The 72089-nt window shown below is 33.6% G+C and overlaps 1 long non-coding RNA gene across 2 annotated transcripts; it reads right to left on the reverse strand.

Moving 5' to 3' along the window:
• Positions 1–4007: 4007 nt before the first annotated feature.
• LOC116422468 lies at positions 4008–56534 on the reverse strand. 2 transcript variants are annotated; one of them, XR_004233127.1, is made up of 3 exons: positions 56193–56534; positions 8183–8354; positions 4008–6582 (listed from the first exon to the last, which is right to left on the reverse strand). It is a non-coding gene; the product is annotated as an uncharacterized LOC116422468 (long non-coding RNA). The 2 variants fall into 2 exon arrangements; XR_004233126.1 differs by lacking the exon at positions 56193–56534 and adding an exon at positions 13727–13855.
• Positions 56535–72089: the final 15555 nt, after the last annotated feature.

The following is a 72089-nucleotide window of genomic DNA, read 5'->3' on the forward strand; positions in this document are numbered from 1 at the left end:
TTAAGGTGCCAGGGAGTGGGAATAGGACAAAGAATGTAATAATACCTCTTCCAAATAAACTTACATTTTAATAGGAAAGACTAGTTTTATATGTAAATATATTTTAAAAAAACAAATTTAAAATCAATAATAGCAAATATATGCAAAGTAGTTAAATATAGGATAGTTAACTTTCAGCCAAAAGTAATATTTGTTTAGAGGATAATGAAAGGCTTCATGTAGTAGATGATGCCTGAATTACATATTTAAAAAAGACCAGTGCAAAGGTAAAAAGTATAGAGATGAAATGTTATAGAAAAAAAAAAAAAGGTTTCTAAGCAGTAGTGACACAAAGAAAAAAACTGAAACCATCTTGCCCTTTCCTCTATTGGAGGAAAAATGATCAAAACACATTAGTAAATATATATGCATGTATGTGTAGTATATATATTTGGATAGAAAGAATGTATGTATGCATATATGTCTATATTTGTACATGTATATATATATATACATATATTCTGTATGTGTATATATATGTATATATTGTGTGTATGCATATTAGCAGCTGGAGGCTTTAGAGAAGGTCTCATGTACAAAAAGACACTAGTTTAGCTTATGAAGAAATTAGGGATTCTTTCCCTTCCCTCTTCCTCCCTTCCTTGCTTTCCTCTCCCATCCTTTCTCTTTCTTTCTCTCCTCTCTTCTCTCCTCTTCCCCTCTCTTCTTCCCTTCTTTTCTCCTTCCCTTTCCTTCTCAGCCCTTTAATTCATTATTCATCTATTCAATTACTTATCTATTTTTATGAAGAAAAGGAAAAAATCCTCATAAAAAATAGTTATAGTTCAACTAAACAAATTCTCATATTGATAATATAAAAAAATATTTCTGTTTAATTCTTCATTTTAAGTCCACCACTCTGGCAGGAGGTAAATAAGATGTTTCTTCATGGATCATTTAGATTGAGTTTATTATTGTTTTGATCAATTCTTAAGTTTTTTAAAGTTGTTTTTCTATATAATACTACTGTTGTTATATAAACTTTAATGAGGTATTCACATTTCACAGAGAAATTTTCTCAGTTTCTTCTGATACTACCCATTTCATCATTTATTATGGCACAATAATATTCTATCAATTCACAAAACAAAATCTATTTAGAAACTCTCCAAAAGATAAGAATATCCTTATTTTCTAGATTGGTACTACTATTAATGGAGTTGCTATAAATATTTTTATCTATCTAAGTTCTTTCCCTTTTTTTATAATTTCTTTGGGATATAGGTCTGTTCATGATATAGTTGAGTTAAAGGGCATACTTAGTCTGTAAATTGGGGGAATGATTCTATGACAAGGGAGTATATTGCAGGAATGAGAAGCACACTGACAAAAGGCATGAAGAGAAGAAATAGAATGTCCTCTGTGAGGAATGGCAGATAAACCTATTTCAGCAAAAATGTAATAAACCTAGAAAAAGAGTTACCTAGATTGTGAAGGATGAGATGACAAAAAAGAAGTTATGTGAAAGATGGATTGGGAAGAGGAGAGACTTGAGCAGGGAGACCAAATAGCAGACTACTGAAATAGTCCACTTGAGAGGTAATGAAGGGCTGAGCTCAGATGATGACCATATAAGTGGAAAGAAAGGAACAGAACAAACCAAGAGATGCTACAGAGGTAGACTCAATAGAGCTTGCTAACTGGAGAGGAGAGTTGAGATTGATTCTAAGATGGAGATTCTGGGTGACTAGAAGGATGATGGTGCTCTGAAAAGAAAGAGAACTTTAAAAAAGTGGATGGGAAGGTGATAAATTTTATTTGGGGCTTATCAAGATTGAGTTGCCTATAGGACATGCAGTTGGTCTATACAATTGGTGATATAAAACTAGACAGATGCTCAGGAAAAATTAGTACTTGGAAATTCTGAGTCTTTTTTTTCCTATATTGTAACTCTTTGTAGTTTGGAAGAATCAGAAATCAGGAAGAAACCGGATGCTACTGAAAATTTGACATATAGGATAAAAACCATTCAGAACCTAAATTCCTCAAACTCCTCATACGTATTGATGAACAGAAAAAGAAAGACCATCTGTAATTTGTATTTTTAGTCCATTGAGCTCACTGAGTATATATTCCACAGCCTATTGAATCACGAGTAAAGTATTTTTCCCATTGTTTAGTAACTGAGACATCAGTCTATCATACAAATGAAGCTTTTCCCATTTTCTTAATGGAACTGTAGGATTGACTTTAAAAACAGTGTAGGGGCAGCATCTGGGAGCATTTTGTTTGAATGATATAATTGTCATTTCTTTAGTTTAACATTGACTTTTGCATAAAATTTTAACAGTCTATAATTCTATGCTGTTGTGAATATTTCTAAATTAAATATTAGATAAATAAAATAAATAAAAATCTGGTTTAAAAACATTCATATAGAATTTTTAAAACTTGTTTCTTAACCCTGATCTAAGAATTTTTCCATAGTCTTCCACTCTGCCTTAAAAGTTGTTTGTTTGTTTTTTTTTTTGGAGGTGGGGAGGGGAAAGGTGATTTGCTTTGAAAGTAAGAAATAACTTTATCTTACCCTCAAGCTCCCCAGAGAAAATTTTGCTACTTGGCATTTGGTCTAATATTTATAAAGAATATCCTGAGAACACCATTACAGAGCCATGGAGACAGGAGGGCAGCAAAGATTAAAGGATATCTGGAGAGAACAGATTTCTGAGCTATCAAATCAACACTTCATTGTTCCAATTTTTCATTTTCTAAATGAGACAGAGCCTCATAATCATACTACTCCTCTTAAATCACTGTGGAGTGGAACACAGGGCAGAGTGGCATTCATATTGGTTTGGTAAATGATATCTGCTTGTTATGATTTGCTTGAAATGCTCCTACTCCCACCTGTAGTCATTAGTAATTAAATGACAAAGGATTTCATGTTTCAAATCACAGCATGAGCTTTTTAACTATGGGATCACATCATTCCAGAACTAACCAGTTAGCCATTACATCTAAATTTGAATGCTAAGAAGGGATCAGTCTTTCAGAGATTCATTTAACCCTTTCCTTTCGATTTAATTTAAACATTTATCAAGCAACCCACTATGTGCAAATCACCATGTGCTAAATGCTTTGTTAGACTCAAAAAGTTTAGATAATGCTCAATTCCTCATCTCAGGAAGTTCAGAATCATATATGGATTAGAGACTGTACGGGAAATATATGGAAATCTACCTTTCTTAGGTTTAATGGTGGTCATATCCTGCTCCAATAATATACAAGCTGTGTGATCCTGGACATATCACTTAACTTCTCATTGTCTACACAAAACTTTCTAAAATTTAAAGTTTAAGAAGAGTTACTTATCTGTACTAATTGAAGGGTAGGCAGTTGTGTGGGGTAGGGTGGGGAAGGGAAGAGAAAGAGAATTTTCTAATTCCAGGAGCTCCATATGCTTATGAAATTACAAAATTAAACCAAATATATGACAAGTTTATTTAAAATATTTTATAATGTCAAAGGAGAGAAATTCCAAGACCTCAAGGAATTCTTCTTAAAGGTTAGCATTTGCATTTTGTTGTAAAAGATGTTGAGGAAACCAACAAATGAAGAGATGGACAATATTCTAGGCAAAATGATCAGCATAAGAAAGACACAGAGACAAAAATTTGAAATAGTATAGAGAGCAGTTCAATTTAGAGTCCTAGAGAATAGTGGTAAGAAATAACACTAGAAAGGTCTTTTTGGGGTGGTAGGATGGGAATGGGTCCTTGAAGGACTAGCATAACCATGAGCCGTTTGTTCAGTTCATGATTGTATTTCCAGGAGCAGGATTATTATGTAAATTTGGGACCCTTTAAAATTAACCTCATCAGATATGGGACTTATGTAATGAATGACCCTTGTATTGTTGCTGTTGTTGTTCAGTTGTGTCTGACTCTTTGTAATTTGTGAATCATACAGAACTGTCCATGGGATTTTTTTATTAAAGATACTGGAGTGGTTTGCCATTTCCTTCTCCAGTGGATTAAGGCAAAGAGAGATTGAATGACTTGCTCAGAGTCACATAGCTAGTGTCTGAAATCAGATTTCACCTCATGTCTTTCTGACTCTGGGCCCAGTGCTCTTTCCACTGAGCTACCCAGCTGCCTCCAAAAATAACCACTAGGGTTACACTACCTTAAATCCAGTGTTCTTTGTATCACAGCATATTCAGATCAAATCAAGAAACCTAAAATTATTTATGTCTTTATTAATGACCTTCTGTGCCCAAAGCCCTGTCCAAGGTGCTGGGAATATATAGACAAAATCAGAATGTTCCCTGCCCTGAGGAACTGGAAATGGAATCAAGTAAAATGTATACCAAGTATCAATTGGCAATCACTGGACAGGACTTTCTCTTCTATTATCAACAACCAAAACCTTCTTGGGTTATCTTGACCTGATGTGTGGCAAAGCCTGTAAGTGCTTCTGGTTGTGTCTTCAGGGAAATACTACTTGGAGATTTTCAATGGAAACTCCTATCTTATAACTACTGCATCAAAGAATTGAGCACTTGGTTCTCTATCCTGACTTGGCATTGCAGAGTTCTCACTCCAATCATTGAGGCAAAGATACTCTCATTCTTTCCTTTGTCCATTCAAAGGAGGCAGTGGGTAGGAGATGGCAAGGCTTTATTCTCAAAGAAAACCATGACATTAGGGAGGTGATGTCGGGACATACACATGAATTGGATTTAATTGAGAGTAGGTGGTGCAAAGGCACAAGTCTCATTTTCTCCTCCAGTGTCATCTCCAATAGCAAGATGTAGATCAGGATCCCTGGAGATGGTCCTCGGGGGAAGTCAACAGAAGGAAGTGATCCATGCTATCTTTTTTTTTTTTTTTTGATTCCTGAATTAGTAAGCATTAGCATTGTTGCATTGATGAAATAATCAACTAAACTTGTCATTGCAGGAGCATAGGCACTCGTGGATTGCTGATTTTTGAAATGATGTTAACTGACCAAAAAGCAAAATTATTTAAGGCATCTTGACCATATGGCCAATTAGTCTTCTAGGAGGATCATGAGGAATTTCATTGTGAGACATTGAAAGGAACACTGGTTAACAAAAATTAGTAGCTGAATGAATTTGGGAAAATCATTGTGCTCTGCCTCCATTTTATTAAGGCAAATCACTAAAGAGGACTTCAATTTCCTCATCTGTAAAATGGAAGTTATACTATCTGGGTTTTTGTCTTAATACCTGTGATTCTAGGAATGAGATTTAAACTAAGACAAATTCATAGTACCCTTTAAAAGAGAGAAGAAATATATGTAGCAAATAAAAGTTAATTAAATTAGGTTTTTAAAAATTGTTCACTAAATTTTTAATATTATTCACTACTTGGTGTTGGATTGGAAAAGATGATAAAGAAGATTATTCACTTTTAAATAAAAAATACTTGTTTTTTTAAAAAAAAACTTGCAACTATATACTATCTTAAGTAATAGTGACATTTCTAGGAAAAAAATTATTATGTGCATATACAAGATGTGTTCAAGTTATCCTCTCTGTCCTATTGCTTCATCTCTTCTTGAAGAAAAGTTGCCTGTACTTTCATGTATCTTTTGATCTTTACCTTCTGCATTATCAATGGACCCTGCAATTTTCATTTTATTTAGAATTTCAACTGAGAAAATGTCTTCTTTCCTTAAGGCAAAAGTATGCATTTTCATTATATTTTAAAATCAAATTGCTAAGAAGCACTTTTTTTCCCCTTCCGTGATGTATCCCAGAATATTTAGGTACTTAAATGTTTATTAGCCTGTACTGAATTGAATTAAATCATTCTTGCCTATTCAGTCCTGTATGATTCTTCTCAGTTTAACAGTTGTTGACAGTTGAAAGAATTTAATTGAAAAAGAGAGCTAGCTACTCCTTCTTAACTTGACCCCATCCTCATATGCTATGCTCTGGCCCACTAATTCCCTGATCCTTCTTAGACATGGTTTTCTCTTCAATCAATACCCTTGGCCTTCCCCTTAAAGTAGTTTCCTTTTAAACCTCCCCCCAAAAAAACAATGGAAAGGATGTTACTATCCAGAAAAGTTAACTCCAGCCTAATTCTTCTCTCCCCAAGGAATATCCTTAGCCTTAGTAAGTCTGTTTTGTTCTCTAGGTTTTGTTTCCCTTTTTAAAAATGTTTTATTAATACTCCACTTTAAAAAATGTATCTATCTTTCCCAATTTTTGGCAGAGGTTGATGAATGAGAACAGAAGAATGAAAGTTGCTTACCCCATACATGGACAATGTATTCTTTTACTTTGTTTGACTAACTGTAAATGTGATTATATGTATGTATACATATGTGTATATTTACACATATATACATATATGTAGGTATTTGAGTTTGATACATTAATATATGATATAAATAAACACATACATATATGTATTTATGTACATATGTTAAAAAGTTTCTATAAGGGTAAGGGGGAGAGAAGTGTTTCTCTAATATATCTTCTAAGAAGGTTGTATATGTATATACTTTTTAATTTTGAAAATAGTATGTGTTAGCAAATCATTCAATAGCTCATATTCTTACAGGTGCTTCCTGTTAAAAAACAAAAAAGGGAAATTTATTTAGTATGCAAAATTAATATATACATTGATCATTTTGAGGAAATTTTAGCTCAGACAAAAATGCAAATTGCTTTTAATCAAAATGGGAATTAGCTCATCAAATAACTAATTTGCATAAGAAACTTAGTTTTAATAACTTTTAATAGGAACCCACATAACATAATCAGGCAGAAGAGCAAGATGGATGGATCTAAGCTTCTGAGACAGAGGAGGTACCCACAGAAACATATTGAAATGGAGGACAAATGGACACTACTGTTTTCATGTTTAAAAAAATTTCAAAGAAGATTGGATAAAGTAGTAAAAATTAACCTTGGATTCTTCTTGTAGAATATATTAAAATCTCAGGGAGAGAAAGAAACAGAGACAGAGCTCAGAGATGTTATTAAGGTGCATAGTTCCCCATGGCAATATATTTTTATGGATTTTTAATATTCTTCCCACTCATCTGGCTTTGTAACATTCTCCATCAAATATAAGGCCCCTCATTTACAATTCTTTTTTAACTGCCTATTTGATAAATCACAGGATCTCTACTTACTTTTATTTTTTTCTCCTGTAGCCACAGAAGCAAAGTATCATCTATTCAAATATTGTGGGAAATTTAGTCAGATCAGAGGATCATAGAGTTAAAGCTGTAAAGACCACTAAACCATATAATAGAACCTTTGTATTTTTGCAGTTGAGAAAACTGAGAATATGGACTTATTTATGCATTAATACAAGGAGTAAGCAGGTTTTATACCCAAATTTTTTGACTTTATATTTAGCACTCTTCCTGTTGGAGTTTGGAACCTATTCTTTTCCGTACAAATTGAACTTGTATAGCTTGGCTAGGCTTTATTTCTCTTTTTCTTCTTTTGATCTATAGTAGAATTTTGTCCCAGAATTGCTACTTTGGTAGTGTCCATTTTACAAAAAATACTTAATCCTCCATGCTATGTTCTTAATGTTAAAATGCAGGTGAGAGCTCAACCAAATGGAAACTGTTTTTCTCAAGGTAAAAAAGAATGGGGCCTTTAGAAAAAATCCTACCATGACATTTGTAAGGGTGTTTCAAATGCCTTCCTACTTCTCCTTGAACTCCATGTAAAACCAGATCAATAATCAGCTGGGCTTGAAGAGCAAAATTATGGTTTTAATCTGTCTTCCATAGGTGTTCAAGTAACAAAGTGTTCAAGAGACAAATGAAAAACCCAGAAGGCAGATTCTGGGTAATTAATAATCAACCTATTAATTAGACCTGTTGATAATCAATAAATTGATGGTCATTGGTTTCTCTGGTAACCAAATACAAAATATGGAGATCTATAAAATCAGGTGCTTATGACAGATGAAATTTAACTCTCTTTGGTGAACAATTCATGCGGGTGGGGTTGGACTTTTAAATAAGGAGGTGGACTTTCCAACTCTTACCCGTGAGGACATGATTTAATCATGAGACTCACCTACCTTCAGCAATCTGAATATAGAAATCCCTCTCTAAACAGATTGTTCTGGTTGTTTTTTTCTTTCATAGCTAGGTTCCTCTGGACTCTAACAGAGGATTGTAAGAGCATACATACACTTACCTGATAGAGTGAAGAATTCAAGTAGACTAGATTCAAGTAGACTAGATTATCTAGTTCTTCTTTGGGTGGGACCCATTCAAGATAGTAGAACATGCACCTGGACGATTTGGACAATTTCATCTATCAACAATGTCCTCCAGAGACTGACTGAATGATCTATTGAGACTGGTCCCTGAATGAGGAAATAGAAGGGGGAAAATAATTTAATAATTGATTATTAATAAAAAAGATAATAATCATTTCTCTCACAGACTATTGTGTATTTATATATATACATATATATGTGTGTGTATATATATATGTATAATCAGGCTATATCATATATCATCATTCATATCATATCATATTAAATTGTTACATCATATTATAGTAGGATATATCATATGATTTTTATTGTATTATTTGGATCCTTATTTTAATACTTAATAGCTGAATGACCATGAAACCCTCTGAAACTCAGTTTCTATAAGAATTAAATGACAATAATCATTGCATAATTATTGTAAAGGACATACTTCATAAAACAATGCAGTATCTGAAAACTAGTTGTTATGTATCTTTAGAAAATTAGCGTTTACTTGTTTCCACTTCTTAAATACCCTATCACTTGCCTTGTAATTCTGCCCTAAATACTCTATAGAAACTATTCTAAGATTCCAAATGACCTATTGATTACTAAATCTTTTGGTCTTTTCTTCTTCCTTCTTTCTTGATTTTCAGCTACAGACTTTCTTGACACTTTTCCCTTCTTTAGTTTCCATGACAATGCTTGTTTGTGATTCCCCTAGCTAACCACTCCTTCTAGATCTCCTTCTTTGATTTTTCTCTCCCAGCTCCAAGTATGAATGTCCTCCAAGGCTCTTGACTTATACCCCCTTTTTGCTCTGTGTAAATTCTTTTTCTTGGTCATTTCATCCCCTTGGCATCAATTACCATCTCTGTGCAAATGCTACTTGAATCTGAAAATCCAGTCTCAATTTCTCCTCAGAGCTCCAGTCAGGCATTTATAAAGTTTATTGGATATCCCCCAGCTCAACACAGGTAACAATGAAAGTCATCATCTTCTCATCTTCTGTTCTAAAGCTGCCCCAATTTGCAGCTTCCTTTACTCTATTGATCGCAATATCCTTACATTCCCCCAGATTTAAAATCTCAGGGTCAACATTGATTCTTTCTCACCCTCCACACTGAGTTATCAAGTCTTGTCGATTCTAATCCTACAATATTGCCTCAACACAACAGAGTATTCCCACCCTCTAGCCCTCAACCCTTCTTACTTTAAATATGATAATAATCCCCAAATAGTTTCCCAGCCATAAATCTTATTCCTCTCCAGAATCTCTTTCAAACACCTGCCAAAGTAATTTCCTAATGCAAATGTTTGACTATGTCACCTGAGTAACTTCCTATTAACAAAAATAACTTATATTTATATAGTATTTACTATGTGCTAAAACTTGTACTAAGAATTTTGCAATTATTATCTCATTTGATCCTCACAATAATCCTGGCAGATAGGTCCTATTATTCTCATTTTACAGAGGAGGAAACTAAGAATAATAGAACTTAAGTGACTCACCCAGCATCGCAGAATTTGCAAGTGTCAGAGAATGGATTTAAATTTAGATCTTTTTGACTCCAGAGCCAGTTCTCAATATGTTGTGCCAACTAGCCACCCTTATATTGCCTCTAACATAAAATACAACTCTTTAGTTTAACACTTAAAATTTTATATAATTAATTTCCAATTTCTCTTTGCAAGTTTCATTTAATACTCCTCCCTTCGTGTGCAATATTCCAATCACGTTGGACTCCTAGCTGTTATTTTATTTGGTCTTACAACCCTGGTTGCTATGATGCCAGCAATATATTAATTCATTTCTGCCTAATTGAGGGGCAGCTATGTGAATTGGTAGATAGAATGCCAGTCTGTGGTTAGGAATATTGATCTTTCTGGGTTCCAACTTCACTTTGGAAGTTTACTCTTTGTGTGACCCTGGATAAGTCACCAAACCCCATTTGCCTCAGTTTCCTCATTTGTAAAATCAGCTGGAGAAGGAAATGGAAAACCACTACATAATCTCTGACAAAGAAACCCCAAATGGGATAAAAAAAAATTGGACTTGACTAAAAAATAACTGAACAATAACAAGACTCAGCTCAGGTGCTAGCATAAGGTATTTATGCATGTATCATATTTCCCATTATACTGTAAGGTCTTTGAAGGTAGGGACTGTATAGTAGTTCATATTTATTTGCTTAGCACACACAGCTAGCACAGTGCCGTGCACAGCAGCAGTAATTGTTCAATAAATATTTGTTTACTTGTTGATTAATGATTGATTGTTCTCACTTCCATTTTTCCCTACTCCATGAATTGCCTGCAGCATGAAAGGAGAAAACCTGGTCATTTCTGTTTCATTTCCAAATCAAGGCCAAATAATTTCCACACATATTTACATCAATAGTTAAAAAATAAAACCCAGTGGGTGGAAAATAAGTTGTAGATTGATTTTTACAGAAGATGATTAACAAAGAAAAAATGAAATTCAGCTAGCTGAATTTCTCACTTGCAGAATTTGGCACAAACTCCTCCAACAGATAGCATTTTTCTGTCACTCTCTACTTAATAAGTTGGATTATCTTAAGATAAGAAAGTTGAAAGAATCCCACTATTTTTTACCTATTGTCTTACTCAAAAGAAATACTACAAGTTCTACTGTAGTGATTTTTGGGTCAGTCCCATGGAGACCTTACTCAAAGGGACAAATGCCATCTGCCTTTAACCACAGAATCAAGCTCTAAGGATGAAGAGTTGGTTTAATATTCCTGGCTGGAAATCCTGTCTCAGCAGCACAGTTGATAATCATACATGGTCTCATAGCTGCCTACACTCAGCCCCATCTGCTAAGGTGGCACTATGCCCACTTGCCAGATGGCACACTGGTTTCATGGGGACATAGGTGCCAAAAAAGAATGGCTTTAGAAGACATTGTTAGTATCACTCCTTTGGGCCTCCCTCCTTGGTAACAACCTAACCATATTGGTGTCCCTTTCACATATTAAATCTCATTTATACTTTACAAAAGTAAGTGATTTCAAAGACTTACTAGGTCATCTTATCTAACTGACTAGGGTTTCTGATTCTACTAGAGTAAAAATTGAATCCCATAATGGAGAGAAGAAAGAATATTTCCACATACATATAGTATAACATATATTGTGTCTCAGAGTTTTTAATACCATTAGGCATATCAAAATATCTTACATAAGGGTGGAGCTTGTAGATCTACTTGGTAATTGGTCAGGTCTTCACTCTATGTAGACATTCACAGAAAATGAAAAATGGATTTGCTGAGAGAAGAGTTGTCACACTGGAAGAATCCCAAACTGTGACCCATATTTGTCTTAAGGAATAAATTTTAACCATAGTTGATAAGTCATTAAACAAGATAGGCTTTTTATTCTGAGGCCAATGGAAAAAGAAAAATTTCCAAAAAATGAGCCACAAAACCCTTATTCACTGGCAACAATCAAGCTAGATGAATAGTTATGAACATGGGCTTCAGCAGCCTCAGTATAACTAAGTTTATCTGATTGTTATTTGGAAGGGAAAATTTTGGCAAGTCAGAGAAAACCTAAGCTATTTTACAAATGAAATCAGTTCCCACCAGAGGATTCAGTCATTGGCTTGAAGCCACTTTGCCATCTTAGTGCCTACAGTAAACCCTTGTTTTGTGCATTTCATTGTTTCCATAAAACCAACTATGGTAAGGAAGGAATCTCCTAAAACTTGATTCTGGGATCTCTCCTACCAAAGTTCATGATTTAATTCCATCTTACAGATTTAGTTATCTTTTCTTTATGGATTATAATACTTTTCTGTAAAAATTCTCTTGCTCCTCATAGGGCTTTTGAAATTTTTGTTGTTCAGTTTTGTTTAATTTTTTTCATCCCCATGGACCATAACACACCAATACTAGGTAAGTGATTTGCCCAGAGTCATACAGCTAGTAAATATCTGAGGCTGCATTTGAACTCAACTCTCCCTAACTCCAGGCTCACAATCTATCCACTGAACCATCTAGCTGCATGTGCCAAATAGTATCTCAAATCCCATACAATGCAGACACAATTTTTTTCTTTCCTAAACATTGCCTGTAGCTAACCTCCTTTTTATATAAGTACATCTTACATCTGTCAAATTAATAAAAATGATTTAATGAGTTATCAGAGTTAGGAAAAATAGATATTACTTAGTTCAATACAAGATAATAATATAAATTGATATTAACATTGAAATTTGCTGATAACTCATAGGTTTCCTTAGAATAGTATCTATGATTCTCCTTTGTTCCTCTCTTCCTGAAAATGTTTTCACCTAGACCTGTAGATATTTCTTCCATTGCATTGTATCCATGATCTACTTACCTCCAAAATCAATAAGTATTCTATAGACCAGATCCTAAAACAGCAGCCAAGCTCTTACAACCTCAACTTCTTTAGAAGAGTTGATGATACCAACTCTTGACAAAGCTAAACTCTATGCTGCTGCCAGCACAATTTTTCTTGCCCAGTGTACTAACTACATTTCTACCTCTCCTCCCAGTCATCCAGTCAACAATATTGAAAGAACACCTGCCATATGGCAAATTCAAATAGCTTCCCTTTAACATCAACACTTAAATTATGCTTCATTGCTGCTTCAGGCCGGTCATCAGGTAGGTCTTAATTCCAAAAGGCTCCCTGGTTCTTTCCCCAAAATTGGGATAGGCCCTCATTATCTTTCAATTGCATTATTTTAATGACCTTCTAATGAGTTCCCTACCTCAAGTCCCTCTGATTATTTTAATACAACAGCCAAAAAGTTGACCGTGTCACTGCCTACTCATTGTCCATTGGCTCCCTTTTATATCTAGCATCAAATGCAAATGTCTGTGTTTTAAGTCCTTTACAACCAATCTCCAAAAACCTTTCCAAATTATGTAGATATAGCTTATCATGTACTATATAACCCAGCCAAACTAGTTATCTTATTGTTACACATATCTAGCATTTTACCTCCCCTGTGTCTGCCTTGGCACTAGCAGTGACCTATAGGCCTAGAATGCATTCTCTAATCACATCTGCTTCTTGGTGTTTCTCATTTCCCCTTTAGTTCAAGTGCTAATTCAAATACAGAGCTTTATCTATCTTTCCAGTTATGAGTCCCTTACCCACAAATTTTATTAAACCTTAATTAAATAAATTAAAATATATTAGTTAAGCATACATACACATAGAAAATACATTCCAAAAACCTTATTGCAGTTTCAAGCACTAATAACTTCAGAAGTATGAATGCTACAATTTTTAAAAAATCTTTTATATGTTTAATTATTTAATTTTCATTAATATTTACATTAGAATTTTGAACTATACATTTTTAAATCTTAATTTTAATAAGATGGAGCATTTTGTCATTATATATTGTGCTTGCAACAATTTCTGGATAACACTTTCCTAGATCACTGGATAAGTAAAGGAGGTCCTTTGTTTAGTCACCTTGAACTTTCTCCACTGGAGTTTTTCTTGTTAGGTCACATCAAAACTGTCATATATGCATCAAGACCTTGTTCTTTGGGTCTGTAAAAGCTAGGATAACAAATGTAATCCTCTCAATAAATGAGCAGCTGTAACAAAGTTTTTACAAAGTTCAAAAATAGATTAGCGTGATGACACAAAATGGTGGTCATGTTGAATTTTAATAAGAAACACATTAATATTTAGACATTTTAAATCATTATTAAACATTGCTTTTTATAAGTTTGTAACCCTTACAAACACTTAATAGTTTGTAACAAAGTTGAAGACTTTGGGGACAACCTGTGTATCTACTACCAATCTCTAATCAAATATACATGCTATATGTTCATATAAATTATATATGACATATATTTATTTTAAATATGTCATATGTTCATGGTATATATGTATTTATATATACACTCACAGGTTGAGTATTGCCCAGATATAACCACAGATGTACTATGTGAAAACAGAGCAGTAAAATTAGATTATAACTCTAACCACAACACTCTGATTGTAGACAGGAAGCAGTACCAATAGCCTGTGACAGACAAGTCAAGGGGCAAGAATCTCTGAGAATGGCTATTGAAATAGGAGTCTGAGTTTTAGCAGCAGTGAAGAAAATAAAAAAGGAAGGAGATTGTCATTTTCAAGGCAGCTATGTCTTTCCATAGAAACAAAAGGACTCTCTCAATTCAGAATAATATAAGAGGAAGTTAAAGTTGCTGTCTCCACATTGAGTGCATCAGAGAATGGACAAGTAGATAAGATTGAAAGTTAAAAAGGAGACATTTGAAGGAGAATCCCAAAACAAAACCAAAGAAGAGAGTATCAAAGAAGAAGGCATGACCAACTAAGGTTGAGAATGAGGTCTACACTAGATTTATCATTTTATCAATTATTGATAACTTTAGAAAGAGCAATGATCATTCAACTCTCACTGAGAAGCTGTCTTTTATTGCCACTGAATGCAATGTTAGAGGGTAGACCAAGCTCTGGTGATCACTATTTTGATCCATTTAGCTATGATAAAATTAGAGTAATTGCACTGTGCTACAAAAATGTATAGTTGATTAGGATAATTGGTTAAGATCAAGGATCCTCTCTCATCTTTCCCATTTACTCTCTCTGATGCCTACAAATATGCACAGATCTTTTCCATGTTCTAAATCTATCATTCCATGTCTCTCTTATTTTTTCAAAGCTAAATTCTTAGAACAAGATGATAAGACTCATTGTCTTAAATCTTTCTGATCTGGCTCCTGTTCTTCCTCTCTAAACAGGAATTGCCCTTTTCCAAAATTACTAAACAGATCAAAATTGCTAAGTAAATATGCCTTTTCTCAATTTTCATCAATCTTGACCTGTACAGCATGTAACACTGTTGACCACCATCCTCTCTTTTCTGTTTTTTTAACACCAGTCTTTCTTGATTCTCTTCCCACATATTGATTAAAACCTCTTCAATCTCTTTTACTATATCATCCATATTAATTGTCTACAGATCTTGTAAATGTTTATTTTAATATGTTTTCTTCCTTGATATTATGTAGGACCTGTGACATCATATAGCCTTTTTGGTTCTTATATCATATTACCTATTTTAGTTTGCATAACAAAGATGCTTAATAAATGCTTATTCATTGATTGAAGCAATTAAAAGGATTCTTGAATAAAGTATACCTCCTGGACGTTCATCATGAGTGGTCCTATATATAAGCAGATTAAACTCCAGAGATTTCCTTTTGTAGGATTCAGCCCCAAAGTGGTTTACCTTGTCTCTCCAATGAAGGGAAAGAGGGACCCTGATGTGGTTTACTTCTGTCTGTCTTCAGGTAATATGGTAACAAACAAGGTTACATTTTGAACTTGCAAGTCACCAAGAGAATCTATTTGCGTTATTAAAGGGGCATTGGCTCTGTTAACTAGCACTCCTTGAGAGTTCCCTAGTTATTGTTCTAAGATACAATATTGAAATGTATAAACATATACAAAAGCTAGAATGATAGTTTAAAATTTCTACACCTTTCCTGTTTTTTTTTTTCCTTTTTTGATTTTGAAACTGTTTTGGGAACATCTGGGATAAAATCTCTAAACTAATTTATAAATTAGAGTTTAGAGTTGCCTGGAGACAGTGATAAGTTAGGTCACCCTGCCATCGTCATATAGGTATATATATATATATATATATATATATATATATATATATATATACATATAGGTATATATAGGGCATATATGTGTAATCAAATACTAGTAGATTTTTTTTTGTTCAGTCATGTCTAACTCTTTCTGATCCCATGGACTATAGCAAGCCAGGCCCTTTTATTCTCCATTATCTCTCAAAAATCTATCCAAGTTCATGTTCATTGCTTCCACAACACTATCTATCTACCTTATCCTCTTCTATCCCCTTTCTTTTTTGCTCTCAATATTTCCCAACATCAGGATCTTTTCCAACTATGGTTAAAGTATTTCATCTTCCGTTTCAGTATTTGACATTCTAGTTAATAGCCTGAATTAATTTCTCTCAATATTGATTGATTTTACCTCCTTGCTGTCCAAAGAACTCTAATTTCAAAGTCAACCTTCTATCTGGAATACCATGCTGGCTTGCTTTGAGCCCTTTATAACTTAACAATTACAAGTCAGGCTCCAGAGATGAAGATGTATAAACAATCAAAAATCATTCAAGTTGCATTCATATAGCTGCTGTGGGGGTAATGAGTCATTTGTGTACAATTCAGAGCTCAAAGGTGTTCTATACATAGTTGAACCCTGTCAGAAAGCTTTACTGACTTAATTTTCTTTTGCAGAAACACTAGTTAGCCTTAGGCTAATAGGAAGACTCATACTCGGGATTTTAAGAGACCTTTAATGGTCTTGTGTGTTTTATTTTGATAACATGTCAGATTCTTCAAATATCTTTCATCTATAAACATCAAAGCATTATACAATTGTAAATTATCCCATCCAACAATACTCCCCAATATTCCCAGTATCCCCAAGAGAAAATTATACATTATTGCTCCCATTCACACTTGGGAAAAGCAAGACCCATACTATGAATGACTTATTTGACTACATAATTTTTATAGCTGAAAAGGACAGAATAAAGCCCCTCAGTCTTAGATCACACTTCATAGCTGTGTTCATCTGGCTATTCCAATTCTTTATATAGAACTTATGTGGATACTTCAGTGCAAAACTCTAGTCCTTTCACCTAATTTGCCTCTGAATTATAACAAATAAATGAAATTTTCTAATCGGTAATTTCATTTTGTGTCTTTCTTTGAAGTCTCCCAGTATATTTAAAACTCTGAATTAAAAGAAGAAATATTGAAAACTACCCTAACACCAAATGCCATCTTTTTTTTTTTTTTTTTTTGGATATAAATACTCAATAACTTCCTAGCTGGGGAATGTGATTTCCTGCTCTTAACTCAATTCTTAGCTGTTTACAGAATCATTTGCTACACAGATTTAGGTAAATGGTTAACCTCCTATTTTACCTAAAATCTGTGGATATTCACCTATTACACAGAAAATGAATCGATTGATCAATTGCATCTTATAAAAAGAAAACCTATGGTCTTTGGAAGAAATCTGTGCAATGGCTGAGGAAGGAGGTACCTGATACACATTTTGCAAAACTCAGAGCATTATAAGACAGGTAGAGAAGAAAGTATGTTGATGGAATGGATGGTATCAAAAATCTGGGCAATGGGAGAAATTTCCTTAGCTCTTCTTTCGGCTAAAACATATCTTGCGAAGACACACATAAAAATGACAACTTCTACTAAGTCATAAGTATTTACAATGTAATTCTTGGTGTCCACCCATGTGAGAGGACTAAATGATTTCAGATTTCTAGAGAACCAGGAAAATTACCCTGGAAAATATCTTTATCTAAACCACTGGTTAATTCCTGGATAGACAAAGTTAAGTACTTCCTGAAAACATTTAACTCAAACAAATCCATAATAGAGTCCATTTTTGTTTGTTGTGTCAGTAACTAAGAGGGAGTAAAGATGTGGGTGAGTGATGCAGCCTTCATAAAGCTGTGTGTGTGTGTGTGTGTGTGTTTTGGGAAGTGTCCAAGGAATTTTTTTTCTCTTCCATGGTTTTAGATAAATTTGCACAAGCAAGCCCAGTCCTTGAAACATGATTTCAGACAGTTACTGTGTTACCAAGTCTGCTTTGCTTAATTCTACAGAAGATTCATTTTGTAAACCTGGGGAATCTTTCAACCTGGAAAGGCATGTCTTTGTATACACAGATCAAACGTGCAAGCACACACACGTTTCTCCTTAAAAAGGAAAAGTATATTTATTGCATGAGCAGTATTATTATAAATACTTATTAAGCACCTACTATATGCCAGACACTAAACCTGGGGAAAGGGTGTAGGGAATTTTTTTTTTCTTTTTGGAGGCAAGTATTTTCCTGTTTTGTTTGACACTGGGATTTTTTGCCAACTCTATGGGAGCATTTATGTGGACATCATTGGCTACTTTGATTTCATGACTAATGAAGGATTTTGAGACTTATAGTCCAACCACCTTCTGAACTCCAGCAGAATTCTGGAAATGCATAATTCTCATTTATCTATTTTTTAAAACTCATCCACTCTGTGTATAAATTCATTACTAATTTTATACTTCAATTAGATTCCCATGCCATGAAGTCATCCAGTAAACTTGCATGTTTTGCTTTTGGAGCTATTTTTTCCTCAAAATAATCCCAGTGTCAAACAAAATAGGAAAATACTTGCCTCCAAAAAACTCCCCTTTCCTCAGATTTATATATCCAACAGTGTCTGGCACACGTAGGTGCTTAACAAATATTTATAGATTAAATTAATTTAGATTTAGATTAGATTAATTTAATATAAAATAAATAAATATAATAAAATTAATATAAAATAAAATTAATTAAATTAATTTAGATTTAGATTAGATTAATTTAAGACAGATTGATTAAAATCTTGGAACAATTCTGACTCAGTAAATGTGCTTCTCTGACTGATTAAAGGTCATATGTCGTCTTCAACTTATATCCAGATTGTTTGCTATCTAGGGGAGGAGGGAGGGAGAAGGCGGAGAAAATTTTGGAACATGAGGTTTTGCAAAAGTGAATTGAATGTTGAAAACTTCTTTGAATGTATTTGAAAAAATAAAATATTATTAATAAAGAAAACAAAAGAAAAAAATAAAAGTCATATGTCAGCTTTCTTCTTCTTGGAAGTATAGACCGAGGCCATTACTTCTTCCTTCATATGACCACCACCCAAGTGTCACAACTTCAGGCTTTCTTGAAGATAACCAGGCCAGCTGAGGTGGAGCTAGGAAAGTGTTTTTTGGGGAGGGAGGTTCCCCACTGGCAAAATATCTACTTTAGCTTAAGCATCAGCTGCAGCTGCCACTCCTTCCTTACTCCCTTCAAGGAGCTGAAGTCAACAGCTGCCAGGCTCCCTCCTCCCCCACTGCTCTCCCTCCCTCATGCAACATCCCTATTGTTCCCTCTTGCTTTCTTCTATTGCTTTCCTTCTGTCTGCTTCTCCCCTGCAGCTGCTGCCACCCTGCTCCCTTAACCCCATGCTGCAATCAAATACAGGTCCAATTGTCAAACCACTTCTTTCAGTTCAAATCATGTCCCCTCCTTTCCACCCCGGTACAACATATTATAAACTACCCTTAATTCTACCATGGAATAATGTGGACATTGTGTACACAAGGGAGGTGCATTGCTGGGGCATAGGATTGTTAACTTCCATTCCTTCTCCCAGGTGTTGATCTTCCCACAAGGAAAAATGCCACAGGGCTTCTCTCATCTCATCCGTAGGTTAAGATGCTTTTTGAATCTTTAGTAGGAACAACTCTGACATTTGGGTGATATGATTATTTCTCTTTGTCATTGCTAAGTAAAAGCACCTCAGGGTTGTTGGTGAGAGCCTATGGTTTCTCCAGGGACAGACAGCCTTTATCTGGGACAATTATTAGCCATTCTTATATCAAGTCTTGATATTAATTCAATAGACTTGACTTGAGCCAATTCAATCAGTCAGCTATTTTGACATCACCCATATGTATCAAAGATGCTCTATCAGATATGCCCTTGGTTAGCAGAACCCAAGGCCAGATTTCATCCAAGATAGTCACCTTTCATGGCCTATTCAGTCAGGTCAATTAATTATCTTTCATTATTTTTTATGTATTTTGGTTTTTGCTAATATGTATATGTCCCTGAAAGAGTATAAGCTACTTGAGAGCAGGGATTATTTCACTGGTGCTTTTGTTTCCTTGGAGTCTAATACATAATATAGACTGAAGAAATTCTTATTAATTAATTGATTTAATAGTTGGCACCTTTCCCCAGTGTACAAGATTCAAAAATGAACATATTCGCTCTCTCTTTTTTTTTCAGAAACACTCAAGATCAGCCTACCTAAGGTTGAACTCAGTGCAACAAATTTCCAGAGATACATATATGCTCACAGTGACAGACCAGAAGGGATTGAATTCTATGGTAATTTATATAGCTTCACTCAAATTTCATGTCTGCAAAGAAAATAGAGTTGAATGAATAAAAGTATTTCTTATCACTAAGTGCAAAGCACTAGACAAAATATTAGAAATTCATATAAAAAAGAAAAAAAAATCCCTGCCTTAAAGTAACTTGTCCATGTTGTGTAGTTAGCAAGCATCACAGACAGATTTTGTTTCTAGATACCATGACTTAATTTTCATTGTACTTTCTATTATACTCAATATGTACAGGTAAATGTTTAACAATCAGTTCTCCAAGAGAAAAATGTCATTTTATAGGCTTTCGGAAAACAGGAGTTATATAATTCTGATTGGAGATAGTAATGTATCTTCTTGAATGTATTTACATTGACAAAACTATATTATATTGATGCTGACTCATTTAACAATGTCATATTTAATGAGACTTTCTTTTCTGGATCTTCAATAGCTGGGACTTCTGGTATTAGAAAGATAATCAAGATAGGTCAAATCACATCTTGGTAAAGGTTGATCTCCTGGATGAAGCTGACAAATGTTTAACAATCAGTTCTCTAAGATAAAATGTACTTTTATGTGCTTTAAGGAGACAAATTTTATACAAAGAAAAACCAAAAAAAAAAATGATAACTTTCTCCCAAGAGGTCAAGGCTAATATCTGTATTTTTGTCAGTTTCTTTAAAAGTACATCTGTAAATGGGATATTAGTACTTGTACCAATGGCATAGATAGAAAAGTATCTTATAAACCTGAAAGTACTATGTAAATCTGAATCATTAGAATTTCTAATATTTGAAGGAAATTGGTATTTTTTGGTAGACTGAACACTACGTAAGACTCAGGAGGCCTGGTTCTTTGCCACTCACAAGTGTGTGATGATGAAAATCAGGTAATATCTTTAGATTTTCATTTCTTCATCCATAAAATGAGACGGTTTGACTATATGAAATCTGATACTTCTTTCATCTCTAAAAGTCTATAGTTTTCTAAGAATATAAAGCATATTCTCTTATCTATTACACCATGTACTGCTTCTTGGATTATGGAACAGATTAATATAGATTCTGCTTCAGACACTTTATATGTTGTATGACTTTATAACTCACTCTCTCATTACCCATAAGCAATTCTTTAAGCTAATAAGGTATTAATTTGAATAAGTAGAAGTGATTTCCTTACCAAGAATCCTTAATACCAGTGAAATTACAGATCTTTTCAAATAAAAAAGGAATATAATCTTATCTTTAATTCATCAATCAGTCTCAGTCAATAATTCCCTACTATGTGCCAGGCTGTAAACTGCACTCTGGGGAAACAAATTCAAAAAAATTAAAAAATCTCTTCTTTCAAGGAACTAATAAATGTCTGTAATAGGTAAGGTATAGATTATATAATATGATGATAGAACCATCCCAGAGTATTGCCACATCTCTTCTCCCCCAAATCCCATCTAAATGAAATCAAATGTACTTTACAACTTAAAAGGCAATAAATTACAGGTAGAGCATATGGCATTAAATTTAGTCAGTAAATTCTAATTTCAAGTACTACTTCAGTCAATTACTAGCTATGTGAACTCGGGCAAGTCACTTAACCTATGAGAGTTGGATTCATTGACTTCTCACGTCCCTAACCAGACCTAAATCCTGTGAACTAGAAAACAGTTCAACTTGAATAGAAAAACTGGCTGATATGTAAGAATTGAGTAGCTAGCTTCAATTATATGTGCCATTCTCAAAGATATGGCATGCAACCCTATGAACAATGCTATTATTCATCCAATAAGTCAAAGAAGAATAAGCATGGAACATACACTTCAGAGAGTAGCTCCACTCAAAGACCAAACAAAGTGATTTTTATCTGGTCTCATGTGAATGAAGCTGCTAATCCCCTGTCTTGTCTGCCTTGCTCATAAATCCGCCATCATAGCAGTTAAAATATGAAAAAAAATTCGTTCTCTTGGCATTTGTTGAGAATTTTTTAATGGCTGAATTAGGTTATTCCCTTTTAAGTGACAGCCCTAGAAAAAGGTGGTGGCTCACTATTAGGGCTTAGACAACCTGACTATTCATGACACATGAACCTTACCAGTATTGAGCTTGCCATTCTTATCAGAGTGACAGTCTAACCTTTAAGTACCTGAAACCCAATTTCAGCAAGGCTAATAAAAAACAATTTATAGAAGATAATTCTTTGTTTCAAGGGCACTGGGGGTCTATGCTATCAAAATATATAACGCTCAGTTGAGGAGTAACATTTTTAATGGAAAAAGCAAACCTGATCTCATTAATAAGAGGCAATGGTAAAAGCCTGATTCCACTGAAAGGAAGAGAAAATGGTCTTATGTTGGTGTGATTCATTCAACTGCTTTTATTCCCTCTCCATTTCTCTTTTTATTCCTTCTTATAAGGGATGACGTTGTGGGAGTAAGAGAAGGATGTTTTCAAAAAATGCTATAAAACTTGAAAATACAAACAAAATAAATAAGTAAAGAGTTAAGACTATTAAAAATGCTTGTTCTGTTGGAAAGCAGAAAGAAGTAATGGTTATAGAGTATTGGATTGAGAATTGGGTGTGTTCTCAATTCTTAGTTCTAGCATTTGTTATAGATGTGATCTGCCAGCACCATATCACTTACTGAATGTACATTCTGTTCCATTATTAACACAATCACCATTTCCATTTTATCGAAAATATATACAACATATAGTATTCTAGTAGGCATTCCAAAGGAATTGACTTCTTCAAAGAAAATCTGACTTAAAATGAGTGCTCTGTGAAAGCTAAGTGGTATAAGCTTTGATTGTTACAAAGATATTTTCAATGCACTGCTTTTCTGAAGCCCTTTCTTATTTTTTTCCACTATGCAATTCCCAAAGTTGCAATAATATGAAATGTCATTTCAATATTGCTTATAACTGAGAAAGCCAAAGTAGTTTCTTTGTAAACAGAGGCATAAACTGAGCAGTCTTTTCATGATGTTCTCTCATGAGTGATAAATGAGAAAATAAAAAGAAATCACTAACAAGAATCACTTGTTTCCAAAAGTATAGCAAACAAATGGCTTTTTAAAAAAACCTCCTACAATTTACAGAATCAGCTTGAGGCAGTAGGTACCTTATTTGGTTGTCATGCTATATAGATCTTGAATGTCACTAAGAAAAGGGAAAAGCACAAAGATGGAAAGGAGAACACACTTGAGCAACCAAGAGAAGTAATGCTGCTTAATGGAGCACATTATAATCAAAGAGCATTGAGGTCAAGAGATCTATAATGTTATGTGACATCCCAATTCTGAACTTTCACTGAATCTCTTCCAGGCATGGCACAAGATTAGTTAGACAGCCTCAATTGGAAAAACCTGATATTTCAAAAAATTGGATTTCAAGTGTAATGGAAGAACATATATGTCACAGTAAAAGCAAACAGTCATAGAAACTGTAAAGAAACTTGAAAGGGTCTCATTTTTGTTCACTTAAGGAGCTCCACAGCACAGGTTCTCATCTACTCATGGAAATATTATTGCTTTTGCTATTCTTTTAAGAAACAAGTAAAAGTATCTTATAATAATATTTTAAAAGAGTACATGACAACCATAAAATTATAGTTTGGTGACTACAAGATTTTATCTCACTTTAGCCTAGAATAATGAATTAAGTTGATATTCATGATTTTATACATACGTATATATACATATATTCATGCTTTATTTCACATGATACTCATAATAATTAGGGGAACAAATATTTTTACTCTCCCCATTTTACAGATTGGGAAATTGAGGTTGAGCGAGGTTACACAGCTGGGTCTGAGATAGAATACAAATTCAAGTCTTGCCAACTCCTTTGTAACACTTTACCCACAGTGCCATATAGTGCACTCAACTTTCATTTTGCAAAATTTACAACCTTATTTGAAGAGAAAACTATTAAGAAATAGTATGTTTTGTCTTAAGAACTAAATCTATATCTTTGCCATGTTGAACATTTGAAAATAATTGTTGTTCATCCTCTAAGGACCATTAAGAGATCAAAATTTGAAAACACATAACAGATTAGATGAACTAGATAGATGAAAAGAAAATGATTTAATTCTTAGAGAACAAAGAAATCATGTAAATATTTTGAATCTTAATAGTTAAGGTACTCTAGAGCATATGTTATGGATTATAAAAATTTAAGGCAGAATAGAGCCTCCTGTAAGTCTGGATTGGATTAGATGGTACATAGTTTTCATAATATGTTCCCTTTTATTGACTCATACTCTTGGAAAGCTTCCCCCTGCCCTTTATTAATCATCATTAGTAATAAGACTGGAAGAGGTCAGATATTCAGGTATTTGTGGAGTAGTGTCCTGGTTTCCTTTCCCCTTTTTTCTAATTGAACTCCTTTTGGGTTTTAACTTTAAAACCGTTTTTTGTCACTAGAACATTTTTTTCTTGAATTCCTTTTATGTCTTAGCATTCAAACCTTTACAAATGACCATAACTTTTCCTCCCTAATGCTGATTGACAGGCTTTGAGAAAGCAAAAGGATCAAATTCACTGGAATGGAATTCTCTATATTCTTAACCTGCGAATTAATTTCCCCAGACCATCTCCCTCTGGAAGAATGAACAAAACTGCACGATAGTCACCACCTCTAGATACACTAACCCAGAAATGGTAAATCTATGGAGAGTTGTCTTACATTTTATTTTTTAAATTAGGAATTTCTTCCTCCACCAAGCATTATGATTTTCAAATGTAAAGAAAAGAAAAAAATTCAATTGATTATAGAATCTCTTATATATAGCTTGTTTTTAGAAAAAAACATATTCTGTATATAGTTAAAAGATTCTTTATGTGGTATGTATATACGTATATATGCAGACATATTTGTGTATACACACATACACACACACTCACACACATATCTATCTTTTAACATGATGGTTCTATCCTGCTTATTTATTCCTTTATGAATTATCTTTTGCTTTTTTCTGTATATTTTTAAATATGTACTTGGTATTCTTTTCTTCTTTGGGGGAGGGAGGTGAGCATAGAGTTCATCTCACTCTGAAAATTTCACCTTATACTCATCACTAATAACTTGTATATATTCCAACACATTTTATATATGACATTTTGTGTCTAATGAAAAGATGCCCTGGACAATGACAAGTAATCAAATAAAAATAATGTTTTAGAACATGGAGGGAAACAGCCTCTTAGAGAAAAATCCCCTCTCCCTAAAGATCAGTCTCTGAAAAATTTTCCTGGAATTTAAAAAAAACCAGAGATTCTTTATTCAGAATTACTCAAATTGAAAAGATGTCTTTTTTTGAGGGATAAAGCCATGTGCCAATATATATTGCAGTTATGTAGACATAGTCTTATGATCGTTATGAGGAAACAACTTATTATTCTTGAGGTTTGGTGATGGTTCCATGAGTTAACATCCTAAATTTCTTGTGTTTTTCATCATGATGTTGAATTTTGTGTGTTAATAATGAAGTCAGGTGAAGGTCAGGACTTAAGGGAAGGCGGCACAAAATGGAGAGACCAACTTTGGGACAAAGTAGTAACAAGTAGGAGTTGTCATTTTTCAGTTGTATCTGATTCTTTGTGATTAATTTTAGGGTTTTCTTGGCAAAGATACTGGATTCCTTTTCCCATTTCCTTCTCTACCTTATCTTAAGAAAACTGAGGCAAACAGGGTTAAGTCATTTGCCCAGGATCACACAGCTAGTAAGTGTCTATCTGAGACCAGATTTGAACTGAGAATGAGAAGATAAATCTTCTTGACTCCAGGTCCACCACTTTATCCCCTTAGCCACCTGACTTCCCCAAAATAGAGTGAGATGATAATGTTTGGTCATCTAATGAAAATTGGGATAAGGAAACTGCAGTTTTGTTTTTGTTTTTAGCAAAGATATTTACCAGACATATTCGTCCAGTCAACATTGGTCAAATGGCTGTCACTCAGATAGTGTGTTCTAGGTCTTCCTTTTTCTCCCTCCTTTATCTCCAGCACACTCTCTCCCTTTCATATTTATAAAAACAAGTGCAGAACTTACATGCAGGATGTTTTTCAATACTGAATCTGACAGATCCCTAGCTCCTAGGACTTATGAAAAGATTTCACAGCTCAGCCTTCTTACATACCCCCCCACACACACACACATAAAATCCCTGAGCAATGTAATGCAATAAAGCAAGCCTATATTAAACTCTTATTAGATGCTAACTGGGATAACTGCTAGGGATACTGTCTCTCACCAAGAAAAAAAAAGTCAGAACAGTCCTTGTCTCCAGGAGATGCTAACTTCAGCCTTCACACTCACTCTCTTGCCCCAATTACCCCAGATCTCAAGTTTCTGGAAAGCTGCCTTAGATACACCAGATCTCAGGACCACCCTTTGCTTCTAACCATGCTCTAATTTTCTCCCACAAGTACAAGAGTCCCATACTTCTGAACACGTCCTCCTTTTTCTTTCATACAAATGTTCATTCCTCCCTCTCTACTTTTCAAGCCTTTTTTCCAAACACTTGGAAGTTGATTTCTATCACCATACAGAGCTTCTGAAATAGGCCTGAGGAAAGAATGGAAGCTGTTCCTGGCCCAGAACCACTTGCAATCAGTTATTGCCATTTTGTCAGTCTTCTCAGATTCTGATGCCTTGTTAGGATGAATAGATTTCACTATTTCATTAAAAGAGAGAATAGAAGAAAGAAAAACAACAATGTCAGGTTGTATAATATACCACCATGTATTCTGTAATTCTCTAGGGAATTTTGTTCTGTCCCACTGAATTCTCTTACTGTTTTCCCATGCAAACCTTCAGAGAACAATTGCCAGAGGAAAAGGTCAAAAAGAAATTCTCTAGAGGAATTTGCGATTTCTTTTTTTTTTTTTTAACACAATTTCACCAAAAATTTTTGCATGGAGGCATGTAAGGTAGTCCACAGCACAAACAAATACATATATCAACACATGGTTATGTCATTGTGTGCAGCAAATCCAACAGAGTACTGGATACTGAATAGGAGCAAATGAATGAAGATACCCTAAAGAGTAAAAATCCCCTGCCAGAAAAGCATCTCTAGGTGATGAAGTGGATAGAATACCTGAGTCAAAGTTTTATTTTCTTGCATTCAAATCTGGCCTAAGATTACTTACGAGCTGTGTGACTCTGGGCAAGTCACTTAACTCCATTTGCCTCAGTTCCTCAACTATAAAATGAGCTGAAGAAGGAAATGGCAAACCAGTCCAATATCTTTGCCAAGAAAATGCTAATGGATTCATAAAGAGTCAGACAAAACCATGAGAACAACAGAGATCATTATACAGTGATGGGGTCTTGCTTCTTCAACTTTATAGACCTCACACTGGGGCTTGCATTTTGTTGTATCAATATGTCTTTCTGATTCCCCCCCCCCAAAAAAATGGCCTAATTAGTTATCACAAATAAACCAATTAATTCCTCTCCTTGGAAACAAAAGCAAAGTCTGGGTGACTTCCTGCTTTATTCCCTGACAAATAGCAATTTGCACAAAGTGTTTTCAAAGAAGGCTTTGTAAAGTTGCAGAATGCTGTGACATGCACAATGTAGTATAGCTTAAAATATTTCCATATTTCTGTACTCCTATATGGAAGTAACATGTGAAATCCAGCAAAAATTTTCAATGTGTTCCAAGGAATTAAATTAATATGCACTGGCCTTTTGTATGAAGTTACTTGAAAGTGAAATTATCTTAAATAATGGTTTTAAATGGCCTAAAGACTTTTTGGGGACAGTTTGAACTGTCCCAAAGAACATGAACAAGAAACAAATATCAAAATTATGCTGAGGACAGAAATCACAAAATGCAATTGGAAGGAAAATAACATTCTTGAATTTGATCCAAGCAGCCAGTTCTTCCTAAATTTGAAAGATCAAAGATTCTAAGCCAAATACAATTATATAAAATGCTTATTCAACTCTATATTTTTATTCAGTCACATATCTTATCCACAAATCCCTCAGAAATTACCACAGCTTTAACTTCAGATTTGACCATTTTATTTTTATATACCCATAAATAGAATACTAAAAGAATAAACTACACTATCTAAAACAGCATATTTCTATTTCAATGGGCAGTCTGCTGAAATCTCTGAAACCTTGTTCTGAGTGTGAATGAAAAATCATGAGAGAATAACTCAAATGATCTATGATAATGTGAACCTTATCTCAACCTTACATTGTATTTGAATCTTATCAGAAAAGATGTAAGTTGCCTTAACATGAAATAAAATTCTTTCTGGGTTTTTAAACCAGCAGCATAAACTCATTTTGAATTGATTCTTTCTTGATTCTTAAGGACATCATGCATTCTTCTAAGTAGAAAAAGAAACAAGAAAAATAGAATAGTTGATAACTGAAAAACCTCTTAAATGAAGAAAGAAAAACAACAATGTCAGGTTGTATAATATACCACCCTGTATTCTGTAATTCTCTAGAGAATTTTGTTCTGTCCCACTGAATTCTCTGACTGTTTTCCCATGCAAACCTTCAGAGAACAATTGCCAGAGAAAAAGGTCAAAAAGAAATTCTCTAGAGGAATTTGCGATTTCTTTTTTTTTTTAACACAATTTCACCAAAAAAAATTTTTTTTGGTGAATACCTAAAATGCTTGTGTAAAAACAAATCATTCATTCAATAAATATTTATAAAAACAAAAAGTTCATTTAATAAGTACTTATCAATAAGTAGTTCCTGTGTTTGAGGCAAAAGAGTGTGTTCTAGAGAAACAAAGACAAGACAAAAAAACAATCATTGTTCTTTATTATTTTATAATCCATTATGGGAGCAGGGAGAAACATGGAGAAGGGGAGTGGTTCATAACATTTACATAGGGAAGTAAGATGATTTGAGAAGAGAAACAGTAATAATAAGGGGAGCAATATAAAGGTTCAAGAAGTTTTGAACAGTGGATGTAAAAATTGTATATATGTATTTGTATGTACTATATACATACATGTATATGCATTTTAAATTATTTATGTGCATGATATATCTAGTCTATATGTATGTGTATATATATATATATGTAGTTCTTCACCAGTATGTACCATTTAGTCAGCAAAACTATTCTAGGACTCAAGTTCGATATCTTCCAGTAACTGGGATTGAAATTTCAAGAGATGTTGTTTCATAGAATTCAGGGGTAGCAATACTGATGGCATATTCAGTTTTTTCCAGAGTAAGATTTATAGGAAATGATCCACCAGGTATAAAACTGTGTAGGAAAAAAAAAACTATTTTTCTTCCTAAAAAGCTTGTCACATTCAACTTTTCATGAAAGCAACAGCAAAAGACTCAGTTGAAGAAGAATATGACTATGTGTATATGTATATGTGTATATGTGTATGTTCTATTGTTGTGAGTTTCTAATGGTACCAAACACTATTAAATGAGTTAGAAATTGTGGATTGTATATTCCTTGAAGTCAGCTTTTCCTTGATGAATCCTTGTTATCAGTAAACAGACTTGGCAGTTAAAGAAATACATGAGAGTCCATTTAGAAAAATGTTTATAGACCATTGACTGATTTCATAAATAGTAAAAATTAGTATTTGCCTTAATGTCATAGTGGACAGTTCATTCCAGATATTCAGCCAGATGAATTTACCCTAATTTTGATTCTAACAGCATCCACCAGGTAGTGTCAAAGAGTTAAAGATCATTTTGAGGGCAAAAATCCTGCAAAAAGGTAAATTCCTCAGAAAACTTCATTTTGCACAGGAATTTAGCTAATTCATATTCTTTTTTAAAAGAAAACAATCTTAGGAACTGCATGTCTATTGGAAAAAAGAATTATGAGATATTTAGGATTTTTAATATGCCTTTAAAACTCCATAATAAATAAATCACAACAGTGAATCCTAAGTATTTTTAATGAGAAAAATGAAGTGTGCATGTTAGGAGAGTGGGGGGGAGGAGGGGAGAGAAAGGAGGAGTTGATTCAATATGGTTTCAATGAATGAACAAACTCAGAAATCTTCTCTTTCCCAGATTGTAGTGACTGACCAGACATACTCTATACCAATCTCATAAGTTTCACTCCATCTAATTTATATTCTAATTTCAATTCTAATCCCACTTAATGTTGCTTCAATCCTAAATTAATGAGGCAAGTTAGAGCTAGAAAGTGTCAGTTCATTTGAGGGTATCGTACTATTCTCTGACCATGTAAAATGACTTTCTTAATAGCCCATCACTCACTCTTAAAAAAAAACACGACTTTTTAGAGTGTGACAATATAATAACCCACATTTATGAAGTACTTTAAGGTTTACCAAATCCTTTACTCCCAAAAACTCTTTGAGATTGATAGTATGGGCATTATCATCTCCACTAGACAAGTGAGAGAACTAAGGCTCAGAAATATGAAATTTTCTCATGTCACCAATTAGAGTGTATTGAAACTAGGAGTTAAAACTCTGGTTCTCCAAACTCCAAGTTTAGTAGTCTTTTCACTCTAACACATTGATTAGCCTAATAAGTGATAAAGATTATCTATCTATTTATCTATCTTCTATTATCTATACATATGTATGAACAGATAAATATCTACATTTATATATCCATCTATGTGTGCTTACATATATACGTGTATATGTATATATGATATATATCATGCTTAACAAAATCAATACTGTGCTTACACCTTTAGATTTCTTGCTTGAGATCATTATCAAGAAAATTAGTTTTTTCCAATTAGCACAAGCAATATAATGGAGCAATTTTCTACATTTTTCTCAACATTCATCTACTTTCCATTGGGGATTGACCATGCTCCCTAAAAGGGAAAGAGAATGAGAATATGTTGATATCGATGTGTGCCTAAATATACTTACTTTCTATACTTACTTCAACCCATTCATTTATTTTTATTGGTGCCTTTTTTTTGACCTCACATTTATTTACATTTATATCCCTCCCTTTGCCTCTCTACAATGTAGGTTATCACCTCAAATATAGATTTTAAAAGGAAGAGAAAAAAAAGCAACTCAGTAAAACCAAGCAAAAAATTAACCTTGTGTGCCTGTAGTGTCAATATTCCAGAGCATCTTGGCAAAGAAGAGAAGGAGATAGTTTTTTTTTTTTCTCATCTGGACTCAGAAGACAAGATTTCTCATTAGAATGAATTAATTAATGATGAATCAATGAGCATTTATTATGCACTTATTATATGCCAATACTTACTATGCCCTGACCCCTCTTTCTAGTACCTTTTTTTTCTGTTAATTATTTCTGATATACTGTACATAGCTTATTTGCATTTATCTGTTTGCATGTTATTTCTTCTATTAGATTGTGAGGTCCTTGAAGAGTTATTGACTGATTGATGGACCTATACCATAAGAGGTCAAAAATACAAATGAAGAGACCAACATATTAATTGAATCAATTTTCATAGTATTAAAGAATTGGAAATGAAGTAGATGCACATCCAAAGGTTCTGATAAAGGCCTCATTTCCAAAATATTTAGAGAATTAACTCTAATTTATAAAAAATCAAGCCATTCTCCAATTGAAAAATGGTCAAAGGATAAGAACAGACAATTCTCAGATGAAGAAATTGAAACTATTTCTAGTCATATGAAAAGATGCTCCAAGTCATTATTAATCAGAGAAATGCAAATTAAGATAACTCTAAGATACCACTACACACCTGTCAGATTGGCTAAGATGACAGGAAAAAATAATGATGATTGTTGGAGGGGATGTGGGAAAACTGGGACATTGATGCATTGTTGGTGGAGTTGTGAACGAATCCAACCATTCTGGAGAGTAGTTTGGAACTATGCTATGCATTGAATTCCCAATCCCTATATTTATGCCCACCTGCATTTTTGATTTCCTTCACAAGCTAATTGTACAATATTTCAGAGTCTGATTCTTTTTGTACAGCAAAATAACAGTTTGGTCATGTATACTTATTGTGTATCTAATTTGTGTTTTAATATATTTAACATCTACTGGTCATACTGCCATCTGGGGGAGGGGGTGGGGGGTAAGAGGTGAAAAATTGGAACAAGAGGTTTGGCAATTATTAATGCTGTAAAGTTACCCATGCATATAACCTGTAAATAAAAGGCTGTTAAATAAAAAAAAGAAGAAGAAGTAGATGCACATCAGTTGGGGAATGGCCAAACATTTTGTAGTGTATGAAAATAATGGACTATTAATGTTTCAAAATAAATGGCAAGCATGAAGAATTCAGAAAAATTAAGAAACCATATAAACTGATAAGGATTGAAGTTAGCAAAACCAAAAAAAAACAATCTTTGTAATGAACAAAGATTTCCCTTTGTGAAAGGGAAGAAAATAAAATTAAGGGAGCACTGTACATTTATATATTATGTGACCTGCTAGAGCACTTTAAGGACCCTTGGCTTTGCTATTTTTGCCTGTAAGACAGTCACACTTTTTAATTTTTTTACTTTTATTTCTATTATCTCCATTGTCAAAATGTGTGCTTCTTAAGAATAGGAACTATGCCTTTTAAAAAATTTGTGTCCCCAGAACTTAGCATAGTACTTCAAACAGTCAGTTAACAAGCATTTATTAAGCACCATGCCAGGTACCATACTAAGTACTGAGGATAGCAAGAAGGATGTAAAAGACATTCCTTGTCTCAAGGAACCTACTGCCTAATAGGGAAGACAACAACTATGTACAATCAGGTTACATCCAGGATAAATTGTGAGCAATCAATAGAGGAAAGGTATTAGAATTGAGGGGAATCTAGAAAAGATGGAACTTTAACTGGGACTTGAAGGAAACCAGGAAATCCAGAAAACAGAAATGAGAAAGAGAGCATGGGGGGGGGGGAAATTCTGGGAGTCAGGAAATAGAGCATTTTGTGTGATGAACAGTCATGAGGAAAGTTTTAATGGATTAATGAATATATCAGGGCAAAGTGGAGAAAGATAAAATATAAACAGATGGGGACTGATGATAAATTATATTGAACTTTGAACAACAGACGAATTTTAAAATTTCATCCTGGAACCATTGGAGTTTATTGAGTAAGAAAATGACATGGTTAGACCTGTGCTTCAGGAAAATATGGAATCTCTGGGTGACATGGTATGAACTTTTTCTATGGAGACCATTGAAAAGTCAAGAAAAGACAGAAGAAGGGGGCCAGATGATGGAGGTATATAGGAGAAGGGCAATGATGAAAATCAAAATATAGTTTTAGTTTGGAGGCCTAAACTGGAAAATCTTTCACAGAAGCCCTGAAGATGAGGTGGAAAAGACTTATGCAGAAATCATGTTATATAAATAATGACCCAAAGAATATTCATTACAGCAAACCTGGCAAGTGCTCATTCAGCCATTACTTGAAGAGCTCTATTAAGAAGGAAGCCATCTCTCCTTAATGCAACCCATTCTCCTTTTGAATAGCTTTAATTTGTAGGAAGTCTATCTCCACTTCAAAGATAGCAGTTCAACAAACATCATTCAAATCCTGTTTCAGGTACTGTGAAAGATGCATACTGTAAGTAAAATATAGTTTTGTTTTATGAAGCTTGCAGTTTGATAAAGAGACATATGAGATATATAGACAAATAGTTATAATTCAAAAATATTTGTTGGAATGCTTAAGACGAAATAGCACATAGAGAATAGAAAGTGAAAGTTAGGAAGAGCAGCTTTAACTGCTTATTCAGAGCTGATTGTTAAATAGTTAATGTGGGCATTTTCACTTCAAAAATCAGAAAATGCTACAAATCAGGGTTTAACGTATTGCTTTGTTGATTGTGTGGACTTGAGAAAGTGGTATTGGGAATGTTAATGATGCATATTATACTTAAAAATGTGTCATTTTTGACTTGTATTGGCTGTTAAACATTTATCAGTGTCCTGCCCAGGTTCCAGTTCTATCTCTGACAGATGTTGCTTGTGTGACCCTGGGCAAGACATTTAATGTCATAGCAGCCCCAGGCAATTCTTTGATAAGTTTCTGGTCCTTATTTCTGATAAGTTTCTCACTAGAAGCTTCCTATAGAGATGGAATCACAAGTTAGATTCTTTACAAATGAACATCGACAAAGCAATTTGTGAGATCTTAAGGAGAAAAGGTTATTATTTAATGGAAAACACCCAGAGAAAACTTCTTACATAAGATAATACTTGAATTAGACTCAAAAAGGGCCAAAATTAAGTTTGTGTGTGCATGTGTGTTTATGAGGGTTTAAATACGTGAATATGTGTGTATGTGTGAGTGTTTGTAAATATGTGAGTGTATATTTGTAAGTGTGTTAGTGTAGTGTGTGTGTGTGTGTGTGTGTGTTCTGGAGATGGGGTATAAAGATTTCCTAAGCAAAAGAAAAAAGTGAGACAAAAAAAAGGGACAGTAAGCACTCTATAGTATTTTTAAGTTATAGTATATTTGATTTTGAATTATAATCATATGTGCATGTGTCATATCCCTAAATCACTTAGAATGTAGTGTGAGATAAGGCTAGATTGAGATAAGAGTTTCAGATGAAGTGGGGTATTGAACATTAGGCAAAAAAGTATGAAGAAGTAGCATAATAACTTCCTCAAGTATTTGAAGAGCTGTATTGGAAAAGGGGTTAGATCTGTTCTATTTAGCCCCAGAATCAAAAAGAAACAAAAAATAATTCATAGAAGTTTCAAAGAGTCAGATTTCAGTTTGATGACATGGAAAAGTTCTTGAATGATGGAGGATGCCCCTAAGCAGAAATTGACTGCCTCAGGAGGGGGTAACTTCCCAGAAGTATTCTGGTAAATATGTAAAAACCAACTTTGCATAAAGGAAATACATATACATGACCTACAAGTTTAATCCATGTTATTACCATTTTCTTCATCATTGTCTTTAATGTAGACAATCAACAAAATAATAATTCAAGCTTTAGTTTGAAACGTTCATTGCATTCTAAGGTGTAAATGTTCACACTGAAAATTTAATCGGTTTTTTATAGCTGATATAAGGTTACCCCAGCATACCTTTGTCAAGCATTACTTAAAATATAACACTTAAAAATATACACCTTCAAACAAAGCCTGGATGGACTTATCATCCAGGGTATGGATTAGGTTAAATATCCAGTGAGGTCCTTCCCAACTCTCAAATTCTACTATACTCTAGTTCTCCAAACATTGCGTGGATACCCATGCACCATGTAGGATGTCCATGGTTATCTTTCATTACATAACTGACCCTCCTCCATTCCCGTCACACTTATCTCTGATGTTGTTGTTAACAATGTTCCAGTAGCCCAAATCTTTTTTTCTCATTAGGCTAAAGCCTATCCACCTACATTCTATACTTCTCAATTATTCTTTGGACAACCTGTAACTTTAATTTTTTGAAAATTGTGTCTTTCCATGATTTATAGTTATATAGCATCACTGGAATAATATGGATATCATACAGCTAGATCTTCAGGTCTAGGAGAAATTAAGGGTCATTAAAAGAATGATTAATATTTACCAAATGAAAACTCATCTATTTTTCCTCCTATTCAAATCTCAGTGCAATTCACTGTCTAGGCTCAGCATCTGCCCAACATATATAGATGCATAATAGATACAAACTTACACATTAAAAAAATACATATACATGTGTATATAAACCTATATATTTGCATATATAAAAATCTTTACATACATATTCATGTACATATATATATAAACCTCTATAAAAACATACACACATAAATATATATGCAGAAACATATATGTACAAATCTGTGTTTGTATATATATATATGTGTGTGTATATATGTGTAAGTATATATATATATATATATATATATATATATATATACGCTAGTGGCTTAGCTATAATCTATGTAACTATTGCATTTTATAGCTATATAATAGACCTTCCATTCTTTATCACTTCTTTAGTTTATTCCTATGTGGTTAGCTAAAGCAAACTCTTTAATTTTAGGCATTTAAACAGTTCTTCAGAATTCAAAGATTTGTATTGTAAGAAAATATTCTCTCTAAATAGAAGCATCTGGTTGATGTCACTATCCATATAGCACCATTATTTTGACATCCACCATTACTATAAAAAACATCTTTGTCAAGGATGCCCATCAATCAAAAGAATATTGATCATTACATCATTCAAATAATTTGGAGTGCTTTCAGAATCTTCTTGGGAGATATCTTTTGAATATTATATATATATATATATATATACATATAAATATTATAAATATATACATATAAGCCCATATATGTATATATATGGGGGTATGTGGGTGTGGAGTGTATGTGTGTGTGTCTGTGCATGTATGTATTTGTTTTGATCTACCAAATGAAATGCTTTTTTCTAGTCAATGAACAATAAGTCTAATGGGATCTTTTTTCTTTTTGAAAGTTATATTCTGCTATAAAATAGAATTTGCAAAATATTGTTCTCTTCTATTTCATCAAGAAGAACCTCAATACAAATGCAAGATCTATTTTCATAAGGATTTTATAGGCACATTGTTCCAGGAAGATAGGTAATACAAGGGGTGAAAGCTAAATATTAAAGATCCGAGTTCAAATTCTGCCACAGGAAATTTCTAGTTGTATGATCCTGGGCAATTCACTCAACCTTTCTCAGTCTCAATTGCTTCATTGTGAGAATTGAGTGAACCACACTCATCCATTTGTGACTCAATCCTGGAGCTAGCTCAGTTTTCTTTCTACTCAATTTTGGGTCTAGGTCAATTTTTGTCTTACAAGAAAACTTGATTCAATTATGGGAATTGTGAGAAAATTTTATTGTTTTGTTTGAATCCAGCTTTGCTTGGCTGGGAAGGTGGAACACCTCTAAATGTTGCTTATAGGCCCTTACCTAAGAACTGATGTTATGCTGACCAGAAACCCAATCAGATCTGAAGACTGATACAAGGAGTTTTCTCACAGTTATACATCTCAAGCAATCCCTTTGTCTTATCTGAAAATTGGCTTCATACTACTCAATTACATACTACTCAATTTCATGTTCCTTTGATTGTATATAGCCATTTTGGGGAGTGGGACACCTCTTTTTTTTAATTTCAGGAAATTATACCAATTCACTCCCCACCTTTCAACATGGAAAGAAGTCCCCAATGTTTCCTCCAATGAGAAGTCAGATTATTTAATTTTGCATCTTAGTTAAATTGTCTTTGCTTAATTAATTGGTCTTATTTGATTGATTGCTTTAATATATAAAAATCTGTCTCACTCTATGTTTAGAGCTTTTGAACTGACTGGGGAGTTCATTGACTCTTCTGTTATATTTATTTTGCCAATACATCCTGATTTATATCTTGCCACTGGACCCAGATGACTCAGGAGGGGAGAGTGAATCTGGTAATTTTGCATAGCCCTGCCTCATTTAAATCCAATTCAATTGCAAGTCACAACATCATCTTCTTAATGTTATGGTTCTCTTCATGGATCTCAGCAATCTGTGAGTAGTAGCAATTGCCCTATTGAGGACCCAATTGACCAGCTCCAATTTGGCAATACAGCTCTTTCTTTCTTTTCCTTCTTCCCTTGTTCTCTTCTTCCCCCTCCTCTTTTCTTCCTCTGTCCTCTCTTTCCTTCCTCTCTCTCTGTCCACATAGGGAATCATATCCTTAACTGCAACTGCCCTGCCCAAAAGAATATATATTTTTACCTTAAGCCTTACAAGATATCTTGGGATTTATTGGCTAAGCTTCTTTTTAAGGACCATGCCTTAAACCCAAATTACTATGGCTCTCATTGATTGCCAACAACTGGTTCCAACCCACACCTCATTTGGTCATTGTTTAGGCTGTGATGACTGAAAGTGAGTGTAAATATCAATTGCTTTTTGACCAGAAACAATGAGGATTTTTTTTCCCTCCCTTCCTTCCTTCCTTCCTTCCTTTCTTTCTTTTTTCATTCTTTCTTTTTCCTTGCTTTTTTCTTCCTTCCCTCCTTCCTTCCTACCTTCCTTCCTTCCTTTCTTTTTTCCTTGCTTTTTTCTTGCTTCCTTCCTTTTGTTCTTTCTTTTTCCTTGCTTTTATCTTCCTTCCTTCCTTCCTTCCTACCTTCCTTCCTTTCTTTCTTTTTTCCTTGCTTTTTTCTTGCTTCCTTTTGTTCTTTCTTTTTCCTTGCTTTTATCTTCCTTCCTTCCTTCTTTCCTTCCTTCATTTCTTCCTTCCTTTTTCCTTGCTTTTTTCTTGCTTCCTTCTTCCCTTTCTTTCCTTTTTCATTCTTTCTTTTTCCTTGCTTTTTTCTTCCTTCCTTCCTTTCTTTTCTTTTTTCCTTACTTCCTTCCTTTTGTTCTTTTTTTCCTTGCTTTTTTCTTCCTTCCTTCCTTCCTTCCTTTCTTTTGTTTCTTCCTGTTCTTTCTTCCTTCCTTCCTCTCTCCTTCTTTCCTTCCTTCCTTCCTTCCTTCCTTTTTCTTTCTTTCTTTCTTTCTTTCTTTCTTTCTTTCTTTCTTTCTTTCTTTCTTTCTTTCTTCCTTCCTTCCTTCCTTCCTTCCTTCCTTCCTTCCTTCCTTCCTTTCTTTTTTGTTTCTTCTTTTCTTCCTTTCTTTCTTTTCTTCCTTCCTTCCTCCTTTCTCTCTTTCTCTCCTTCTCTCCTCCTCCTCCTCTTCTTCTTCTTCTTCTTCTTCTTCTTCTTCTTCTTCTTCTTCTTCTTCTTCTTCTTCTTCTTCTTCTTCTTCTTCTTCTTCTTCTTCTTCTTCTTCTTCTTCTTCTTCTTCTTCTTCTTCTTCTTCTTCTTTTTCATTTCTCTTCACTGCTGGCAGTTTCTCATGAAGAATAGCCTATACTTTAGTGGTAGAGTCTACTGGGGCAGTTCGATAGTCATTAATGGAGAAAATGATTTATTATAGAAATCTTGAGTAATCCCTGTAAGATGACAGACTAAAATGTTGCCCAACTCCTTTCATAATTTCAAAACAGTTAAAAATTCACACACACACATACAGGGAGAAAAAAGCTCTCCTAAAATGTAATCTAAAAGACTGGAAAAAGAAATCTTCAGCTATAAATAAGCAAAGAAATGAAATTCATAATGCAATGGAGAAATATAATGGAATAATAATATGCCAAGAGAAATAATTCATTGAAGAGTACAATTCTGCAACAACTATTGTTCGAAACCCAGAAAAGAGGATAGAAGAGAAACAAAATCCCTGAGAGCATTTCCATGATCTAATAAAAAGATTCAAAAGTAAAGCTAAGAAAAATGGAGCTTTATTAACAAAAAGCTCAAAAGGAGAATGGATGCAAATAACTGATTCAGAAATGGCTACCACATCAGTAACCAGTCACTTCATATTTGTTAACATATAATCAATTTTATTTGTATGATAGTCTTTGGGTTTTTTTTCTGTCTGATCTTCTTGTTAAAGCAAATATTAATGAAAATGCTGCAAAATCTATAAACCTTTGATCATTCTCAAACCATATTATCTTCTTCTTACTTAAAAGTATTTTTTCAGTTAAATGTAAGGATAGTTTTCAACATTCATCTTTGTAAGATTTTGAGGTCTGAATTTTTCTTCCTCCCTTCTCCTGCTTTCCCTCCTCCCCAATACACCAAGCAATCTGATATAGATTATACATATATAATCATGTTAAACATATATCCACATTGGTCATGTAACTTATAACAAAAGGAAAAAAACACACAAGCAAGAAAAAAAGTAAAAATTATATGTTTTCATCTGAATTCAGATTCTATAATTCTTTTTCTGTATGCAGTCAGGATTTTCCATCACAAATCCCTTGCAATTGTCTTGGATCATTGCACTACTGAGAAGAGCAATGTCTATCACAGTTGGTCATTACATATTGTTGTGTACAATGATCTAGTTCTGCTCTCTTCACTCATCAGTTCTTGTAAATCCAGGTTTGTCTGAAATCTGCCTGCTTATCATTTTTTATAGAATAAGAGTGTTCATTTATTTTCATATATCACAAGCTGTTTAGCCATTCCTGAATTAATGGGTATCTTCAATTTCTAATACTTCATCACCACAAAAAAAATTACTATAAATATTTTTTGGATATGTAGGTCCTTATACCTTTTTTATGATTTCTTTGAGATATAGAACTAGTATTGTCTTCTGTTTTTAATTATAGTGAAAAATGTCAAAATTAATATGACTCAGTCCATATGATAGGTTTTAGTCCAAGTTCATGAACTTAGCTGTAGATAGATAGATAGATAGATAGATATTTAGATAAATTACAGTCATTCTTCTGCACTATAATTCATGGACTTCATCAAGTGACTAAAAAGTCCATGATACAAAAAATATGATTAAGAATTTCTGCCTTAGCATAGTAAGTTCACTCATTGTTTATTAGATAAATATTTTACATTTAGCTTACCAATGATTTGAACATAGTCTAAAATCATATGCTGGTTTTCCATAATTGAGAATCAGGAGGTTCAAAATGGAAATCTACCAAAGAAGGAAGCATCCTATCATAGGCAGTGATAGTGAATCATTACAGTGAAAAACCATTAGGGTCAAAACAATTATTCAGCTAAGTGAGAGTAAGAGAGATGGTCTATTGGTCTTAGAGACCCAAGATTGCATGAAGTAAAAGAAAAGGTTTAGTAGTGATCATAGGGTAGGATTTTAAAATTACCTTAGGGAAAAGAACAGGATAGATTCTTTGACAATGTATAGATCTACCATCAGCCATGATGTTGCAAGAACCTAAAAATCTTTCTTTTTTTTTCATACAAAATAAATTACTTCAAATGGGAAGGGAATCCTGCCTCTGAACTGGTTTAATAACTTTTCTAACAAATATATGTGTTTATATATGTGTGTGTGAATATATATATATATATATATATATATATATATGTGTGTGTGTGTGTGTGTGTGTGTGTGTGAATTGGGGCCCAAATAAAATAAAAGTTGGAAAGTTAAGCCTAAAAATCAAAAACATACAAAGGGAACAGGATAACTGCTTTCAAGTATTTAAAAGAGAATAGGGTTATTCTGGGCAAATCCAGGAGGAAGAGTCAAAACTTGTAAAGAGAAAATTTTAGGCTTGTTGTAAGAAAAAAAACAAACACCGGACTACCACCATCAACAAAAACCCCTCCCTACCAATAATAGTTCCCAAAAAGAGGAATAGGCTTGAGATTACTGTGTTTCCCCTTATTAAAGATCCTCAAACAGAGAATGAATGACTGACCATTGATCTAGTACATTATGGCAGGGATTCCTCTAGATGGCCACTGAGACCTCTTCCAACTGTAACATCCAGTGATTCCATCAACAATATCCTATTCTAGCACAGGCATGGAAATACACAACACATCAGAGAGTGTGCAATTTGTTCTATATTTAGGGTTTATTAAATATAGTCAATGACATGCCAAGTATTGTCTGTTTTCAGAAAATATGAAATATATTTTCCTGACTTTTTTTCCTTCTCTTTCATCTTCCCAATCCATGTGATATTTAAGGAAAGTTTAAAGCATTTAGGTTAACTCATCAAAACTACCCTTTGCTAAGAGTTGTATATCTTACAAGTCTTAACATGTTTTTAATAAATCATTGTGAGCTTTTGTCCTCCCAAAAAGGAAATGGCATTTTGCCACATAAACAAACCAACCTCAGGAGCTTAAAGTTAGCCTAAAAAAATCAGAAAATTACAACTTTTAGGGCTTCATTGAGTTCCAAATTAAGGAAAAAATATTCTGTGAATCTTACATAATATTTTACAGCATGGGTGAATAATAAGATATTTTAAAGACAAGGAAATGAGGTCACACCTATTATGGCAAACATATTTTGTAATTTATTGTAGGTTTTCAGAAAAGCTATCTCTATCAAACAGCAAGCTCTAATTCTGCTGGTGAGGAAGAATCTGTTTTTAAAGCAAACTTTTGAGTTAAGATAGGACTCTGAAATTTAAAGTCTATCATATCATGATATAGAAAGAGAGGCCTTTTGAAATCTAATCTTCTGTACAAGCTGCATCATACTTTTGTTACCAAATATCTTTGCTGCTGAGTAGTTGTCTAACTGTGGGTTTTCCTGGAAACACTGTTCAACTTTCCTCTTTAAATTCCAAATCAATACAGATGTTCTTATGCACAATGCACTTGGCAAAGACCTTGCCTCCTCCTGTGAGGATTATAGGAAGATTCCTGGGAAGTGTTTTGTTTTGTTTTTCTTTCCCCCTCCCAAAATAATTATAATAACAAAACTGCAACATGGATGATCATGCACTCACTAAGGTTGACTATACAGCTTTCTGTGAGAGCTTTTCTTTCCTTTTTACCACATAAGCACTGCAATCATAGATAAGTATAAATTAAATTTAAAAATACTTTTTTTTTAAATTGCAGAACTTTAAAACTGACCTTTATGAAAACTCACTACATTGTTAAAGTATTTCTTATTTAAACTAAAGATCAGTAAATCTAATGTTGTTTCCCTGTGGTCTGTGAGGTAAAAAAGCAGTAAGTTACACATCTTTTTTGCTGAATTAAAAAAAATTAAATTTACTTTTCAATGTTTTCTACTTTCTTTTCACTGTACTTTTAAATATGTACTTTTAAAGTCTACTCCTGACTGAAAACTCTTTCATTTTCCATTAGTGGTTTGTATAAATAAGGAACAGACAGTTTATATAGAATTTCTCAGCACCCATAATTCCAGAGATTAGGATCTGTGCCAAATTAGGTCAATTGCCACTAGACTGTGGTAGGCCTGGGCACTAAGGGTCCAATTCAGTGGATTAACATTCTTGTAGGAAGTAACATATTCATTTTAGTTTTTTTAAGTTTTTATTCCCCTCTTGTTTCATATAAATGAGTTATAATATAAAGGAGTCCATCACTGAAAATGAAAACATTCTGTTTTTCTGTATTGTTCCTTGATCAGTGGCAAAGAACAGGGGAAAATATAAGAGAAAAGGAAGGACAGAAGGTTAATAATTTAGGGGGAATACAAAGTGATATCTAACATGGCTGTCTCTCTCAAATGGTGAAAGTAGAAGGAACAATGGACTGGAAATCAGGTGACCTGGGCTCTAATCCTGTTTCTACTGCTAAAACAATGAGTAGGAAAGTCATTTAACCTCCTAGAGTTTCAATTTCCTATCTAAAAATAAATGAAGGAATGAGATTAGATATGAGATTACCCTTCCCCCATTCTGATATCCAAAATTCTAAAATTATAGGATATATTTCTGAGATCAGGGTTTCCCCTAATATTCCTTTGTATTGTAAACTCCCCTGGGATGGTTACTCTATACATTATATCCCATCCTTATTTTCTTAATGCAATGATTTGTATGTATGATTCACTGAATAAATGTATTAATCAACTACTTCAAATCTATATGCTAAGTCAGTTTGAAATGGAAAATAAAAACAAGAAAACCTGAGGCAGCCAAATGGTTTGGGAAAATTTGTTTTTTAATCACCAACTTAAAAGAAAGCTGAGTTTTGTCATTTGAAAAGATGTCAGTCACTCAGAAGGGGCAATTGAACTTCTAGTATGGGGAAGTAAGACTGTCAAAGAAAAGATATTACTAGTCTACTAAATCTTTTAGGCACAAGTCTGCCAGAAATTATTTTTAAATTAATTTGTTTTTATTCTAAATTCAAATATTGATCTGCTTCAGTAAAAAAAAAAAAAAAAAAAAAAAAAAAGTCTAACCTGACAGAATTTGGACTCACAACCTTGTTTATATCTCTCCATCTCTGTATCACTGAAGCTGCTCATCCGTCATGTTTAAAGAAAACCAATGATATCAGAAAGTAATGTCTAGACTTGTTTCTGAATTAAATTTAAGGGAGGCAGAGTGATGCAAAGCTGCCATACAAATATGACTCTTCCTGAGTCATCAAAGTCCAGGGACAAGAAAAAAAGTCAGAATGACTGGTGATGGCCCAGGATTCAGTGGATGATCGTGGTGTCTTTAATGTCTGACCAAGCACAAAGCAGTCCAGAGCAGAACCTCAGCTACCTTCCTGGCCACTGGAACAAATTGTTCTTATCCACACATTCTGCTGGGGAAAGTATTCACAAGCTTGGGGTAACTTGAGGCCTAAAGATAAACCGCAACCTGGGTTAGCCCTGTTGAGATGATTTTAGTATGGTATGGCTGTTCTGCATACTATAGCTTCTTTGAGTTACAGGTGAGAATTGAGCTCCAGGTGGACCAAAAAGTGGATAAGCAACCCTGAAAAGTGCTCAGCAAGCTCTCACACCAGAGGGGCTAGTGCTCCCTGAATACCTAATACCTTTCATCATGGAGGTAATCTCTATAGGATTTCTGAACAAAAGGAAATTTCACAATGTGATTATAAAAACAGTGACAAAGTTCAAGTTTGCTATTTGATTTTATCAAATAAAACAATAGTTATTTAGTTCTTTTGGCACACCTCTAGAAATCATTTCTTATATCACTGACTCTTCTATAAACATTTCCTTCAAGAGTTTTCCTTTATATCACAAGGGACCTGAAATCCTCTGAGAAACTACCTCTCTTTGATTAGTACTGGAAAATGGGGAAGGAGGACATTGCTCTGAGGTGGATCATAACACTAATCCTTTCAGGGCATAGAAAAGGGATTTAACCCTCAAGAAGAATAATCACTGCCCTGATATCCTATCAAACCCATATTCACCGGAGAACACATGCTAATAGCACTGCACCACCTACCCCTACTAATTATTTTCATCAGCCTCAAATTCATTCTTGGCCTTACATACTGCAAATACAGTTTAACAAAAACATTAGATTGTGAATCTAAATTTAGGAGTTTAAATCTCCTTGTATGCCCAAGAAAGTTATAAGAACTGCTAATTCTTGATCCCATGCTTAAAAGCCATGGCTTTCTCACTTTTAAAGAATAATAGTCATCCATTGATCTTAGGAACCAAAAATTTTGGTGCAATTCCAAATAAAAGTAATTAACTACTTATTAAACTCTTCACTCATTATTATACTCACCTTTCCCCTGATCTACAACATCACCCTCCCACACAAAACCAGCAACTTCCCATTACTATGTAAGAACACAGTTAAATTCGATTTCATTACTAGCCTCCCTGTTTATTCACTCAGGACAAGAAACCACAATTACAAACTGACAATGATCCTCAATAAATACATTTAACTTAACAATAAGCTTGTTATCTTATTAAATTTAATTTAATTTAATAAGGTGGAAAAGAAAAGTAAGAGACTATTTCAGAATTTACAGAAAAAGAATGAGAAGGGTTTCTCTTTCAGATTAGTCCAAAGGCTTGACTAGAATAATTTTAGATGCTTTCTCAATATTTTTCTAAGAGGGAAGCAGAAGGTGTTATGTCTGCTTCCATAGTATAAATACTTGTCTCTTGGATATTATTTTCTTTTTTTTTAAGCTTTTTATTTTCAAAATATATACATAGATTTCAGCATTCACCCTTGCAAAAGCTTGTGTTCCAGTTCTCACTTCCTTCCCCTGACCCCCTCTCCTAGATGGCAAGTAATCTAATATATATATATATATAATATGTGCAATTTTTCTATATTTCCACAATTATCATGCTGGACAAGAAAAATCAGATAAAAAGAAAAAAATGAGAAAGAACATAAAAATCAAGCAACAAAAAGAAGTGAAAATGCTATGATGTGATCCACATTCAGTCCCCACTGTCCTCTCTCTGGGTGCAGGTAGCTCTCTCCATCACAAGTCCATTGGAACTGACCTGGAGCCACATCCATCAGAATTGATCATCATCTAATCTTGTTGCTGGGTACAATGTTCTCTTGGTTCTATTCATTTCACTCAGTGACTGACAGTTCATGTCAGTCTCTAGGTCTTTCTGAAATTTTCCTGCTGATCGTTTTTTATAGAACAATAATATTGCATAACATTCATATACCATAACTTATTCAGCCATTCTATAACTGATGAGCATCCACCCAGTTTCCAGTTCCTTGCCACTACAAAAAGGGCCACTACAAATATTTTTTTCAAGTGAGTCCTTTTTCCTTTTTTATTATCTCTTTGGAACACAGGCCCAGTAAAGATACTGCTAGATCAAAGAGTACGTACAGTTTGATAGCCCTTTGGCCATAGTTACATATTGCTCTCCAGAGAATGGTTGGATCAGTTCACAACTCCAACTATATATTAGTGTCCCAATTTTTCCACATATCTTCCAATAATCAGCATTATCTTTTCCTGTTTCTCAGCCAGTCTGAGAGGTATGCAATGGTACCTCAAAACTGTCTTAATTTGAATTTCTCTAATCAATAGTGATATAGAGCATTTTTTCATATGACTAGAAATGATTTTAATTTGTTCATCTGAAAATCGTCAGTTAATATCCTTTGACCATTTATTGATTCGATAATTGCTTGCGTTTGAGTCAATTTTCTATATATTTTAGAAATAAGGCTTTTATCAGAACCCTTGGATGTAAAAACTTTTTGCAGAAAAAAGAAAAACAAAAGAAATCAATACAAATATTCTGGAGCTACAACTGGAATTGTACAGGATTTATCAATAAAACAGCACCACTCCTAGAGTAATATATACTGGCAATAAAAAGAACTAGACCTGTGGTCAAAACTATCATATCCAGCAAAATTATCCATAATATTGAATGAAAAAAGGACATTCCACAAACTTATAGATTTTCAGGCTTTGTCTTAACCAAATTGGAACCTCATAGAAAATTTAATATATAAGAGCCGATATCAAAGATTAATTTCAAGGAATTCAATATGGATAAATTGTTTATATTTTTTACATGGAACTGTAAACCCTATGTTTCAGATTGACATCAGTAATTGGGAAGTTCAAAAGAAAGGTTTGGACAGAATATGATCTGATTCTATAAAACAAAACTGTCCAGGAAAAGGCAAAAATAGTAATAATGTTATACAAATGAAATGCAGAGGAAGAACTGACATAGAGGCATTAAACAGGGAGTGAGGGTTTGTATTTCTGAAAGCCTACTTGTATCAAGAATAATTAGGGAACACTACACACACTCTTACCTCCCCACAACACATACACATGCACATACATGCACACGTACATGCCATGAAGGATATAAAAAATGAATGTTGCAAAATTACAAAAAAATAAGCTTGGTTCCAAGAAGTGATATAAGAAGACACTTTGGTCTCTCAGTGGTGTATTCATATATTTTCAGGCTTCAATTTTGCTTATTTTTTTCTTCCCTTTTTCTTTTGTCTTTAAAAATTATTTGTTCTATGGGATGACTGGGAGGAACAAGTTACTGGTTTTATGAAGAAAAGCAAAAAATATCTATACATATTTTATTTAAATAGGAAAGTAAACAAAATTCTCCAAATCCTAGTTTCCAAATCCTCTGGAATATCTAGTCTATAATTAATCTTTTTGTCTTAAATTTCTTCCTTTGTCTTCTTGTCTAAGTATTTAATGATGACAAATCTTTCCTCACCACCTTTTCCAATACTGAATAAATGGGGAGGGAATAGGGTAAGGTAGAGTATAGAAAGATAAGTAGATTTATGGCAGTGGAACAAGGTATGCAGATTAATGGGCAAGAGATAGAGGATAAAGTGGTGTATAGAAGGGTATGTAGAGTTATGGTAGTGGGACAAGGTGTATAAGTTAATGGGAAAGGATAATGTAGGGTACAGAAGTGTGTTTAGATTAATGGGAGTGGGATAAGGTATGTAGATTAATGAATGATGATGAAGAGAGAAGGAAAGGGTAAGGGGAGAAGATAAAGGAGGGACCTATGGATGGGGGGAGGTTAAGTAATAGCAAGGTAAGGCAAGTAGTAGAACCAAATTAGAAGAGTTATCCTGGATAGGCAATAAGAGATATACACAAACACTACAACAAGGATGTGAAGTAGAATTTATTAGAAAAAAAAGTAGGGCTAGTAATCATTGATTTTAGACAAAGTCAAGCTTAAAGATTCAATCAAGAGAGAAATATACATTATATGTCAACCATATTAATAATGGTTTAGGAGAGTTTACATATGGATCAATGTATATGTGTGTATAAATATGTAATATAAATGTCTGAATACATATGAGTACGTATGCTTCTAAGTATATGTAATATGTATAGATATATTTGTGTACATGTGTATATGTATATATAAATATATCTGTGCTTAACTGTAGCTTAGGGGAGGCTGGGAGAATGAAAGGGGGAAAAAGAATAAAGTAAAAAGTGCACAATAGAGAACACAAAATAGCCTACAATGAAGTAAAGAAAAGATGGACAATTGCAAATATATTCTCTTCTTTATTTTTCAATTGAGGGTTTCAAAATTTGGTTAAAATATTCCTATGTGTCTTCCACAAAGGATCTCTTTGAAATGATGATTGGTGGATTTTTTTTCTATATTTCTACTTTCCTCTCCTATTCTATCATTTCATAACAATTTTCTCTGATTATTTCTTGCATTATTGTGTCAATATTATTTTTTTTTTTGGTCACAGCTTTCAGCTAGTCCAATTATACTTATATTTTGTCTTCTTGATTTGTTCTCCAGAACTACCGTTTTTCTGGTAAAATTGTTCATCTTCTATTTTATTTTTTCATTATTTATATTGTGTTTTGTTTTTTCTTCATCTCATTGTTTCACTGGCTTCCCCTTGCCAATTCTAATTTTCAAAAAATTATTTTCTTTTTCAAGATTCTGTATCTCTGTTTCTATTTGGTTAACTTAAAAAAAAATCTTCTTGTTTTTCTAGAATGATTTTTTTTTAGTTTTTCCTCAGTCTCATTTAATAGTCTTTTTTGAATTCTAAGATTTTTTTCTGGACAGATAACCATTTAATAATAATCTTTGAGGTAGAAGAAGCTTTTTTTACTTCAGTGTCCTCTTCTGAAAATTAATCCTGGCTTTCCCTATTCCCATAGTAAGTTTCTACGATTGGGTTCTTTCTTCTTTGCCTATTTATTTATTTTTTTTTAATGAGAACTATTAGCATAAGCAGCTCTAATGCTGGGGTAGGGGGTGGAGGGGAAATAGTGCCTCTTGTTTCAGCTCTCCCCTTTGACCTGGAAAGCCATGTCAAAAACTCCTGCAAGTGCCAGTCACTCATTGCCCCACTCCTCCTGCATTCACCAGGTGTACTGGTTCCTCTCTGTCCAGGGAAGGGTTCCTGCAGCACAACTAGTTCTGGCATTGCTAATCAGCTTTCCCAGGCTTATACCCTTATTCCCCATTCTGTCTAGGAAGAGAACTGTGGTTCAGGCTGAGGCTCCAACCAAACACAACTAGTCCCAGATTTCTCCATTTACTGTTTCTGTAGACCTAACTTGGAGGTATTTTCACTTCCCACTGTTTAATAGCCCAGCCCAGGGTCTTTCTTCTGGTCTTCTGGGATTGTCTCAAGAGGATCCCTGTTCTGCCCCAAGTATTCTTTCTTTTTCACCAGTCTAAATTCATGCTGAGAAAAAAAATTTGTTGTGTTTGTGGGGGAAGTCTGGAGAGTTTGAAATTTTTTGACCTACTTTGCCATCTTCCTAGAATCCTCCCCCTACAGGTATTAGTTTTAATACCAGCTTAGTATAGCAGAGCAAGTAGGGGATCTTGGGTTCAAATCTTAGATTTAATAGGCTTTATGTATGTATCAAGACAAATCACTTAACTTTTCTCTATTTTAGTCTCTCTATAAAAGTACTATATTATTACTTGTTCTATCTACTTCTCACAATAGTTATAAAGAAAGTGTTCCTTAAATTTTAAAGTGTAGACATATTACCATGAAATCTAGTGTATCAAATTTCAGTGAGTATAATTGTGTTTTATATGCATAATTTGGCGCATAATATATGTAATCCCACCTAATGAGCCCTGCTACCAAGGTATTACCACATTGCTTAAGAATACTTACTACAATCTAATACTATGACCTCTCAGTCAACATTATTTTTTTTTATCTTAGAATCTGGAACAAGATTGACACATCTTGGACACTGCCCGATGGGGTTTGACTAGTAAGATGCCAAATGATCCTTATTATCAAGCATGGTTCTAGGGCATGAACCCTAAAGAAATTTTACTGTGATATTGCTGAACTTATCTAAGCTGTCTTCACATTGACATGCCAACACTATTTTAATGCCTGAATTCTTCCAAATTAGTAGTAGATAATTAATAAAATGAAAAATATATCAAGCATGCAGGTAAATTGGTCAGTCCATCTTTGAATGCCCTGTGTCCCAAAATGCCCAGCTCTCTCCCCTTGTTTTTCCAAACTATAGGTCTAGCTGGGAGAATTCCCTTCCTTCCAATGAAATCTTCATTTGCCTAGGGCAGTTGACTCAGCTAAATGCTATGTTAATGTTAAAGTTAAATAGCTAAGTGCTAAAGAGAAAACTGATTTAATTAATTCATTTCTGGACTGAATGACTGCTTTCTACACTTAATTGAGGTGTTTGCATTTTTAAAGGAGATACAGTGCTACTACTCCCTGAACACGGCAAAGGGAGATGTCTAGCCCAAGCATGTGTGGAGTTCCTCTAGCAGAATGGGCAGAGAAGAAAAATGTGTCTCAGTGGCCATGAAGGCAGCCAAAGCAGATGCTGTGGAAGGTTTAGAAATTGGTCAGATACTGGAGAAGCCAAGGTCATCCACTGCAGCCTGGGCTATCACCATCTTGATTTTTGTCTTACTGTTGGATTTTGATGACTCAGTAAGAAAGAGTGAGATTGACAACTATGTACAACTCTATCTTCAATTTGCACATAAATCAAGATATCACCCTAAAATATCATTGGTATTTTTGAAAAGAAAGGATTAAAAAAAATGAGCAACAACAGACATACCTCATTTTTTTTGTTTTATTGTGCTTCACAGATATTATATTTATTTTTTAAATAAATTATAAGTTTCTGGTAATTCTTGTATGAAGCAAGTCAGCATCATGTTTCCAACAGTACAATTTCACATTGTGTCTCTGTGTCATATTTTGGCAATTTTCCCAATATCTCAAACTTCTGCATTATTAATATTTCTGTTATGCTGATGTGTGATTTTGGGAATTTTTTGGAATGCCACAAACCATGCCCATAAGATGGCAAGCATATTTGATTGTGTGTGTGTGTGTGTGTGTGTTCTGACAGCTCCAACAACCTCTTTCTCCCTCTCTTCAGGTTCCCTATTCCATGAAACACAACAATACTGAAGAATACTACATAAATTTAGTGGCGGCAGCAGCAGCAGGATTTGAGAGGATTGGCTCCAATTTTGAAAGTTCTATTATGGGTAAAATGCGATAAAACAGCATCTCATGGTACAGAGAGATCTTTTGTGGAAGAAAGAGTAAATTGATATGGTAAACTTCAGGAAATTGCCACAGCCACTCCAAGATTACAACTTGATGAAGGTTTAGATGATGATTAGCATATGTTAGTGATAAAATTGTTTTCAATTAAGGTAAGTACTTTTTATATAATATTAATGCACACTTAATAGTCTCTAGTATGGGATGAATATAACTTTTATGTGCACTGAGAAACCAAAAAAAAAAAAAAAAAGAAAAGCATGGGACTTGCTTTATTGTATTATTCCCTTTTTTTTGGTTTAAAGTGCTCTGGAGGCAGCTAAATGACACAGTGGATGCAACACTAGCCCTGAAGTTGGGAAGACCATGAGTTCAAATGCAGCCTCACACACTTAACACTTCCTAGCTGTGTGACCCTGGGCAAGTCACTTAACCCCAATTGCAGAAAAGAAGGAGAAGGAGAAGGAGAAGGAGAAGGAGAAGGAGAAGGAGAAGGAGAAGGAGAAGGAGGAGAAGAAAGAAAGAAAGAAAGAAAGAAAGAAAGAAAGAAAGAAAGAAAGAAAGAAAGAAAGAAAGAAAGAAAGAAAGAAAGGAAGGAAGGAAGGAAGGAAGGAAGGAAGGAAGGAAGGAAGGAAGGAAGGAAGGAAGGAAGGAAGGAAGGAAGAAAGAAAGAAAGAAAGGAAGGAAGAAAGAAAGAAAGAAAGAAAGAAAGAAAGAAAGAAAGAAAGAAAGAAAGAAAGAAAGAACGAACTTTGGAACCACATCTGGAATTTAATTAAATGGAACAAATAAAAAATTAAACAATGGATAGGAAAGACATTTCAATTTCAGGCTCGGTTTACTGTCATATAAGTAAGTGGGCAATAGTCTGCTTCCAAGGCTATCTCTTCTAAGCTGTACCTGCTATTGTACTTCCTTTCTTTATTTCTTAAACAGAGATGTTTTATTATTTGACTGTTTTTAAGTGGAGTTGGTAGACCAGAGGCATTTATATGTTAGTTTGCTTGTAATTTGAGTACAACTTGATGAATTATTCTAAAAAGTTAATGTCATAAAATGGTTGTGAATAACAGGAATATGGATAGTATTAAAAAATCAGGTATATACACTTAACAGTAGTATACAAGAATTAGAAGCAATGAGATATAATGGAAGAAACCATGCTTCGGAAAAATATGGGATTCCAATTTCAGTTCTATCACTGCTTGGTTATGTTACTAAGGATAAATCACAGTCTTTCTGGGCCTCAACATTTTTATGGATAAAATGAAAAGTTTTTGAATCATCTTTAAATTTTCTATAAGCTATAAAATTCTATTAATCTTTTTTTATTTTCTCTTACTCATTTATAAACCTTTTTAGCTTACTGGTTTGTTTGTTTTTTTCTTTTAATGTAAAGTTGAATAATCACAACTCTCTTTATTCTGTTCTTCTTTGTTTTGTGTGAAAGGATGTGTGATCTACTAGAAAAAAACAAAGAACAATGTATTAGATTTGGAGATTCAAATATTAGACCACAAGCAGCCATTATGTAGACTTAGGTAAATCATCTGATTTCTCCGAGTCTTTAATAAATAATTAGTAATAAATTAATAAATATTATTTCCAAGATTTTTCCAGTGCTAAAATTATCTGATTTTTAAAAATAGATAATGAGAATTAATACATTTGTAGAAATTGATCAGGTCATTAGAAGCCTGAACCAAAACAGGTATCAGATAACTACTTGAAGGCTTCAACCTTCAAGGGTTCTTCTAACTTACTGGGCATTCAATTAAATGCCCCCAATGAGATTTTGCATGGCAGAGTTGCAGGGCATTAAAGACTTTTTCACAGATGAGTAGACCATCATCTGACTTCAGAAGCTCCATTCATTTAGGCCTTACCCATTGACCTGTTATCATACTAACTTCCAAATTCAATGAGTGGAACTGGTTTAGCCTCAAGTTCAGGAATCTAACAGACTGATTTTGGCAAAGAACTAACCTAAATTCTTTCTTTCTCTACCACAAGAACAGAGTAAAAGTTCCTTTAGGACCCATCTTCTTTGACCTCACATAAGTTTATTTCTTTTTATCTGAAAATTCATAAAGAGGCATAAATATAAAATATCTCCTGAATGTCATTTAAAAAAATAAAATAAAAAAAAAACTAGATTGAGCCTTTTTTCAGGTTAGCACAGGAAGGGATATTCTGTATGCACCAATGAGCAGAAACTCAGTAGCAATGGGACTCTGAAATGTCAGCAATGTGGTATCTCGAACTAAGATGCTGCCAAGAGCAAAAAAGGAATACTACACCCATGAGTTTCTGAGCATAATGCTGAATGCTTCTGAGCAGCAATCTGAATCAACCTATTTAAGCTTAATGCCCTGATAATTTCAGGAGAAATAGAGAACAAGTTCACAAAATGTAATAGAGAGAATTAATCCATGAATAAGTCACATATTTTGTGCATTCCTATCTCCAATAAGATATTTTTTCCTTAATGGAAAAAATTTTCACTTTGAGGATCCCCAATCTGGGTCTCTCTACCCTTGTTCAGTCATTTTTAGCCAGATCTGACTCATTGTGCCCATGTTTGGCATTTTCTTGGCAAAGGTATTTGAGAGGTTTGCCATTTCCTTTTCTAGTTTGTTTTACAGATGAAGAAACTGAGTCAAACAGGGTTAAGTAAGGTGCTCAGAACTCCAAGATCATTCAAATGCAATGATTCTGTAACATTTTGAGGCACAAAAAAGAAAAAAAAGAAAATGCAAAGAATTAAACTAGGCAAATACATTAAGTAACATAATATAAACAAATCCATTCATACAAATGATTCAACAAAAAATAAATTCCTGCAATGTTATTTCAAACATTCAGAGCTAAAATTTTAATTACTAGTTATTTCAAAGCATGTTATTTCAAACATGCTAATAACTAGTAATTAAAATTTTAGCTCTGAATAAAGAAACAAAGTTTATGAAAAGTCCTTAGACGTGTGGGGGTTTTCTAGAATACAATTAGTAGGTGATCCAGTCAGTGATAGATTTAAAGAGCTTGATAACCAAACTATATCTTCAGATTCCCCAGTTATCTCAAAATTTAGACATCAAGACTAAAAACCATTACATTGAATTCCCAATCCCTATATTTTTGCCCACCTGCATTTTTTATTTCCTTCACAAGCTAATTGTACAATATTTCAGAGTTTGATTCTTTTTGTACAGCAAAATAACAGTTTGGTCATGTATACTTATTGTGTATCTAATTTATATTTTAATATATTTAACATCTACTGGTCATCCTGCCATCTGGGGGAGGGGGTGGGGGGTAAGAGGTGAAAAATTGGAACAAGAGGTTTGGCAATTGTTAATGCTGTAAAGTTACCCATGCATATAACCTGTAAATAAAAGGCTATTAAATTAAAAAAAAGAAAAGAAAATTCATAGGAAAGAGAAAGGATAGAAATAAAGTTCATGCAATCAGAAAAAAAAAGAAAGTCATTTTTTCTAAGGTTCCAGTTAGTGAAATATTAAAGTAACTATAGCAAATTAAATTGCTAAATTTAATTTAATTTAATTTGCTAAAATAAATTGCTATCTAGGGGAAGGGGAAGGTAAAGAGAGGGAGAAAAATTATGGAACACAAGGCTTTATAAAGTTGAATATTGAAAGCTATCTTTTCATATGTTTTGAAAATAAAAATAACTATTTTTTATTGGAATTAGAGTAACATCTCACACCATATACTAAGATAAGATGCAAATGGATATATAAGTTATAAAATGGTTACAACATAAACAAATGAGGAGCAATGAAGAAAATATTTTTCACCACCATAGTTCAGGTTGGTGGAAGGAGAAGATTTTATAACTAAATAAGGTATAGAGAAGATCAAAGAGTTTAAAATGAACATTTTTGTTTACCTACCATTAAAAGGATTTTTTTAAAAACAAATTGATGCAGCTAAAATCCAACGACAGCTAAAATTCGATGGATAAGATGCCTTCATGTTCTTTATCCCAGAAATAGTATTATTAGTTCTATATCCGCAAAGAATTAAGAAAAAAACTCATGTACATAGCTCTCCTTCATCCTCACTTGCTCCCCAAGAAATACCACTGGTCCTGACTCATTTGACATCTTCCCTCATCATGATCCAGCAATCTTGTCACCGCAGAGTACCACTCTCTTGTCTCTGTGATACCTTTCTCTGAATACCCAGGTCAGCCAACTTCATTGTATCATTTTTCACTGGGCTCCACTTTTGAATCATCAGACTTTTTTCTGTAACATACCTTTGCATAAATACCTCCTTTTCAGAATGTAAATTCAGTAAGGGAAAAGAGCGTGTGTGTGTGTGTGTGTGTGTGTGTGTGTGTGTGTGTGTGTTTTGTTTTTCTCCCATGGGTAGCATGGAGGTCTCATAATATGTAAAATTCTTCATATTTATTATATATAAACTTCCTATGACATAGTGGGCAGTAAAAATGAACTCGAGTCACATCTCAGATGTAGCTGATTCTAGAGAGCAATGTAACCTATCTCCAACCACTTTTCCAAATAGCATTGATTCTCCAATCAGCTGTAATTATTGAAGCATTCTTCCATTCACATCAGCTCCCTCCATCACAAGCAAAGCCTTCCTGTGTTTACTCACCTGGTCTGAACAGTGCTTAATTCTTGTTATCTTCTCAGTTTCATTGGCTCTTGTTTCCTTCTCACAATTTATAGCTTCTCATCTCTATCAATTTGCATTCTATAGTCTGTCTTCTTTCCTCTGAGAGTGAGGTGTGATTTTACTCCAGTCCTCTCAAAACTTTATGTATCCTTTTTAATGCACTTTTTTCTGACAGATTTTCTCTCAGGTTATTTTAGAACTATTTCTATTTCTCCTCATGATTCTCCTTGTGTTTCTCATACAAATGTCATTTCCTGATCCTTTCTGTAAAGAAAATGATCACATAATAAAAAGCCTACCTCAAATATGGATATGAGACCTCTGGCTCAAAGAAGTTAAATTATTTTCTCTGGTACTTTCATTATCAGTTCAACTAATCAAATTACTGAATTTCTGTACTCTGCAATCACTCTAATCCTTAGTCATATTTGAGGGATTTTTAGAGATTTCTTTTCTTTAATTCTATGATGCAAAGTACTAACACGGTCTCATACCTACCATTTAATTTTTATGTAAACATGGAAATTTATAGAAAATTCTCAAAATTGAGCTAAATAAAATGTACTTAAATATTTCAGACATATTGATTCCCCCCCCTCCTATCTCAGGTCCCATTTTGACTTTACTCACACAACAGCCTAAAAATTTCTCTCTAGTCAGGTATTAGATGTACTCAAAAATTTCATATGTCCAGATCAATTCTGAAAAGTTAAGTGTAGGTCAAATGTCCCCTTTTGGGATAGTGAGAAGCATGCTAAGGTTCTCTAGTGAAAAGGGAAAAGTACAAATGTCAGAGCTTGATAACAACAAGGTGAAGGGATGAAAGAGTATAACTTGAAAGTCTCTTCTAGTGAGCCTAGTTCTAAGCAACCAAAAGAAAGTAGCAGGTTAAATGGATTAGGGTGCAACTTGCAGGTTTCATTACATCCTACTGAGAAGCTGTTCTAACCTTTTGTTCAAAGTCATGAGTTGCAACATGTAATTAATAAGAAACATCTATGCTCTGAGATACTCTGCTGGAGAAATCAGGCAAGGAGAAATCCATTATGAGTTCTAACTAGATCAGCCTGAGCTTGAATTATGAACCATTCAAATAAACACCTTCTTGGCCACCAAAAGCCAAGTGTACCCTATGAAAGGTAGGGCTACTTGAAAGGCGACAAATTGCCAGAATACTGTTTCCTGGCCTTTGCCATTTAGTGTTGATACATGGGAAGAAAAGAGGTGAGATTCATCCATCCTTTCAGGGTACCTGGTGTCAAAGTAAACTACAGAAAAACTCATTAGACCAAAGATCAAAAGTAAGAAAAGGTTTGATAGATCTATGACTACTTCACAATGGGATGATTTTATCATATATGTAGTTTGTCAAAAGAGTTTGTATTGTTAGACCTTTTTATGAGCACAACAGCATGATGGAAAAAATAGACCCTTTTCAAGAATTTTTGACACACTTAACTTTGCTACCAAATAGAGGTTCAGCACCATAATTACCCAAGATAAAGGTATGATTTCTCATTCCTACACAAAATAACCCTTTAATCTCTGGTGTTCCATATTTTTTGCCAGTATGTGTTGTTTCTGGACCAATAGCCTAAACATTAACAATTTGAATATATTTGAATACAGAAAAAATGGAAATTTTTATACTTCCAATAGTCACAAAATATAGTAGTAGACATTGGGGGGGGGGGAAGGAGGGGTTAGTGTTTACTCAAAAGGATCAATCTAATAATTTTGTTATTGTTTGGTAATTTTTCACTCTGATTCATTTGGGGTTTTCTTGGCAGATACTGAAGTGGTTTGCAATTTCTTATTTGAGTCATTTTACAGTTGAGGAAACTGAGTCAAAAAGAGTTGCCCTGGCTCATATAACCAGTAAGTATCTGAGGATTTGAATTCAGGTCTTTCTGCCTCCAGGCTGAGGGATCTATCTATTCACTATATCATTTAATTTAATCTACCAAAAAAAAAATCCCAATGGATTAAAACTACCTACTTAACAACCCACACCTGGATAGACTGTCTACTGAGTGTTATTAGTTCACATATCTAGAAATGGCTCTGCAGATAAGGGAGCTGGAAGGAGAATAAATAGAGTGAGTTATATTATATTTGGAAATTTGGTTAGTGTTTTAAATATAGTTAAGTATTTCCTAAAACACATTTTTAAAATGAGCCATCTTTAAATACAGATATTTCTTTCAGTAAAATAAGTCTTTGAAAACCACAATCTTCAAATAAACAGAAATACAAATGAATCATAGGGCAAAGATGAGATAGTCTCCGTGGTAGACATAGATAGGCAATATCTTCTAGACAAAATATTTAATTTTAAATTGATTGGTTTTTTTAACTCAAAGTGAGAAACTTAGACATGGTTAGGGAAGAGGCTGCATTTATTGAAAAGGTTTGTTTATTTGTTTATTGGACAATATATTTGATTTTAAACTGATTGTTTTTTTAATCCAAAGTGAGAAACTCAGACATTGTTGGGAGAGAGATTGCATTTGTTTAAAGGGTTTGTTTGCTTGTTTGTTTGTTTGTTTTTATTATATTACTCTCAGTATTCCACACAGCCAGATAATTATTTTATCAAACTATTGGTTCAGAATTTTTTCACAAGTTATTTAACAATTTCTTGTAGATATGGAAGTAAGCATGTTTGTATTTGTTTTATCAAATAATAAAGACAGAACTCCAAAGATAATAAGATACAGCAGAAAATACAAATACATCAGGTCAGTAAATGGATATTAATGTTAAATAGCCACACAATTCACAACTGCACAGTATCAGATGCTATCTTTTGACAAAGAAAAATGGTACTAGAAGAAATCTTATTTCAGCTGAGATCACTCTTCTGTGATTTATAATCAAAGTGTAATTTTCACTTGGTGTTTTGAGTGATTTGGGTTTTTATTCTAGTCTACCTTTTAAATTAAATTGATAACCACATTAGCACTGATTGATCTCTTTCCTGGAAACTTAGAATAGTGTCACGGACCATGATTATTTGGTATAAAAACCACTGCAGATGGTCAGCTAAGTTGCATGTTTAATAAAAAAAGATTCCTGCTGTCCAGGTTGTAACCTTGAAGATATGAAAGGATCTGAGCTTGTAAGGAAATCATGCTAAAAAAAATATATTCTTGTCTGAAATTGGCATTTAGCATTTTAAAAGAAAAGTGATGAAGCAAAAAAGAAATCATTCATTCAGATTACCTAAAGATTTTCTAGGAAGTCACGTCAATCATTTCATGGAGGTATTGATTAAAAGAAATAGAAATAGACCAATCCTGGATGATAAATAGAAAAACACTGCAGACTTCCACACACACACACCAAATATGGTGCCTTTGAACTTTTTGTTACAGATTTCAATTCAGATTTAACCTTCAAAACTTAAATGTCAAGGAATAGGCCATCATTTTAGTGAGTATCCAAGAGCATCCTATAAGGTAATGCTATGTACTTAGTACACAATTTCACATCCATTATTGAAGATGCTGCAATTCTACAATTCAGGTTCTCTTTCTATACTTCAATCACAGATGGAATTATGACAACTCCTTCCTATCAGGAAAACTGAACAAAAATGACATATTATCTCCATTTCCCAGGCCTAGAAATGAGGCATTTGCTTCCCATTTTCTCCTCTTTTTTCTATTCCCCACAAAAGAGTTTAACAATTTTTCAAAGCAACATTTTTAGATTGTGCATGTATGGATTAAGGTTGACCTGAATAGTAATATTTAGGAAAATTCAAGGTCAGTTTTTTTTTTTCCTTAAAGAGAAGCTATATTACATGTAGTGACAATAGCAAATGTAATTTCTTCTATTTAGATAATACTTAACATTTACATTTTAGAACAATAATTTTTATCACACAGAATCTGAAATTTGGAAGGGGACTCCATGGCCAGCCTCAAAGTACAATGAAATGAGAGCAAGATCTTTAATTATAATAAGGACCCACATGGAAATACCAGTTCAGTGATTTAAGCAGATCACCACCTATATGAGTTTTTAGATCTCTTTCAGTTCCAAATTTATGAATCCATAACCTATTATTCTAGTTCAACCCATACAGAAACCCTCTCTGTTTGAGAATTTCTAATAAAGGGACACTCACTGCCCTACCAAGGCATATCATTCCATTCTAGAATAATTCTAATTTTGAGAAATAATTTTCTTTATGTCAAGCCTAAATATTTCTTTTTGAAACTTTAATTTAATTCTTCTGTTTTATGGGACCAAGCCATTCCAAGGCACCTTGGTGACATCATGGATAAAGTGCAGGGCCTGGAGTAAGGAAGATTGGAGTTCACCTCTACCTTCAAACATTGGTTGTATAACAACTGGGGAGGTCACTTAAGCCTATTTGTCGCAGTTCCTCATTAGTAAAATGAACTAGAGAAGGAAACAGCAAACCACTCCAGTATCTTTGCCAGGAAAATTCCATACAGGGATATAATGGAAACAAATGAAAAGCAACAATAATGGGACCAGGCAGAATATACCTAATCCTTCCTCCACATGATACTTCTCCAAATACTGGAAATTTCAAGTCTTCTCTCTTTCAAGTTTAATGTTCTCAGTTCTCAGATGGAATGCTCTTAAGGTTTATCACTATCATAATTTCCCTCTACAACTTGTTAACTGTCTTCATGTATGAGTGAGGATAGCAGTTTGTTCTAGTGAGTAACTTGTGCATATGCAGTTTCATATTCATTCCTTTAATGCCCACATGCTGTGTACAATGAATAAATCAATGTGCTAGATATCATGGGAAACAAGTAGTTGTTTTCATGGTAAAAGTGAAAGAATGATGTATAGGTTTTTAACAGATGGAAATGGAGGGAACGGTATCTGGGGGGGAATGTCATTAGAATGGGCACATGCTGAACGATTACGAATATTCAACTAATAATCTAGTTTGCTTGAAATATAGGGTACATGAAGTGCTACAGAGTAAAATATTTAGAAAAATGTTAAACCTTGATTATGGTGGAACTTAAATAAAATTATCTGGGGATTTATTTGTAGGCAATGAGAAGCAATTGGGTATTTTTTAAAAGGCAAATCATTTGCTTAGGACTGAACATGAAGAAGATGATCCTGACATAACAGTGTACAATAGATATGTGAGTGTGTGTGTATGTGTGTATTGTGTGGGGAAAGCAGAAGAGCAGCAGAGAAACATTAGCTATAGAAATACAAAATTGGAGACAATTGTGATATTCAAGATGGAATAATAAAGTAATGAATTAGGAGCTATTTCAGAGGAACCATTACTTTTTGTGGGGTTTGTTTCTACTTTCTTTGTATTCCCAGTATTACACTTAAGACAGAGCCTAAAGCAAAATAAGTGCTGAAATGCATGGTGATTGACTGTAAGAATAGAACAGAAAGTATAGATGTAAGTAACATTTTTGCAAATGGTCAATATGAGAATTTGTTTTGAAGGATTATGCATGTGTTTTAAAATTTTCCCTCTTTTTGTGTTAATTATTCTATTGAAGGAAACAATGATAAGAGAGATAACAGATGTTTATAAAATAAACTGTTTAAAACTGCAGAAAAAAGGTGGCTGTACATCTAACTGCAAATCTATGATATATAACTTGCTATTTCTTTTTAATATTTAATAAAGTTATCATATAACTTTCTTTTTCTCCCTAGTATTATGTTCTCTGCTGGTCATCTGGAAATTCATGGACCTCTTTTCAGAATAATGTTTTAAATGAATAAATAAAATACACAGAATTTTTTTAAAAAAGCAAAGATTGGTGGAAATAAAAATATAATATTTCTCATCCAAATTTACTTTCATTAGAAAAAGGATTTTGAGTAACCCTGATTAATAGCCCCTTAACTCTTTTTTTTTTCTTCTATAGCCATGAGGGGAAAAATGTCTAATGCCTGTTCTCCATGAGAGAACTTTAAAAAACTAGAAGACAAATTACTCACTCCCTAAGTCTTCAGGCTAACTACCCAATTCTTTTAACTGATTCTCATCTAGCCTGATTTCTCTACACATCAGTGGTCTTGTGCTCTGTCTTCACTAGGGGTAATCAGGATATCTTCTGAATTATGTAGTGTAGAACTCACTGTCATATTCCAGGTATGATGTGACCAAGCCAATGGTGCTATCCTTTGTCCCAGACTCCATGCTTCTAGCATAACTCTTTTCTGGCAGCTGCTTTTGAGTCACACTGAACTTGGGGTACACTGAAATTCTAATGACTTTTTGATAGTAAATTATTTAGCTTCTAAGGCCCATCTTGTCTTCAAAGGTATACAGGACAAAGGTATAAGGACTGTTCTTGAAAAATTCTGGGGTTTACTTCTTTACTCATCCCAGGACACGCCAAAGCTAAAGATGAAGAAATAGTGCAATGGAAAGTATGCAGATTCTGGAGTCAGAAAACTTGGATTTAAAGTCTATTTCTGTTGTTCACAATATAATCTTATTAATCAAATAACTTTGAGCCTCAATTTCTTTATCTATAAAATAAGGGTACTGGACTACATGACTTCTATGGTTCTTTCTAACCCTAAATATATGATTATTCAGATACTGATCTTCCTTTCCCCTTCTTTTTCTTTATCCTTATCACTCCCTACCTTTGCTTCTGTGTCAAACTTTTAAAATATAAGATTAGAAAGTATTGCTGGACAATTACTTTGGCCTATTGTGATGTGTGTGAATCTCTCTCATTCTTTTCTCTGTGTCTGTCTGTCTGTCTATCTCACTTTCACTCCAGAAATATAGATTCTCTTTACCAAATTGAAGGTAATTGAGAAATTACCATAAAGCTTAAAACAATAGCTCTTGGCAGCTAGGTAGTATAGTAAGTAGAACCTAGAATCAGGAAGCCTTGAGGTCAAATTTTACCTTAGACACTTACTTCTGTTTGCCTCAGTTTCCTGAACCGCAAAATGGGGATAACGATAGCATCTATCTCCTAGGGTTGCTGTGAGGATCAAATGGGATATTTGTAGAGTACTTAGCATAGTGTCTGGCATGTAATACATGCTTAATAAATATGTATTCCCTTTCCCCTCTTTCCTTGGCAGATTGTTGTGGAGACCTGAGTCTGAAAGTCCTTGGCAACTATTACATGGCATATCATATGACACTTTTTTCTCAATCTGTGGTCCATCTACCTTGGGAATCTGTGGATAGATTTCAAAAAATCAGTAAATTTGAATGGAAAAAAAGGAATACATCTTTCTTTTCAGTAATATTTAACTGAACTTTAGCATTCCATTGAGGTATTTAAAACATTATTCTTAGAAGAGGTCTATAAGACTTCACCAGACTGACAAAGAGTTGCATAATATCAAATCCCTACCCTAGGTCATTCTGATTTTAAGACAAAAATAAGAGAAAAAATAAAAAAAAAACAAGATGGACTATTAATCCTTTATTTGTAGTTCTCAATCAATGTAGAAAAATTGAACAGAATCTATAGAGGGTGGAAATTTATGTTATGAACCCACAGTGTAAATTAGTAGAGAACACATGGCCAAAAAAATAGACAAGGCTCATTTGGTGAGTCCTTCTTTGAACTAAGTTTGTCTCATGGGAGAGACATTGAAACATTATAGTTAAGACTTTCAACTTTTCCAGATGAGAAAAAATATTTGCCCCTCATCAGCAACTGAATTCCTTTTCTTGGACAAGTATCTTGGCCTCTGGGGTTCAGTTTTACTTTCTAATGATTTGGACTGTCATATTTTGCCAGCCTGGGTAAATCTCACAAAAATGGTGAAGAGAAAGGAACTACTTTTTTTTTTATGAGATTGTCTTCTTGGGAAGCCAGTTTCAACAAAGAGAAAATAATGGAAAGCATTGTCACATTCTTCCTTACTTTACCTTCCTTTTCAGAAAAGGTATGGACAAAATCGTATCTTAGGGCCTCATGATCCACCTCCTCCTTCTTTGTCATTTTGACAGCTCTGAGAGATGGCATAATTGCTTTTTTAATGATTTATTGTGAATGTGGTATTTTTTTTTCCTTTATGATTTGGTACTTTGCAATTCCCTTTTGACAACATACATTCAATGTCCAAATAGTCTACTTTTTAAAGTCTTCTTGTTTAGATATTAAAATTAAATTAATTCTGCATTAGCATTACAAAGAATATCTATTGGGATTTCAGGGGTGCCTATCGACTGGAATTAACTCTTACAGCTGCAAGTACATAAGTGACTAAGAATTTCCTCTGTGCTTCACTGTTAGGCCCTCACATCCAAACGGCACTTATTTGCAAGAAAAACATTTATTGCAAAATAATTTCAAAAATAGCTCTGACCATATATTGCAAAATGGAACTCCAGAAAATTGTCTTTCAGAAATGTTTTCTTGTAACTCAAGAGGCTTTCTAAAGAATGAATTAAAAATGTGTATGTGGGACCTTGGGTGAAGGGGTGAGAGAAATGTGATGGATAATTCTGTGAAGTATAGAACTACCACAGGCAAAAGGGAGACTTAGGACAATTATTCAGACAATCTAAGAGAATTAGAAAAACAATTTCATCAAATCTTTATATATTTCAATTGAAATTGGACTTTGTTTTTGTTTTTAATTTCTATTTATCTAGAAAGTTTTCTTACTTTTTCACTTTGCATATGAGCACTTGCATATGAAATAATGAGCAGTAGATAAGTAATGAATAACATGGAATAATGGAAAGAGGGCCAACCTCGGAATCAGGATAATCTGGTTATGTGAACTATGGCAAGTCCATGGGCCTCAGTTTCCTCATTTTTTAAATTAGGGAATTAGACTAAATGACTTCTAAATTCCCAAATACTCAAAGATTTTCTGGTTAGTGTTTAATAATTAACTCACTGGCAGGAAAAGTATCTATGACACACTTTTAAATGTAATCTGCACTATTAAGAATTTCTCCATCACTTTTTTTTGTATCTAGATAATCAACAAGACAATAAGCCAACCCCAGATTTGTAGTATTTGCTGATTTTCAAGGTAAAAATATTCATATTGAAACTTAATCATCTCTTATGAACAAGTATGAGCTGGTTCTAGCATTTATTTCTAAAATTATGTTTCTATAATGCTGCATTGTTCAGTGCTTACACTAATCTTAAATAAAATGATTCAAAATATTGATTTTTGGCATAATCTGAATCCTGAATCTTTGATAGAAGATTTCTTAAACTTTAAAGATAGAATGAGAAAGAAAGAGACAAATAGACAGAGATAGATATATGGATATAGATTTATGTATATATTCATATAGAATACACACATATATACAAGTATTTGTATATTGTATATTATATACACAAATATACACACAAATTGAATCCTTTGGCAGTCTGGTAAAGTCTATAGACTCTTTCTTAGAATTTTTTAAATGAATAAACTACACAGGATAATAAAAGAAAAAATAGGGGCAGGTAAGTGGTGCAGTGGAGAGAGTACCAGCTCTGAGGTCAGGAGGACCTGAATTCAAATCTGGCCTCAGACACTTAATACTTCCTAGCTGTGTGACTCTGGGCAAGTCACTCACCAATTGCTTCAGCAAAAAAAAAAAAAAGAAGAAGAAAAAGAAAAAGAAAAAATATATTTAAAAATACTTATCAAAACATTTTGAAAAACAAGTTTATTAATCAAAAGTTAAAAACTAGTATTTTAAAGTGTCACAATGAATCTGAATTGTTAGACAAAATCTGTCTTTAAGGGAGGGTGTCCACGAAACTGATTTTATCTATGAACTTACAATACTACATTTTTATTTCAATAGCCAAGCCAATCAAAATAACTGATATAATAAATAAGAAAATTTTACTCTATTTATCTGAGATAACAGTACTCAAATTCTCCCTTATCTAATGGAGATTTAATTAATTCAGTTCAACAATGATATATTAGATACTTACTATATGCAAGGCACTATGCAAGGGTTGAGACATCACATTTCTGCGTTCAAAGAGTCCAAATTTTAATACTATTATAATTGTAATAATAATCACTATTATTATTATGTTCCATATTGTTATTATTATTCAATACTTTAAAGATTTACAATTTCATTACAGTAAGTACTTCTTCTACCACTGCATATTAAAATCCTTGGCATCTTAATCTTAGAGGGTTAAAGAAAAGAAAAGAACACAGGCTTGGTGAGCAGGCATACTTAAGAATCAAGAGGAAGATGCTGAAGCTGAGAAGGAGATTCAGATGGAACAGTTATCCAGTAGAAGTAGAATTAGGAGAGAACAATGTCATAGGAGCCAGAGGAACAGAGAATGTGCAAAGAGAAGAGGTAGTCAATAATATCTAAAAGTCAATAAGGATGAGGATTGAGAAAATGTCATTGACTATGACAAATAAGAGATTATTTTTGACTCTGGGGGGAAAAATGTTAGAATTACAGGACTTAAATCTCATAGCTGTAGAATGAATGAGAGGATGAAAGTAAGTAAAGAGCAAATATAGGCTACTCCTTAAGTGGAGAAGAAATATAGAACGATAACTTAAAAGTTAAAACTTAAAAGATTTTTAAAAATTTGAGAGAAAGCAAAAAATGGTCTTTAGAAAGGAAAATGGTGAATTTGAAAGAGAAGGAATGATTAATAGAGTAAGATTCCAAAAAAGGACGGAATGAGATAAAAATCATGAATGGAAAAAGTGAAATGATTTGCAAGGAAGAAAGCTATCACATCTTCTGATAACAGTGAGAAGGAGGGAAAAAAGGAAGAAGTTCTGAGGTAGTAGTGCACTCACATCAGTCCTATTACCTGCAATAAGTAGGTGATAAGATCAGAAAAAGAGAGGGAAGAAGTGAGAAAAAAAAAAAGATGGAGAGAGTAGTGAGCAAAAGAGAGGACACAGTGACAGGGAGAAAGAGAGAAAAAGAGAGGTTGTGGAGGGAGTCAGAGACAAAAAAAAAAGAGAGACAGAGACAGAAAAAGAGACAGTCAAAGAGACCGAGTAGTATTAGGTTACAGTTGGGGCTTGAAGTGAGAGTGAAAGATTTGGAATAGTGACCTTTGGCAATGTAATAGGAAATCAGAGATAAGTGATATAACTAAATAGCTATACAATATTCAATCGCATACTATCTTCTGAGCTTCAGTCTTGTGTCACCAATTGTCTAATAATTTCAAACTGAATGTTCTGAAGACATCATAAATCCAACATTTACAAAATTAAATTTGTTATCCTTCTCCTCCTTCCTAATCTTTTCTTCCTTTAAACATTCCCACTTCAACTGAAGGCAACAACCATTGTTCTATTTTTGAAGGTTTGTAACAAAGGATTATTGATTGCTCATTCTCTTCTACCCCACATACAGAATTACCAATTATTCCATTTAAACCATTTCTTCGTTTCTCATAATTGATTTCCTTGTATCCAGTTTCCAGTTATCAAATCTAGTTGATCCTGCATGATATTTTCCAAGTAATTTCCCTTAAATACTTAAGCACAAATATTACCTTGTGATTCCTACACAACTAACTCTATTGACTCCTCATTGCCTTTGGGACAAAATAGAAACTTTTCTGTTTAATTTTTTTGTATTTTTTCCTTCTATTTAGTTTTAAAGCCCAACACAACCCATGGTCAACCTAACTTCCTAGCCTCAAGGGACATTGTTACTTTTCACACTGTGATTCCTTCCACATGACAGTTACTAAAGATTTTTTAACCACTTACTATGTGTTAGGCACTGTACCAAGCATTATTTAGACAAAGAAAGATATTTCTCAAGGACCATTTTATATACCCAGAATGCACTCCCCTTTCTTTAAGATATTGCTCAGATAGCATCAACTGCACAAATCTTCCTCATCCCTCAAATGGTCTTACTGACCCAAATTACTTGTATTTAACTATTTTAGCACTACAAACACATATATACCTACACCCACAAGTACATTCATTTTGTATATATGTTGCATGTATATATAGTATATATGTGTGTATTTTATATATATATATATAGATCATAAATACATATACATGATGTTTTGGTCATTAGAATATTAGAATGTAAGTTTGATACAAGTAGAGAATTTCATTTTTGTACTTGCATAGTGCTCAGCACATAGTAGGCACTTAATAAATACTTATTTATTAATTGATAGATTGACTGATTACTGACAGCTCAGTTTGGAGAGATGACAAACTCTATAGTTCAATGAAGCAGAGTGGAATTGAGCTTTATTCAAGTCATGCACAATAGTGTTGAAGCAATGTCTAGAATCATGGATTTAATTTTGTTACTGATCATTTGATTCAATTGACTTGAATTCAGTCAATATATTCTAAACATTTATGTATATGTATTTATACATATATACACACATACATATGCGTGTGTGCATTGTAAAAATCTAAAGTTTCTAAATTACTTGTTTTTCAAAGATTTGGAATCAACCAATAATGGCATCATTATACTCAAAGGTTATGATTTCTATAGCTATCCCTAAACTTTTGTAGATATTATCCACAGCAGGAAAGAATTTTATTCATGAATTGGCAATATATTAGTCCGTAGTAGTATAGATTTTAAGATAAAAGGAATCTTAGATGACATCTAAGACTCTGACTTCCTCATTTTACAAATGAGGAAACTGAGGCCAAGAGAGGTAAAATGACTTGTATAAGATCACACAGATAATTAGTAGCAGAGTCAAGAAATTAACTCCAGATCTAAGGGTCACTATTCTGCCTTCCTTCTAATTGCCCTTAAACTGTTATTCACATTTTGTATCAATTGTCTATTAGGTTAAGGTTTTACATTTTTTGCCTGAAATTCAATCTACATTTTCAGTCATATGTCATGATATTCTCCTCCATATATTCTATTTCAGCAAAGCTGTAATGCTTTCTGCATCCTCTATACTTCACTATTTCTTAAACCTATAAAGTCCTAGCCCTCCCATTCTGTAACCCTTTCAATTCTAGGCTCAATTCATTGGTCATATGCAATATTTCTTCTATATATGTGCTAACCTAATAACCTACTCATTCAACTGATGTCATATTCTAGGCAAAATGTTCTTTCATTAAAGATTTTTTTTCACTTATAAGAAATATTTAACTAGAAAAATGTGACTACTATCCCTATATGATTTTTCAGGCTTGATGCAATTAGCATATTGTTATGGACAAACACATTCATTTATAGATGTTTACCATCAATATTATGACTTCTTAATTTTGGATCTATTTTTTTAAATATTTTGATAACTATATTTCAATATTATTGCTTTTCTTTGTAATCCCATTTATTAATATTAAAAATTTCTGGGAAGATATCTACCTATAGGTTTCACAAAACTACCAAAGTGATACATAACGCAAAACAGTTAAGAGATCCTGAGTTATAGGAAATCCTTTTTCCATTATTCTCTGAAATAGATAACATCCACGGCAAAGTTCTGTGGGGCACACTTTTGATGACCATACATCTCTTTGTGCTATGCTCCAATTCAGAACTAATAATCAAGATCAGTGAACAAAGTTATCTCTGTGATTGTATTTATTAAAAAAATATAATTTTAATAATGAATAGGGAGAGGGTATTGCAATATTGTAATTGTAATTGTAATATTGTCATGTAATAATGTAATATTGCATTACTGATACATACACTTTTAATATCAACAATTAACTCAATGAGATCTTATATTTTCTGTACCTTTCAGTCAATTGTATGACTCTAAAGATATGATTTGCTATAGAAATATAACTTTAGAAGCCTGACTATTCCTTTCTCATTCTTATCAAGACCTTTGATACATGTGTTGGTCATGCTCATAAAAATTTTTGTAGAAATGAAAAAATAGACTTATGAGTTAATAGTATCTGGTACTCTCTAATCAGCTCTGGTTTTCCTTCTCTTATTTCTAATAATACTGTCTGGGACATTTTCTATTTAATTGTTGTCTTCTCTTTGAAATATCAATGCCTTATCCCCTTTAAAAATGGTTAACTTCTTCTATACATCTGGTCCAGCCTCTCTTTGAGATTTAATCTTAAACACCATTTCTATTTCCTGGTATTAGTGTGGTAGAGTGTGGTAATTACACTCTCAAAAATTGATGATTTTTAAAATTTTATATCTATTTGTTTCTCTTTTTAATTTTTTTAATGTTTTAATTTTATCCATCAATTTTCTTGGGATATTATTACACATTTAGATTTCATGTCCACATGAGGAGATCTAAATTCTCAGGATCATGAGTCTGTAAGTTTGTTGCTCACAGTCAGGTAAGCATGGAGATCCCCAGCCCTAAGGTCTCATGGGAGCCTTATAGAAAGCTTAGTGTACTCTGATTTAGAGCAAAAAACTCTTAGGTCTCTGCACGTTGTTTGATTAATTTTTGCTATATGGATTCACAAGGATTAGGTGGAAGAAGACCTTTGGGAAAGTCAATAGATGATTTGGATTTTGTGTCCCCACTTTCTTCCCCTTTATCAATAACAAGGACATTGTGAATAGGACAGTTTACCTGCCTTGCACAAATAGGTTAGGTTCAACTTGCTAAATTGATTATAATCAGGGAAATTTTTTATTCTTTGTCTAAATGGAATGGACTAAGCCAACATTGAATATATGGGACTTCATGGTCCATTTGGGAACCAATCATTGGTCAAGTTTGAAGTCATTTCTGTCAGCTGGAGATTAGTAATATGTCAATGATAAAAGTTAAGGCTTCTTCTGACTTGAATTCAGGCCGTTCTTAAATAATTATGTTTGAGAAGCAGCCAGGAATAAGGGATAGCAAGCCAATTTTGGAATTAGGAAGATATGGATTCAAGTCCTGACACTGATACACACTAGCTATTTAAAACAGACAAATCACAAAATGTCTCAATATTCCTAAGCAACTTTAAGGTTATAAATTATAGACCAGTTGCTGATTTCTAACAGAGAAAAGGTCTTACTCTGGGAGTTCTTTTATCTCATTTGTGTAGCTATAATTATACCCTACTCCAGGAGTTCTTACCTCTTGTATGTATCATGGATCCTTTCAAAGTCTGGTGAAGCCTATAAATTCCCAATACAGAATAATGATTTTAAGTGTATAAAATAAAATATACAGGATTGTAAACCAAATGTTAAAGATGCCGTTATTTTCTCATCCAAGTTTATGGAATTCCTGACATTTATATATGTATCTTTTTTTTTGTTTGTTTTGGGCAATCTGTAGATTACAAGGAAAAAACTTTTGCTCTATTGTGTCTCACTGGAATGGTAGGTTGGGATCAAATTGTAAAGAACTTTCAGAAGTCAGAGGAGTTCCCATTTGATCCTAATCAAAATTCACTTTGAATGGAATCATTTCAAAGTAAAAAGCTACTTTCTGCATTCAGTATTTGGGGCCAAAGGTACTTCATATACATTCATTGTCCTTTTATTGTTGTTCAGGTTTTCAGTCACTTCCAACTCTTTGTGACCTTATTTGTTTTTTTTGTTGTTGTTGTTGTTTTTTTAAGTAAAGATAGTAAGCTGGTTTGCCCTTTCCTTCTTCAGCTATTTTTCAGATGAGGAAACTGAGGCAAGCAGGGTTAAGTGACTTGCCAAGGGTCACACAAATAGTAAGTGTCCAAGACCAGATTTTGAACTCAGGAAGATGAGTCTTTCTGACTCCAAGCCTGGCATTCAATCCACTGTGCCACTTACCTACCCTTTAATGACCCTGAGGGCTTTTGGTGGTAGAAGTTACATATGATTATGAAAGCTTGCATTTCATGTTTCCATGAAATATTGTTGGCTACATAATAGGATGTAGGAAGAATGAGCTTGTTAAATCATGTAACTTGCTCAGCGTTCTACTGCAACTGGCACACTGCAGGGAGTGGGAGGAATTTTGATTGCCA

This window comes from Sarcophilus harrisii, chromosome 3 (genome assembly GCF_902635505.1).
Source record: "Sarcophilus harrisii chromosome 3, mSarHar1.11, whole genome shotgun sequence".
NCBI lineage: Eukaryota > Metazoa > Chordata > Mammalia > Dasyuromorphia > Dasyuridae > Sarcophilus > Sarcophilus harrisii.